A 72089-nucleotide genomic window follows, 5' to 3' on the forward strand; every position below is an offset into this window, starting at 1 on the left:
CCCTCAATGCTCGATGTTGCCTTAAGCTCCTCCGTGGCAGGTGCCTGACGCTTTATCCCCCAAACATCTCTTTGGTCTTTGGCTAGTGCATCCAATCGTATCCACCACTATCAATGGTAGATGCTAACCTATTGTTGCCCAGAGATGTTACCTCAAGCACCATTAGGATGCTGGCTTGTCAATAGCGTTCGGCCCTTGGCAAGTGTGGCCAATAACATCCAATACCATCGACGGTAGATGCTAGCCTACTGTTACCCTGGGATGTTGCCTTAGACACCTTCTTGGCAGGTGCTGGCCCTTCGGTGCCTGATGTTGCCTTGAGCTCCTCTCTGGAAGGTGCTTGGCACTTGATACCCTGAACACCTCATTGGTCCTTGGCTAGTGCAACCAATCGCATTTGCCACCATCGACCATTAATGGCACATGCTGCCTATCGATAGTGTTTGGCCCTTGGCTGGTGCAGCCAATAATGTCCAACATCGCCTGTGGTAGATGTTGGCCCATTATTGCCCTTGGTTGTTGTCTCGAACACCTCCCTGGTAGGTGCTAGCCCCTCAAGGCCTGATGTTACGTCGAGCTCTTCCTTGGCAGGTACATGGTGCTTGATACCTGAAGCACCTCTTTGGTCTTTTCCTAGTGCGGCCAATTATGTCCACCACCATCAACAGTAAATGTTGGCCTGTTGCTACCCCAGGATGTTGTAACGGCCACTATCAGGATGCTAGCCCACCAACAACATCTGGCCCTAAATTGGTGCTAGCAATTGCTTCTAACACTATCGATGACAGATGCTGGCCTATTGTTACCCTAGGATGTTACCTCGAACACCTCCTTGGCGGGTGTTAGCCCTTCGATGCTTTGATGTTGCCTTAAGCTCCTCCTTGGTGGGTGCCTGATGCTTAATCACTCGAACACCTCTTGGTCCTTGACCGGTGCAGCCAATTGCATTCACCACTATCAGTGATAGATGCATGCCTATTTTTACCTTAGGATGTTTCCTTGGACACCGTTGGGATTCTGACCTATTAACAGTGCCTGGTCCTCGACTGGTGTGGCCAATCATGACCAACACCATTGGCAGTAGATGCTGGCCCGTTATTGCCTTGAGATGTTGCACTGAACAACTCTCTGGCGGGTGCTGGCCCTCAGTGCCCAATGTTGCCTCGAGCTCTTACTTTGTAGATGCATAGCTCTTGATCCCCTGAACACCTCTTTGGTCTTTCACTGGTGTAACCAATCACATCCACTACCATCGATGGTAGATGCTAGCCCATTGTTGCCTATAGATGTTGCATCAAACACCATTAAGATGCTAGCCCATCAACAATGTTTGACTTTTGGCTATTACGGCCAATCATGTCCAACACCATCGATGGCAAATGTCAGCCCGTTATTGCCCCAAGATGTTACCTCAGACACCTTCCTAGCAAGTGCTGGCCTTTCGATGCCTGATGTTGCCTCGAGCTCCTCCTTGGTGCATGTTAAGAACTTGATCCCCCAAACACCTCTTTGGTCTTTGGCTGGTGTGGCCAATCGCATCCACCACCAATTTACAGTAGATGCTGGCCCATTGTTGCCCTGAGATGTTGCCCTAAACACCTTCGTGGTGAATGATAGCCCCTCAAGGCCTAATGTTGCCTCGAGCTCCTCTTTGGTGGGTACGTGGCATTTGATTCCCTATACATCTCTTTGGTCCTTCGCTGGTGCAGCCAATTGTATCCACCACCATCGACGGTAGATGCTAGTCCGTTGTTGCCTTGAGATGTTGCCTTAGACACCATCCTAGCGGGTGTTGGCCCCTTGGTGCCCAATGTTGCCTCGAGCTTATCCTTGTGGGTGCTAGGTGCTTGATCCCTCAAACACCGCTTTGCTCCTTGGCTGGTGTGGCCAATCGCATCCCCCATCATTTATTATAGATGCGAGCCTATTGTTGCCCTAGGATGTTGCCTCGGACACTATCAGAATGTCGACCCATTGATAGTGTCTGGCCCTTAGGTGGTGTGGCCAATCGTAGCCAACACCATCAGCAGTAGATGCTGGCCCGTTGTTGTATCTAGATGTTGCCTTAGATACCTCCCTGGCCTGTGCTGGCCCCTCGATGCTTGAAGTTACCTTGACCTTCTACTTGGCTGGTGCATAGCGCTTGATCTCTTGAACACCTTTTTGGTCCTTTATTGGTGCAGCCAATCGAGTCCACCACCATCGATGGTAGAAGCTAGCCCATTGTTGCCCTGAGATGTTACCTAGGACACCATCGGGATGCTAGCCTATCAATAGCATCTGGCTCTTAGATGGTGCAGCCAATCGCATCCACCACCATTAACGGTAGATGTTGGCTTGTTGGTTTCCCAGGATATTGCCTCAGACACCTCCCTGGTTGATGCTGGCCCCTCGGTGCTCGATGTTGCCTTGAGCACCTCTTTGGTAGGTGCCAAGTGCTCGATCCCTCGAACACCTCTTTGGTCCTTGGCTAGTGCAGCCAATCACATCCACCACCATCTACAGCAAATGCTGGCCTATTATTGCCCCAGGATGTTACCTCAGACACCATCAGGATGCTAGCCTAACGATAATGTCTGGCCCTTGGCTGGTGTGTGCAATCACAACCAATACCAATGGTGGCTGATGCTAGCTCATTATTGCCCTGAGTTGTTGCTTCAGACTCCTTCTTGGTGGGTGGTTGCCCCTTGGTGCCCAATGTTGCCTCGAGCTCCTCTTTGGCAGGTGCCTGGTGCTTGGTCCCTTAAGCACCTCCTTTGTCCTTGACAGGTGCAGCCAGTCATGCCCACCACCATCAATGGTAGATTATGGCCCGTTGTTGCCTCAGGATGTTACCTCAGACACCATTGAAATGCTGGCCCATTGATCGTATCTAGCCCTTGACGGGTGTGGCCAATTATGTCCAACACTATCGATGATAAATGCTATCCCATTATTGGCCAAAGATGTTTCCTTGGACACCTCCTTAGGAGGTGCAGTCCCCTTAGTGCCCCATGTTGCCTCAAGCTCTTCCTTTGTGGGTTCTTGGCACTTGATCCATCGAACACCTCTTTGGTCCTTGGCTAATATGGCCAATCACGTCCACCACCATCGACAGTAGATGCTAGTCCTTTGTTGCCCTAGGATGTTACCTCAGACACCATCAGGATTTTAGCCCATCGATAGCATCTGGCCCTTGGCTGGTATGGCTAATCATGTCTAACACCATCAGTGACAGATGCTGGCCTATTGTTGCTTGAAATGTTGCCTTAGACACCTCTCTGGCAGGTCTTGGCCCCTCAGGGCTCGATGTTGCCTCGAGCTCCTTTTTGATGGGTGCCTGGCACTTGATTCCCCATAAACCTCTTGGTCCTTTACTAGTGCGACCAATCATGTCCACCAGCATCGATGGCAGATGCTATCCTATTTTTACACCTAAAAGTTACCACGGCCACCATCAAGTTACTGGCCCATCGACAACATCTTCCCTTCAGCTAGTGTGACCAGTCGTGTCTAACACCAATGGCCGCAGAGGCTGTCCCGTTGTTGCCTTAGGATGTTGCCTCGAACACCTTCTTAATGAGTGCTAGCCTTTCGATGCCCCAGTGTTGCTTCGAGCTCCTCCTTGGTGGGTGCTAGTGCTTAATCCCCCGAACACCTTTATGGTCATTGGCTAGTGTGGCCAATTATGTCCACCACCATTAACGGTAGATACTGGCACATTGTTGCCCCAGGATGTTACCTTGTACACTAGCAGAATGTTGACCCATTGATAGTGTCTGGCCCTCAACTAGTGTGGCCAATCGCAGCCAACACCTTTAGTGGTAGATGCTGGCCCATTGTTGCCTCAAGATGTTACCTCAGACACCTCTCTGGTGTGTATTGGCTCATCGATGCTTGATGTTGCCTTGACCTCTTACTTGGCTGGTGCCTAGTGCTTGATCCTCTAAACACCTCTTTGGTCCTTGGTTGGTGCGACCAATATGTCCACCAGCATCAACGATAGAAGCTAGCCCATTTTTGCCCTAGGATGTTACCTTGGACACCATTGGGATGCTAGCCCATCAATAGTGTCCGACCCTTGGATGATGCAACCAATCACGTCCAACACCATTGATGCTAGATTCTGGCCTATTGGTTCCCTGAAATGTTACCTCAGACATCTTCTTGACAAGGGTTGGCCCCTCGGTGCTCGGCAACAACAGGCTAACCTTTACTACTGATGGTGGTGGACATGATTGGCCACTCTAGGCAAGGACCAAAGAGGTGCTTAAGGGATCAAGCGCTAGGCACTTTCCATAGAAGAGCTCGAGGCTACATCAGGCATTGAAGGGCTAGCACCCATCGAAAAGGTGTCTGAGGCAACACTCATGGCATCAACAAGCCATCATCTACCATTGATGGTGTTGGACATGGTTGGCTACACCAGCCAAAGGCTAGACGTTGTCAATGGGCCAGCATCCTAATGGCATCCAAGGTAACATCCTGGGGTAGCAATGGGCCAGCATCTACCATCGATGGTGGTGGACATGATTGGCAGCACCAGCCAAGGACCAAAACAATGCTCGAGGGATTAAATGCCAAGCACTAGCGAAGGAGGAGCTCAAAGCAACATTGGGCACTGAAGGGCCAACACTCACCAATGAGGTGTTTGAGGTAACATCCCAAGGCAACAATAGGTCAGCATCTATCATCGATGGTGTTGGATATGATTGGTCACCCTAGCCAAGTGCCAGACGCTGTGCCAATAGGCCAGCATCCCAATGGTGTCTAAGGCAACATCTCGAGGTAACAATAGGCTAGCATCTACCATCGATTATGGTGAACGTGATTGGCCCCATCGACCAAGGACCAAAGAGGTTTTTGGGGGATCAAGCACCAGGGACCTACCAAGGAAGAGCTTGAGGCAACGTCAGGCACTGAGGGGCCAGCTCCTATTAAAGAGGTATCTGAAGCAACATCCCAGGGTAACAATAGGCTAGCATCTGCCGTTGATAGTGTTGGACACAATTGGTCACACCAGCTTGGGCTAAATGCTATTGACATTCTGGCATCCCGATGGTGTTTGAGGTAACATCTCGAGGCAACAAACAGGCCAGCATCTACTATCGATGGTGGTGGATGTGATTGGCCATACCAACCACAGATCAAAGAGGTCTTTAGGGGATCAAGCACCAAGCACCTACCAAGGAAGAGCTCAAGGCAACATTGGGCCTTTAGGGGCCAGCACTTGCCAGGGACGTGTTCGAGGTAACATTCCAGGGCAACAATGGGCCAGCATCTGCCACCAATGGTGTTAGACATGATTGGCCACACCAGCAATGGGCCAGATGTTATCGAATGCATTCTAGGCAACAACCTGCATCAAGGGCCAGCATGTGGTGATGGAGTTCAAGGCAACTGCTGAACACCTAAGCCCAGGTGCAGGTGCTTGGTGTTTGGTGTGTGACCTAGCCTATGCCAATGATGTTCAAGGGAAGTACCTGTATAAAGGGCCATGTGCCAATGGTGGTTGAGGACAACTACTGAGACCAAGGGCCAACATGTCGTAATGGTGGTCGAGCCAAGAGCATGTGTCACGGTTAGCAAGTAAGCTAGGCTGGCCCTAGGGTTCTAGCGAGATAGGGTTTACCAACCTAGGGGACCAGTCTTTGAGGCTTACTTGAGGCATAAGTCCAAAGAACTAGACTAAGACAGTGGTGTGGGCAGTGATCAAGACTCAAAAAGCTCGGGCACGTTGTTCAAGTTTGGTAGAATTGGGCTAGTCCTAAGTGTAGGGCACAAGTCAGACCCAAGTGTGGGCACTGATGATCAAGTTCAGGCCTGGGACCCCAATGCCCGGCCCCTAGAGCCAATCCTTTTCCTGAGGTTATGGATCCATTTTTTTTGACTTTCTGTACTTACATTGTTCTATCGATGAAAGGCTGTTCACCTTGGAGATCTAATGCGATTATGTGTACAATTGAGCATGGACGGCACTAAGGGCCATCTTCTGTTGATTCTGATTGAGGCATGGCACATGCCAATGGTGGTCGAGGTAAGTGCCCATACCAAGGGCTAGCTTGTACCGATAGTGATACTGGTTCCAAATTGTGTCAATGTAGATCGAGGTATGCATGTGTCGATGGTGGTCCAAGCAAGTGCCTTACCAAGGGCCAGCTTGCGTCGATGGTGGCCATGGCAATTGCTTGTACCAAAGGCCAGCTTGTGCCAATGATGGTCAATGATGTGCTCGCACTGTACGCTAGCATGTGTTGTTAATGGTCAAGGCCTTGGCTGAAGTTTGATTTTGGGCCACGGTGCACATGCTGGGCTCGAGCAGTGCTAATGTTGCATTTTTTTGCTCAGGGCACCATCACCAGAGCATCATCATTGGAGAACTTGATCAACAGCATGGGGGTTCTGACATTAGGTAAGGGGTGAAGTGGTATGCGCACATGACGTGCGATGGGTGATGACACTTGTCCCTTATATTGGCCCTCGATCTCACATTCAACTTCGAGAACTCACACCCCCTTAAAGAGCATTTGAGCTTTTACAAGTTTGCTGCCAGTAGTCGTTCAAGTGTCTAAAATGGAGACACTTTTTTCAAATGGCCATAAAATCTTCTACACTTTGATTTTTTAGCTGAATTTTTTATGCATGCCAACAAATATACAAGGATCAGATCTACAAATTTATGGCTGATGGTGGTTGAGGCAAGTTTCAAGACCAAGGGCCAACATGTCCCGATGGTGGTTGAGGCAAGGGCATGTGTCATGGCCAACAAGCAAGCTGGTACTAGCCCTGGGGTTCTAGCAAGATATGGTTTGACGACTCAAGGGATCAAGCCTTGAGACCTATTCGAGACACAGGTCGAGGGAACTAGACTCGAACAATGGTACGGATAGTGATATAGACTCCAATGGCTCAAACATGGTGTTCAGGTTCTATAGAATTGAGCCAGGCCTAAGTGTAAGGCACACAATCAGACTAGGTGTGGGACTGATGATCACGTTCAGGACTAGAACCCCTATGCCCAGCCTTCAAAGCCAGTGCTTTTCCCAAGTTTACAAATCCATTTTGTTGAATTCCCTTGCCTATATTGTTCCATCCACTAGAGCCTATTCACCTTGGAGACCTGATGCAGTTATGAACAAGACTGGGCACAAACAGCACCAAGGGCCATCTTTTGTCAATGTTGATCGAGGCATGGCACATGTCGATGGTGGTTGAGGCAAGTGCCTATACCAAGGGCTAGCTTGTGCCAATGGTGGTCAAGGCATATGCCCACACTAGTTCCTAATTGTATCGATACATATCGTGGCATGCATGTGCCGATGGTGGTCGAGGTAAGTTCTTGTACCAAAGGCCAGCTTATGCCAATGGTGGTTGAGGCAATTGCTCGTTCCAAAGGCTAGCTTATGTCGATGATGGTCAATACATGTGCCTGCACCATATGTCAGGATGTGCCATTAATGGTCAAGACTTTGGTTGAAGTTCCATTTTGGGCCATGGTGCACATACTGGGCTTGACCATCTGCTGTCGATGGTGTTGGATGCGATTGGCTACAACAACCATAGGCTAGACGCTGTCAATGGGCCAGCATCCAGATGGTGTTATAGGTAACATCTCAGGACAACAATAGACCAACATCTACCATCAATGGTGGTGGACGCGATTGGTCGCACAAGCCAATGACCAAATAGGTGTTCAAGGGATCTGGTGCAGGGCACTTGCTAATAAAGAGCTTGAGACAACATCGGGCTGACTTAGGCATATGGAGTTTATTCTCAGTCTAATGCTGTACGATGCTTAGTTTGAGTGTAGAGCCTATCACACCAACATCTACCAAAGAGGTGCTTGGGCAACCGTGGGGCCAACACCCGTCAAAAAGCTACTTGGGGCAACATCCCATGGCAACAATAGGCCAACATCAGCCACTGATAATGTTGGATGCAATTTGCAATGCTAGCCAAGGGCCATATGCTATCAATGGACAAGCATCCTGATGGTGTCTAAGGCAACATCCTAGGCAACAATGCGCCAACATCTACCGTCGATGGTGGTGGATGTGGTTGGCTACACTAGTCAAGGACCAAGAAGTGTTTAGAGGATCAAGTGCCAAGCACCCACCAAGGAGGATCTCAAGGCAACCTCAGGCATCGAGGGGCCAACACCCACCAGGAAGGTGTCTGAAGCAATATCCTAGGATAACAATGGGCTAGCATATACCACTGATGGCATTAGATGCGATTGGTCGCACCAACCAAAGGCCAGATACTGTCGATGGGCTAGCATCCCAAAAGTGTCTGAGGTAACAACTCGAGGCAACAATGGGCCAGCATCTGTTATTGATTTTGGTGGATGCAATTGGTCATACCAGCCATGGACCAAAGAGGTGTTTAGGGGTTGAAGCGCCAAGCACCCACCAAGGAGGATCTCAAGGCAATAACGAGCACCGAGGGGCCAGCACCTAATAGGGAGGTGTCTGAGGCAACATCCCAGGGTAACAATGGGCTAGCATCTATCATAGTTGGTGTTGGACATGATTGGCCACACCAACTAAAGGTCAGATGTTGTCGACGGGCCAATGTCCTGATAGTGTCTTAGGTAACATCTTGGGGCAACACAAGCCAGCATCTACCGTCGATGTTGGTGGATGCGATTGGCCGTACTAACTGATGACCAAAGAGGTGTTCGAGGGATCAAGCGTCAGGCACTCACCATGGAGGAGCTCAAGGCAACATCAGGCACTGTAAGGCCAGCACCCAACCAAGGACGTGTACGAGGTAATATCCTAAGGTAACAACGAGCCAACATCTACCCTCAATGGTGTTGGATGTGATTGGCCACACCAACCAGGAGCCAGATACTGTTGATGGGCCAATATCTTGATAGTGTCAGAGGTAACATCCTGTAGCAACAACGAGCCAGCATCTACCACCAATAGTGGTGGACATAGTTGGTTAGACCAGCCAAGGACCAAATAGGTGTTCAAGGGATCAAGCGCTAGGCACCCACCAAGGAGGAGCTCAAGGTAACATCCTGCACCGAAGGGCTAGCACCTACTAAGGAGTGGTCTGGGGCAACATCTTGATGCAACAATAGGCCAACAACTGCCATCGATAGTCTTGGACGTGATTGGCTACACTAGCTAAGGGCCAGATGCTATTGACAGGCCAGATGCTATTGATGAGCCAACATCTTTATGGTGTTTGAGGCAACATGCCTGGGCAACAATGGGTCAGCATCTGCCATTGATGGTGGTGGATACGGTTGGCTGTAATAGCCAAAGACCAAAGAGGTGTTCAAGGGATCAAGTGTTAGGCACCTGCCAAAAAAGAGCTTGAGGCAACATTGAGCACCACTAGGCCAGCACCCACTAGAGAGGTCTCTATGGTAACATCCCAGGGCAACAACGAGCCATCATCTGCCATCGATGGAGTTAGACATGATTGGTTGCACCAGCTAAAGGCTAGATGTTGTCAATTGGCCAGCATTCCGATGGTGTCCGAGATAACATCCTAGGGCAAGAACAGGCTAGTATATGCTATCAAAGATGGTGGAACTAATTGGTCACACATGCTAAGGACCAAAAAGGTGTTTGGTGGATCAAACGCCAGGCACCTACCAAAGAGGAGCTTGAGGCAACATCGGGCATAGAAAGGCTAGCACCTGCCAGAGAAGTGTCTGAGGTAACATCTTGGGGCAACAACGAGCTAGCATTTGCCATCAATGGTGTTGGACACATTTGGCCACACCAACCAAGGTCTAGATGCTATCGATGGGCCAACATCTAGATAGAGTCTGAAGCAACATCCTAGGGCAACAACAGGCCAGCATCTATCGTTGATGATGGTGGACATGATTAGCCACACCAACCAAGGACCAAAGAAGTATTTAAGGGATCAAGTGCCAGGCACCTACCAAGGAGTAGCTCGAGGCAACATCGGGTTCCAAAGGGCTAGCACCCACTAGAGAGGTGTTCGACGTAACAGCTCGGGGTAATAATGGGCCAGCATTTGCTCCCGATGGTGTTGCATACAATTGGCCACACCTGCCAAAGGCTAGATGTTATTGATGGGCCAGCATCTCGATAATGTCTGAGGTAACATCCCAGGGTAACAACAGGCTAGCATTTGCCACCAATAGTGGTGTGCACAATTGCCCACACCAGCCAAGGACTAAAGAGGTGTTCGCGGCATCTAGCACTAAGCACCTACCAAGGAAGAGCTCGAGGCAACGTCAGACAACGGAGGGCTAACACCCACTAGAGAGGTGTCTGAGGCAATATCCTAGGGCAACAATGAGCCAGCATCTATCGTCGATGGTGTTAGACATGATTGGCCGTACTAGCCAAGGGCCAAATGCTATCGATGGCATTTGAGGCAACAACCTACATCGGGGGCCAACATGTGGTGATGGAGTTCAAGGCAAGTGTCGAACTCTCGAGCCTAAGTGTGGGAGCCTAGTGCACAACCTAGCATGTGTCGATGGTGTTCAAGGGACCTACCCGTATAAAGGGCTAGCATGTGCCGATGATGGTTAAAGCATGTATCGAGACTAAGAGCCAACATGTCCCGATGGTGGTTGAGGCAAGGGCATGTGTCACAGTCAGCAAGCAAGCTGGGACTGGCCCTGGGGTTCTAGTGGGATAGGGTCTGACAGCCTAGGTTACCAGGCCTTGAGGCCTATTCGAGGCCCAGGTTGAGGGAACTAGGTTAGGACAGTGGTGCAGGTACTAATCGAGACTCCAAAGGCTTAGACACATTGTTTAGGTTCAGTAGAATTAAGCCAAGCCCTGGTGCAAGGCACACAGTTAGGCCTAGGTGCAACCATTGATGATCAGGTTCAAGATTGGGACCCTTGTGCCTGGCCCTCAGAGCCAATCCTTTTCCCGAGGTTACAAATCCATTTTGCCAACTTTTGTTGCCTACATTGTTCCATTGACCAGAGGCTATTCACCTTGGACACTTGATGTGGTCATGAGTATGACTAGGCATGGACAGGACCAAGGGCCATCTTCTGTCGATGCTGATCAAGGCATGGCACATGCCGATGGTAGTCGAGGTAAGTGCTCGTACCAAGGGTCAGCTTGCTCCAATAATCATTGAGGGATGTGCCCACACCAGTTCCAAATTGTATTAAAGCAAATTGAGGCATGCATATGCCGATGGTAGTCAAGGCAAGTGTCCATACCAAAGGCCAGCTTGTGCTAATGGTGGTCAGGGCAATTGCCCATACCAAAGGCTAGCTTATGCTAATGATGGTCGATGCATGTGCCTGCACCAGGTGCCTGCACCAGATGCCTGCAGCGCTATTGATGGTCAAGACCTTAGTCAAAGTTCAAATTTGGGCCATAGTGCACATGCTAGGCTCGAGCATGTGCTGTTGTCACATTTTTTTGCCTAGGGTACCATCATCGGAACATTGCCAGAGAACCTAGGTGCTGGCATAGGGGTTTTAGGGATTGATGGTAGGGGGCTAAGGGGTGTGAGCACATGATGTACGATGGGTGCTGGTACTTGGCCCTTATATTAGCCTTTTATCTTGCATGCAACCTCGAGAACTCACACCCCCTTAAAAAGCATTTGAGCTTTTATAGGTTTGCTACCAATAGTCGTTCAAGTGTTCAAAATGGGGACACTTTTTTCTAATGGCCACAAAATCTTCTACACTTTGATTTTTTAGCTAAATTTTTTTGTGCATGCCAAAAAAAATAAGGTCTACCAAATTTGGGGTGACAACTCCTTTTAAAAAAATTTTAAAAAATCTCGAACCAAAAAAAATTTCAAAAATCATGAAAAATAGAAAATGGGTCATCTTGCAATGAAACTTGACATGAAAGCTTAGGGAACCATTGTATGAATTTACAAGCCATAAAAATAGCATTCAAATAGTAAAAATATGAAGATACGCCTAAACCCACCCATCATTCGATCATGGCGTGCAAAATGCTCGGCCCGGCTCAGGACACTAACGCATGGTGCACGGGTGCTGGGGAGGGCTCATATGAATTCACAGGCCACAAAAATGGCTTTGGCCTGGCAAAAATATGAGGATGTGTCTGAACCCACAAACTACTTGATCATGGAACACATGGTGTGTAGCACGGGCCTAGGTGCAGGCATTTAATGTGTGACCCAGCATGTGCTGATGGTGTTCGAGGGAACTGCCTGCACAAAGGGCTAGCATATGTTGATAGAGGTTAAGGCATGTGCCAACACCAAGGGCTAATATGTCCCGATGGCAGTCAAGGAAATGGCATGTGTCATGGTAAAAAAAAAGCTGGGACTGGCCCTAAGGTTCTAGAAAGACAAGGTACGACAGCCAAGGGGACCAAGCCTTGAGGCCTACTCGAGGCATAGGTCAAGGGAACTAGACCAGGATAGTGGTGCGAACAGTGATCAGGACTCTAGAGGCTCAGGTACAATGTTTAAGTTTGACAAAATTGAGCCTAGCCAAGGTACATGTGCTAGTGAGTGATGCATGAGCACACAGTCAGACCCAAGTGTGGGCACAGGTCAGACCCGGGGGTGTTCGAGGCAATAACCTGCACCAAGTGCCAATGTCACACCCTGGGCATGTGCACTAAGAGTTGAGGCCCACGCACCAGTAGCCAAGGCTCGAGCACTAGACACAGAGGAGAGGGTTCCAACAATAGTATGGTAGAAGCATCCAGACCCCCCCTCAAGTCAGGCATGTTCATAGCACTGAGATTAGGCCCACAACAAGCCCATACCACACCCAGGCTCTCCCAGGGAGTGGGGCCAAACCAGAACAATATAGAAAGCCTCCAAGATCTATAGCACACAAAAGGGGGCTTGGTCAATCCTTAGATTCTGCATTCTACCTCTCTAGTTGGTTTAGTGCCCACACACTTGTTTCATAGGCTGAGTTAGGCGTACGGAGTTTATTCCCAGTCTTAGGCCACACAGTGTTTGGTTTAAGAGTGGAGCCCATGACAACGGCATCTACCAAAGAGGTGTCTAGGGCACCAAGACGCCAGCATCCACCAGGAAGGTGTTCTAGGCAACATCTCGGGGTAAAAATGGGCCAGCATCTACCATCGTTGGTGTTGGATGCAATTGATCGCACGAGCCAAAGGCCAGACGTTATCAATGGGCTAGCATTTCGATGGTGTCTGAAGCAACATCTTAGGGTAACAACGAGCTTCACCTATCATCGATGGTGTAAGACGTGATTGGCCACACAAACAAGGCCTAAACACTTTCAACGAGCCAACATCTTGATAGTGTCTGAGGTAACATCCCAGGGCAACAAGGGGCTAGCTTTTGCCACTGATGGTGGTGGATGTGATTGGTCACACTAGCCAAGGACCAAAGAGGTATTCGGGGCATCAAGTGCTAGGCACCCACCAAGAAGGAGCTTGAGGCAACATCAGACACCGAAGGGCTAGCACCCGCTAGAGAGGTGTTTAAGGTAACATCCCAAGGCAAAAATGGGCCAGCATTTGCTATCGATGGTGTTGGATGTGGTTGGCCACACTAACTGAGGGCCAAATGTTGTTGATGGGCCAGCGTCTTGATGGTGTGCATGGTAACATCTCGGGGGAATAATGGGCCAACATCTGTCATCGATGGTGGTGGACTCAATTGGCCACAGTAGCCAAAGACCAAAGAGGTGTTAGGGGGATTAAGCGTTTAGCACCCACCAAGGAGGAGCTTAAGGCAACATCGAGCACTGAGGGGCCAACACCTGCCAAGGAGGTGTTTGAAGAACATCCTGGGGCAACAACAGGATAGCATTTGTCACTAATGGTGTTGGATGTAATTGGCTACACCAGCAAAGGGCTAGGCACTGTCAATGGGCTAGCATCTCGATGGTGTCTGAGGTAACATTTTAGGGTAACAACGAGCTAGCAACTGCCACTAATGGTGGTGGACATGGTTGGCTGCACCAACTAAGAGCCAAAGAGGTGTTCGGGGGATCAAGTGCTAGGCATCAACCAATGAGGAGCTTAAGGTAAGATCGAGCATCGAGGGGCCAGCATCTGTAAGAATTAGGCACTTAGGGGCCAGCACATGCCAGAAAGGAGTCTGTGGGAATGTCTCAAGGCAACAATGGGCTAGCATCTACCACCAATGATGTTGGACATGATTGGTCACACTAGCCAAGGGCCAAATGCTATCGACGGACTAGCATCTTGATGATGTCCAAGGTAACATCCCTAGGGAACAATAGGATAGCATCTACCGTAGATGGTGGTGGACTCAATTGGCCACACCAGCCAAGGACCAAACAGATGTTCGAGGGATCAAGCGCCAGGCAGCCATCAAGGAGGAACTTAAGGCAAGATTGGGCATCGAGGGGCTAGCAGCCATTAGGGAGGTGTACAAGGTAACATCCCAGGGCAACAACAAGCCAGCATCTGTCATTTATAATGTTGGACACGATTGGCTACACCAGCTAAGGACCAAATGCTGTCAATGGAATAGCATCCCAATGGTGTTCAGGGTAACATCTCGGGGTAACAATGACCCAACATTTGTCGTCGATAGTGGTGGATGCATTTGGCCATACCAACTAAGGTCCAATGAGGTGTTTGGGGGATTAAGCGCTTGGCTGCCCATTAAGGAAAAGCTCAAGGAAACATCGAGCACTGAGGGGCTAGCACTTACCTTGAAGGTGTCTGAAGTAGCATCTCAAGGCAATAATGGGCCAGCATCTGCCATAGATGGTGGTGGATGTGATTGGTCGCACTAGCTAAAGACCAAAGAGGTGTTCTGGGAATCAAGTGCCAGGCACCCACCAAGGAAGAGCTCGAGGTAACATCGAGAATCGAGGGGCCGGCACCCGCTTGAAAGGTGTCTAAGGCATCATCTTAGGGTAACAACAGGCCAGCATCTACCATCGATGGTGTTGGATGTGATTGGTGGCACCAACCAAAGGCCAAATGCTATTAACGGGCTAGGATCCTGATGGTGACCAAGGTAACATCCCGGGGTAACAACGGGCCAGCGTTTACCATCGATTAGGGTGGATGCGATTGGTCGTACTAGCCTAAGACCAAAGTGGTGTTCGAGGAAACAAGTGCCAGGCACCCACCAAGGAAGAGCTCGAGACAACATCGGGTAATGAGGGGCTAGCACCTACCAAAGAGGTGTTCGAGGTAACAACCCAAAGCAACAATGGGCTAGCTTCTATCATCAATGGTATTGGATACGATTGGCCGCACCAGCCATTGGCTAGACACTATCGATAGGCCAACATCTCGATAGTGTCTGAGGCAACATCTTGAGGTAACAATGGGCCAGCATCTACCATCGATGGTGGTGGATGCGATTGGCCAAACCAGCCAAAGACCAAAGAGGTGTTTGGGGGTCATGCTCTATGCTCCCTATAAGGAAGAGCTCAAGGCAACATCAGGCCCTAAAGGGCTAACACCCACCAGAAGGTGTTCGAGGCAATATTCAAAAGTAGCAGCGGGGTAGCATCTACCACTAATGGTGTTGGACGTGATTGGTTACACCAGCCAAGGGCCAGATGCCATTGACAAGCTAACATCCCAGTGGTGTCAAAGGAAACATCCCAAGGCAATAATGGGGTAGCATCTATCACCGATGGTGGTGGATGCAATTGGTCAGACCAACCAAGGATCAAAGAGGTGATTGAGGGATCAAGCAATAGGCCACCCTCTAAGGAGGTACCCGAGGCAACATCGGGCACTGAAAGGCAAGCACTTACTAGGGAGATGGCAAACACAACATCTTGGGGCAACAACAAGCCAGCATCTACCACCGATGGTGTTGGACGTGATTGGTCGCTATAGCCAATGGCTAGACGTTGCCAATAGGCCAGCATCCTGATAGTGTCTAAGGTAACATCTCAAGGTAACAACGAGCCAGCATCTACCACCGATTGTGGTGGACATGATTAGCCACACCAGCCAAGGACCAAAAAGGTGTTTAGGGGATAAAGTGCCAGGCACCCATCAATGAGGTGTTCGAGGCAACATCCTAAGGTAATAATGGGCCAACATCTATTATTGATGGTGTTGGAAGCGATTGGCCACACTGGTAAAAGGCCCGACACTATCGATGGGTCAGCATCCTAATGGTGTCTGAGCATCTCGAGGTAACATTGGCCAGCATCAACTATTAATGATGGTGGATGCAATTGGTTGCACTAGCCAAGGTCCAAAGAGGTGTTCGAGGGATCAAGCACCAAACTCTCACCAAGGAATAGCTCAAGGCAACATTAGGCATAGAAGGACCAGCACCAGTTAGGAAGGTGTCTAAGGCAACATCTTAGGGTAACCATAGGCTAGCATCTGTAATCGATGGTGTTGGATATGTTTGGCCATACCAGCCAAGAAGCAAGCACTGTCAATAGGTAGCATCCTGATGGAGTCTAAGGCAACATCTTGAGGCAATAATAGGCTAGCGTCTGTCGTCGATGGTGGTGGATGCTATTGGTCACACTAACCAAGGACCGAAGAGGTGTTCGGGGGATCAAGCACTAGGCTATCCTACAAAGAGGAGCTCGAGGCAACATTGGGCACCGAAGGGCTAGCACCTGCCAAAGAGGTGTCCAAGGTAATATTCTAGGGCAATAATGGGCCAACATCTACCACTGATGGTGTTGGACATGATTGGCCCCACCAACCAAACATCAGATGCTGTCGATGGGTAAGCAACTTGATGGTGTTTGAGGTAACCCTCCGAGGCAACAAAGGGCCAACATCTATCGTTGATGGTGGTGGACGTAATTGGCTACACCAGTCAATGACCAAAAAGGTGTTCGGGGGATCAAGCACCAGGCACCTGACAAGAAGAAGTTCAAGGCAACAACAAGCACTGAGGGGCAAGCTTCCGCATAAGAGGTGTCCGAAGTAACATCTTAGGGTAACAACATGGCCAGCTTTTGTCGTTGATGGTGTTGGATGCGATTGCTGCACCAGCCAAAGGCCAGACGCTATAGATAGGCCAGCATCCCAATGGTGTCTGAGGTAATATCCTAAGGCAATAGCAGGCCAGCATCTACAACCGATGGTGGTGGATGCGATTAGCCGCACTAGCTAAGGACCAAAGAGGTGCTTGAGGGATCAAGCACCAGGCACCCTTCAAGAAAGAGCTCGAGGTAATATCTAACAGAAAGGGGCCATCACCTACCAGGGAGGTTTTTATGGGAGCATCCCAAGGCAACAACGGGGTAGCATCTACCGCCGATGGTGTTGGACGTGATTGGCTGCACTAGCCAAGGGCCAAACGCTATCGATGGGCCAACATCTCATTGGTGTTTGAGGTAACATCTGGAGGGAACAATGGGCTAGCATCTATTGTCGATGGTGGTTGACACGATTGGCCATACTAGCCAAAGACCAAAGAGGTGTTCGAGAGATCAAGCACCATGCACCCACTAAAAAGAGCTCGAGGAAACATCGGGCATCGAGGGGCTAACACCCATTAGGAAAATGTTCAAGCCAACATCTCGGAGCAACAACGGGCCAGCATTTACAGTCAATGATGTTGGACACAATTGGCTACACTAGCCAAAGGCCAGATGCTATTGTCAAGCTAGCATCCTAATAGTGTTCGAGGCAACATCTTGGGGTAACAACAAGCCAGCATTTACTGTTGATGGTTGTAGATGCATTTGGCCACACCAGCCAAGGATAAAAAAGGTGTTTGGGGGATTAAACACTTGGCTACCCACCAAAGAGAAGAATGAGGCAACATCAAGCTCCGAAGGGCTAGCACTTGCCATAAAGGTGTCTGAGGCAATATCTTTGGGTAACAACAGGCCATCATCTACCACCGATGATGGTGGATGTGATTGGCTGCACTAGTCAAAGACCAAAGAGGTGTTCTGAGGATCAAGCATTGAGGGGCTAGCACCTGCCCAAGCAGTGTTCGAGGCAACATCCCAGGGAATAATAGGCCAGCATCTACCATCAATGGTATTGGATATGATTGGCTGCACCAATCAAGGGCCAGTTGTTGTCGATGGGCCAGTATCCTGATGATGACCGAGGTAACATCCTAGGGCAACAATAGGCTAGTGTCTGTCACCGATGATGGTAGATGTGATTGGCCACACTAGCCTAGGACCAAAAAGGTGTTCAGGGAACCAAGTGCCAGGCACCCACCAAGGAAAAGCTCGGGGCAACATTGGTTAATGAGGGCCAAGTGCCTGCCAAGGAGGTGTCTGAGGCAACAATAGGCCAGTTTCTATCATTAATGGTATTAGACGTGATTGGCCACACTAGGCATTGGCTAGATGCTATCGATGGGCTAACTTCTCGATGGTGTTTGAGGCAACATCTTGAGGCAACAATAGGCTAGCATCTACCGTCGATGGTGGTAGATGCAATTGGTTGCACCAGCTAGGGATGAAAGAGGTGTTTAAAGGATCAAGTGCAAGGTAGTCACCAAGGATGAGCTCAAGGTAACATCGGGCCAGATGCTGTCAATGACGTTTAACGCAATAGCCCTCACATGGGGCCAATGTGTCGTGATGGAGTTTGAGGTAAATGCCAAACACTCGAGCCCAGTGCGAGCACTTGGTGTGTGACCTAACATGTGCTGATGGTGTTCGAAAGAGCTACCCATATAAAGAGCCAACATGTGCTAATGGTGGTCGAGGCCCATGCTGAGACTGAAGGCCAACACATCTTGTTAGTGGTCGAGGCAAATGCATGTGTCACAGTCAGCAAGCAAGCTATGACTGACCCTAGGGTTCTAACGAGATAGAGTTCGATAGCCAAGTGGACCAGGCCTTGAGGCCTACTCACGGTACAGGTCAAAGGAAATGGATCGAGATAGTGGCGTGGGTAGTGATCAAGACTCTATAGGCTCAAGCATGGTGTTCAGGTTAAGCATAATTGAGCTGGGTCTAGGTGTGGGGCCCATAGTCAAACCCAAGTGTGAGCATTAATGATCAAGTTTAGGACTAGGACCCCCGTGCCTAACTCTCAGAGGCAATCCTTTTCCCGAGGTTACTGATCCATTTTGTTGACTTCCTTTACCTACATTGTTCCATCAACCAAAGGCTATTCACCTTGGAGACCTGATGCGGTTATGAATATGATCAGGTGCAAATGACACCAAGGCCATCTTTTATCGATGCTGATCGAGGCATGATACATACTGATGGTGGTCATGACAAGTGCCCGTATCGAGGGCCAGCTTGTGCCAATGGTGGTTGAGGCATGTGCCCATATCGGTTCTAGATTATGTCGAAGTGGATCAAGGCATGCACATGCCAATGGTGGTTAAGGCAAGTGCCTATACCAAAGGGTAGCTTGTGATGATGGTGGTCAAGGCAATTGCCCATAGTAAAGGCCAGCTTGTGCCATTGATGGTCGATGCATGTGCCTGCACCGTACACCAACATGTACCATTGATGTTTAAGACCTAGGCTGAAGTTTGATTTTGGGCCATGGTAAACATTTTGGGCTTAAGCATGTGCTGGTGCTACTTTTTTTTGCCTAGGGCACCATTGCCAAAACATCACTAGAGTATCGTTGGAGAACCTGATCGATGGCATCGGGGTTCTGACAATTACGGGTGAGGGGTGTGCTCACATGATGTGTGATGGGTGCTGGTACTTGGCCCTTATATTGGCCCTTGATCCCACATGCAACCTCGAGAACTCACACCCGCTTAAAAAGCATTAAGCTTTTATAGGTTTGCTGCCTGTAGCCATTCTAGTATCTAAAATTGGGACACTTTTTTCAAATGGCCATAAAATCTTCTACACTTTGATTTTTTAACTAAAATTTTTTATTCATAGCAACAAAAATACAAGGATCAGATCTACCAAAATTTGGGCCAAAACTCTTCCTAAGAAATTTTAAAAAATCCCAAACCAAAAAAATTTCAAAAATCATGAAAAATAGAAAATGAGTCATCTTGCCATGAAACTTGACATGAAGGCTTAGGGGACCATTGTATGAATTTACAAGCCATAAAAATGGCATTGGCATGGTAAAATTATGACGATGTGCCTAAACCCACCCATTGTTTGGTCGTGGTGTGCATGGTGCTTGACTCGGGCTAAGGACACTTGCGCATGTTGTGCGGTTGCTAGGAAGTGCTCATATGAATTCACAAGCCATAAAAATGGCTTTGGTATGGTACAAATATAAGGATGTGTCCAAACCCACCTATTGCTCGATCATGGTACGTATTGTGCATGACCTGGGCTCTGGTATAGGCACTTGGTTTGCGACATAGCGTATGCCAATGGTGTTCAAGGGAACTACCTATACAAAGGGCCAGATGTGCCGATGGTGATCGAGGCAAAGGCATGCATCACAATCAATAAGCAAGCTTGGATTGGCCTTGGGGTTCTAGCAAGATATGGTTTAATAGCCCAAAAAACTGGGCCTTGAGGCATACTCGAGGCGTAGATCAAGGGAACTAGACTGGGACAGTGGTGCATGCAATGATCAGGACTCCAGAGGCTCAAGCACAGTGTTTAGGTTTGACAATATTAAGCCAGGCCTAGGTGCAGGTGTTGGAGGGTGCTGCGTGAGCACACAGTCAAACCCAGTTGCAGGCACTGATGATTGAGGTACAGGCACAGGTCCACCCAGGGGTGTCTAAGGTAATAATCCATACCAAGTGCCAATGTCTCCCTCTGGGCGTGTGCACCAAGAGTAGAGACCCACGCACTAGTGTCCAAGGCTTAAGCACTAGAGACAAAGGAAGAGGTTCCAGCAATAGTCATGGTAGAAGCATCCAGACCACTCTTCTCTATGTCAAGCCTATCCACCGCACCAAAACCAAGCCCACAATATGCCCTCACCACACCTAGGTGCTCCGAGGGAGTGGGCCCAAATGAAAAACATATAAACTATAGCACACAAAGAGGGGCCTGGTCAATCCTTAGCTTGCGCATTCTACCTCTCTGGTTGGTTTAGTGCCCGCACGCTTGTGTTTACAAGCTAATTTAGGCATGCAGAGTTCATTCTTAGTCCAAGCCCACACGGTGTTTGGTTTGAAAGCGGAGCCCGTGATACCAGCATCTACCAAAGAGGTGTTCGGGGCATCAAAGGGCCAGCACCCATTAGGGAGGTGTCCGAGGCAACATCCTGAGGCAACAACAGGCCAGCATCTACCACTGATGGTGTTGGACGCATTGGTTGCACCAGCTAATGGCTAGACGCTGTCGATGGGCTAGCATCCATATGGTGTCCAAGGTAACATCCTAGAGCAACAACGGTCCAGCATTTACCACTGATGGTGGTGGATGTGATTGGTTGCACTAGCTAAAAACCAAAGAGTTGTTTGGGCAATCAAGTGCCAGGTCGCTCGTCAAAGAAGAGCTTAAGGCAACATCGGGCATTGAAGGGCAAGTACCCACCAGGGAGGTGTCAGAGGCAACATCCTGGAGCAATAGTGGGCCAACATGTGCTGCTAATGGTGTTGGATGCCATTTGCCACACCAGTCAAGAGCCAGACATTGTCAACTGGTTACCATACCGATGGTGTCTAAGGTAGCATCTCGAGGCACCAATGGGCTTGCATCTACCGTTAATGGTGGCAAACATGATTGGCCACATCGACCAAGGATCGAAGAGGTGTTCAACGGATCAAGCACCAACCACCCACAAAGAGGAGCTCAAGGCAACATCGGGCACTAAGGGGCCAACATTTGCCAAAAAGTTATCCAAGGTAACATCTTGAGGCAACAACAGGCCAGCATTTGCCATGATGGTGGTAGACACGATTGGTAGCACTAGCCAAGGACCAAAGAGCTGTTCAGTGGATCAAGCGCTAGGCACTCGCCAAGAAGAAGATTAAGGCAACATTGAGCACCAAGAGGCCAGCACGCATCAAGAAGGTGTCTTAGGCAACATCATGGAATAACAATGGGCTAGCATTTGTCATTAATGGTGTTGGATGCGATTGGTCACACCAGCCAAGGGCCAAATGCTATCAACAGGCTAGCATCTCGATAGTGTCTAAGATGGGAACAACGATATAGTATCTACTGTCAATTGTGGAGGACATGATTGGCCACCCCAGCCAAAAGTTGAAGAGGTATTTAGGGGATCAAGTGCCAAGCACCTGTCAAGAAGGAGATTGAGGTAATATTTGGCACTAAGGGGCCAGCACCTACCATAAAGGTGTCATAGGCAACATCTCAGGGTAACAACAAGACTGCATCTGCTATCAATGGTGTTGGACATGATTGGCCACACCAACCAAGAGCTAGATGTTCTTGATGGGCTAGCATCCTGATAGTGCATGAGGTAACATCTTGGGGTAACAACGGGCTAGCATTTGCCACCGTGGTAGTGGATGCGATTGGCCATAATAGCCAAGGATAAAAGAAGTGATTGGGGGATCAAGCACCAAGCACCTACCAAGGAAGAGCTCAAGACAACATCAGGCACCGAGAGGTTAGTACCTACCATAAAGGTGTTTGAGGGAACTTCTCGAAGCAACAATGGTCTAGCATCTACCATTGATGGTGTTGGATATGATTGGCTACAGCAACCAATGTTCATATGTTATTGATGGGCTAGCATCCTGATGGTGTCTAAGTTAACTTTCTGGGGCAACAATGGTCCAGCATCTGCCATTAATGGTGGTGGACATGATTGGTTGCACCAGCCAAAGACTAAAGAGTTGCTTGGGCAATCAAGTGCCAGGCTACCCACCAAGGAAGAGCTCAAGGTAGCATCGGGCACCGATGGGCCATCACCAACCAAGAAGGTGTCGAAGGTAACATCTTGGGGTAATAATGGGCCAGCATCTATGATCGATGGTGTTGGACGCGATTGGCCACACCAACCAAAGGCCAGATGCTATAAATGGGCCAGCATCCTAATGGTGTTTGGGGTAACAACCTAGGGCAACAATGTGCCAGCATCCTAATGGTGTTTGGGGTAACATCCTAGGGCAACAATGTGCCAGCATCTATCATCGATGGTGGTGGACGTGATTGGCCACACTAGCTAATGACCAAAGAGGTGTTTGAGGGATCAAGCACCAAGCATTCACCACAGAATAACTCGAGGCAACATCGAGCACTGAAGGGCTAGCATTCGCTAAAGAGGTGCTTGAGGCAACATTCCAAGGCAACAACAGGCTAGCATTTGTCACTGATGGTGTTGGATGCGATTGGTTGCACTAGCTAAGGGCCAGATGCTATCGACAGGCTAGCATCTCGATGGTGTTAGAGGTAACATCCTGGGGCAGCAATGGGCCATCATCTGCCATCGATGGTGGTAGACGTGATTGGCCTTATCAGCCAAGGATGAAAAGGGTGCTCTAGGGATCAAGTGCCTAGCACCCGCTAAAGAGGAGCTCGAGGCAACATTTGGCATTGAGGGGCCAGCACCAACCAAAGAGGTGTCCGAAGAAACATCTCGAGGCAACAACAGGCCAGCATATGCCAGAATGAGTGTTGGATATTGGCCACACTGGCCAAAGGCCAGACACTATTGATAGACCAGTATCCTAATGGTGTGTGAGGTAACATCTCGGGACAACAAAGGGCTAGCATTTGCTGCTAATGTTGGTGGACGCGATTGGTCACACCAACCAAGGACTAAAGAGGTGTCCAGGGGTTCAAGCACTAGGCACTCGTCAAAGAGGAGCTCAAGGTAACCTCAGGCTCTACGGGGCCAGCACTTGCCAAGAAGATGTTAGAGGCAACATCCTGAGGCAACAACAAGCCAGCATCTACCACAACACCAGCCAAGTGATAGACGTTATCGATGATATGCAAGGTAGTAACCCGCACCGAGGGCCAGTGTGTGGTGACGGATTTCGAGGCAAGTGTCAAACACCTAAGCCCAGGTACGAGCACTTGGTGCATGACCCAACATGTGCTAATGTTGTTCAAGGTAACTACCTACATAAAGGGCCAGCATATGCTGATGGTGGTTGAGACATGTGTCGAGACGAAAGGCCAACATGTCCCATTGCTGGTCGAGGCAAGGGCATGTGTCACAGTCAACAAGCAAGCTGGGACTGGCCCAGGGATTCTAGCAAGACATGGTCCAATAACCCAAGGGACTAGGCCTTGAGGCCTACTTGAGGTGTAAGTCAAGGGAAATAGACTTGGACAGTGGTATGGGCAGTGATCAGGACTCCAAGGCTCAAACACGGTGTTCAAGTTTAGCATAATTGAGCCAGGCCCAGGTGCAGAGCACACAGTCAAACACAAGTGCAAGCCTTGATGATCAGGTTTGGGACTGGGACCCCAATGTCTAGCCCTCAGAGCCAATCCTTTTCCCAAGGTTATGGATCCATTTTGCCAACTTTCTTTGCCTACATATTTCCATCGACCAGAGGCTATTTTTTTTGGAGACCTAATGTAGTTATGAGTACGACCGATTAAGGATGGCACTAAGGGCCATCTTCTATTGATGCTGATCGAGGCATGGCACGTGCCAATGGTGGTTAAGCCAAGTACCCATACCAAAGGTTGGCTTATGTCGATGGTGCTCGAGGCATGTGCTCGCATTGGTTCTAGATTATGATGATGTAGATTGAGGCATGCTTGTGCCGATGGTGGTCGAGGCAAGTGCCCATACCAAGGGCCAGCTTATGCTAATGGTGGTTAAGGCAGTTGCCCACACCAAAGGCTAGCTTGTGCCTATGATGGTCGATGCATGTGCCCACATCGTACTCTAGCATGTGCTGTTGATGGTCGAGACCTTGGTTAAAGTTTCATTTTGGGCCATGATGCACATGCTGGGCTCAAGCATGTGCTGGTGCCACATTTTTTTGCCCAAGCCACCATTGCCAAAGCATCGTCGAAGTGTTGCCAGAGAACTTGACTTACGACAAGATGGTTCCAGCGATTGAAGGTAAGGGGCGAGGGGTGTGTGCATATGATGTGTGATGGGTGCTAGTACTTGGCACTTAGATTGGCCCCCTATCTTGCATGCAACCTCAAGAACTCACACCCCTTTAAAGCGTATTTGAGCTTTAATAGGTTTGTTGTCAGTAGCCGTTCAAGTGTCTAAAATGAGGACACTTTTTTTCAAATGGCCATTAAATCTTCTACACCTCGATTTTTTAGCTGAATTTTTTTGTGCATGCCAACAAAAATACAAGGATCAGGTCTACCAATTTTGGGGCCAAAACTCCTTCTAAAAGAATTTAAGAAAATCCCAAACTGTAAGAAATTTCAAAAATCGTGAAAAATAGAAAATAAGTCATCTTGCTATGAAACTTCACATGAAGGGGGACAATTGTATGATTTTACAAGCCATAAAAATAGCATTGGCATGGTAGAAATATGAAGATTCATCTATACCTACCCACTGTCTGATTATGGCATACATGGTGCTCGACCTGGGCTAAGGACACCCGTGCATGGTGCGCGGGCAGTGGGGAGTGCTCATATGAATTCATAGGCCATAAAAATGGCTTTGGCACAATAAAAATATGAGGATGTGTTCGAATCCACCTACTACTCGATTGTGGTGCGCATGGTGTGTAGCTCGGGCCCAGGTACGAGTGCTTAGTGCACGACCTAGCATGTGTTGATGGTGTTCAAGGGAACTACCAGCACAAAAGGCTAGCATGTATTGATTGTGATCAAAGTATGTGCTAAGACCAAGGGCCAACATGTCCCGATGCAATCGAGGCAAGGGCATATGTCACAATCAGCAAGTAAGCTAGGACTAGCCTTAGGGTTCTAACGGGACAAGGTCTGACAACCTAAAAGATAAAGTCTTGAGGCCTAATTGAGGTGTAAGTCAAGGGAACTAGACTAGGATAATGGTGCAAGTAGTGATCAGGACTTCAGAGGCTCAGGAATGCTATTTAGGTTCGACAAAATTGAGCCAGGCCTAGGTGCAAGGGCTAGTGAGCGGTGAGTGAGCACACAGTCAGACCCAGGTTTGGGCACAGGTTAGACCCAAGGGTGTCCAAGAAAACAATCCACACCATGTGCCAGTATCATGCCCTTGGTGTGCCCAGCAAGAGTTGAGACTCATGCATCAACAAGCAAGGCTCAAACACTAGACACAGAGGCAGGGGTTCTAGCAATAGTCATGGTACAAGCATCTAGACTGCCCACCCCCAAATTAGGCCTATCTGTAGCACTGAGACCAAGCCCACAACATGCTCACATTGTACCCAGGCGATCCCAAGGAGTGTGGCTAAACCAAAATGATATAGAAAGCCTTCAAGACCTACAGCACACAAAAGAGGTCCTGGTTAATATTTAGCTTGCACATTCTGCCTCTTTGGTTGGTTTAGTGCTCGCACACTTGTTTCATAGGGTGACTTAGGAATATAGAGTTCATTCTCAGTCTAAAGTTGCATGATGTTTGGTTTAAGAAAGGTACTTGTGACGCCAACCTCTACCAAAGAGGTGTTTAGGGCATTGAGTGGCCATCACCTGCCAAAGAGGTGTCGATGGTAACATCTCGGGACAACAACAGGCCAACATCTATCATTGATGCTGTTAGACATCAACTAGCTAAGAGCCAGACACTATCGACAGGCCAGCATCCAGACACCCTATGGCAACAACAGGCTAGTGTCGATCATTGATGGTGGTGGACGCGATTGGACGGACTAGCCAAAGACTAAAGAGGTGTTTGGGGGATCAAGTGCCAGGCACCCGTCAAGGAGGAGCTCAAGGTAAATTGGGCATCGAGAGGCCAGCATCCACCAAAGAGGTGTCTGAAGCAACATCTTGATACAACAATAGGCTAGCATCTATGACTGATGGTGTTGGACACGATTGGCCACACCAACAAAGGGCCAGATGCTGTCGATGGGCCAGTATCCTAATGGTGTCGAGACAACATCTTGGGGTAACAATAGGCTAGCATCTGTAGTTAATGTTAGTGGATGCGATTGGTTGAACCATCCAAATACCAAAAAAGTGTTTGGGGGATTAAATGCTAGGCGCCCGCGCAAGAAGGAGCTTGAGGCAACATAGGGCACTGAGGGGCCAACACCTGTTAGAGAGATGTCTGAAGCAACATCTCAGGGTCAAGATGGGCCAGCATCTACTGTCGATGGTGTTAGACGTAATTGGTCGCACAAGCCAAAAGCCAGATACAATCGATGGGCCAGTATCCTGATAGTGTTTGAGGCAACATCCCGAGGTAACAACAGGCTAGCATCTATCATCATTGGTGGTGGACATGATTGGTAGCACCAGCCAAGGATGAAAGAGGTGTTCAGGGGATAAAATGCCAGGCTGCCCACTAAGGAAGAGCTTAAGGCAACATCGGGCACAGAGGGGCAAGCACCCATTAGGGAGGTGTCTACAGTAACATCCCAAGGCAAGAACGAGCCACATCTATAGCCAATGGTATTGGACATGATTGGTCACACCATTTAAGGGCCAAACACTATCGATAGGCTAGCATCCCAATAGGGTCTGAGGTAACATCTCGGGGTAACAATTGGCTAGCATCTGTCACTATTGATGGTGGATGTGATTGGCTGCACCAAGCAAGGGCTAAAAAGGTGTTCAAGGGATCAAATGCTAGGCTCTTGCTAAAGAACAGCTCGGGGCAACAACAAGTACCAAGGGGACAATACCTACCAGAAAGGTGTCCAATAGCAAGAACAGGCTAGCATCTACTACCAATGGTGTTGGACATGATTGGCTACACTAGCCATGGGCCAGATGCTATAGATGAGCCAGTATCCTGATGGTGTTTGAGGTAACATTTCAGGGTAACAACGAGCTAGTATCTGCCACCGATGTTGTTGGATGCGATTGGTCGCACCAGCCAAGGCCCAAATGCTGTCAATGGGCCAGCATCTCGATTGTGTTCGAGGCAACATCCTAGGGCAATAATGGGCCAACATCTGCCACCAAAGGTGGTAGATGCGATTGGTTGCACCAGCTAAGTATAAAAGAGATGTTCAAGGGATCAAGCACTAAGCACCCACCAAAGAAGAGCTAGAGGTAATATCCTAAGGTAATAACGGCCTAGTATCTGCCATCGATGGTGTTGGATACAATTGGCCACACTAGCCAAGGGCCAGACGCTATTGATAGGCTAGCATCTTGATTGTGTCCCAAACAACACCTCGAGGTAACAACGGGCTAGCATCTGCCACCTATGGCGGTGGACGTGATTGGCCATACTAGCCAAAGACCAAAGAGTTATTCAGGGGATAAGTGCTAGGCATCCACCAAAGAGGATCTTGAGGCAACATTTGGCACCGATAGGCCATCACCAATAAGGAAGGTGTCTAAGGCAACATCCCAAGGCAACAACGGGCTAGCATCTGCCACCGATGGTGTTGAACGTAATTGCCTGCACCAACCAAGGGCCAGATTCTATCAACGGGCTAGCATCCTGATGTTGTTCGAGGTAACATCTCAAGGCAACAATAGGCCAGCTTCTATTGTCGATGGTTGTGGATGTGATTGGCTACACCAACCAAGGACCAAAGAGGTGTTTGAGGGATCAAGCACTAGGCCACCTGTCAAGGAGGCTCTTGAGTTAACATCAGGCACCGAGGGGTCAAAACCCATTAGGGAGGTTTTCAGAGCAAAATCCTAGGGTAACAACAAGCCAGCATCTGTCATTGATTATGTTGGACACGATTGGCTGTACCAGCCAAAGACCAAAGAAGTGTTTGGGGGATCAAGTGCCAAGCACTCATTAAGGAGGAGCTCAAGGCAACATTAGGCATCGAGGGTCCCGCACCCAAAATAGAGGTGTTTGAGGCAACATCCAAAAGTAACAATGGGCCAACATCTATCGTTGATGGTGTTAGATATGATTGGCTGCACCAGCTAAGGGTCAGAAGCTGTTAACAGACCAATATATCGATGGTGTCTAAGGTAACATCTCGAGGTAACAATGTGCTAGCATCTACCATCGATCGTGATGGATGCCATTAGTCGCACGAATCGAGGACTAAAAAGCTGTTCAAGGGATCAAACACCAAGCACCCATCAAAGAGGAGCTTAAGGCAACATCGAGCACTAAGAGGCTAGTACTCACCAGAAAGGTGTCTGAGGTAACATCTTGAGGCAATAACGGGCCAACATTTGCCATTGATCATGTTGGGCGTGATTGGCTACACCAGCTAAGGGCCAAACACTATCATGGCATTCGAGGGAACAACCCACATTAGGGGCTAGGGTGTGGCAATGGAGTTTGAGGCAAGTACTAAAAATCGAACCCCAGGTGCTAACACTTGGTGTATAACCCAGCTTGTGGCAATGGTGTTCGAGGGAACTGTTCATATAAAGGGCCAATATATACTGATGGTGGTTAAGGCATGAGCCAAGACGAAGGGCCAACATGTCCCGATGGTGGTTAAGGCAAGGGCATGTATCATGATCAGTAAGGAAGCTAGGACTGGCCTTTAGGTTCTAGCATGATAGGGTCCGACTACCTAGGGGACCAAGCCTTAAGGCCTACTCGACACAGGTCAAGGGAACTAGATCAGGACAGTGGTATGGGCAATGATCAGGACTTCGAAGGCACAAGCGCAGTGTTTAGGTTCAGCAAAATTAAGCCAGGCCTAGGTGTAGGGCACACAGTCAGACCTAGGTGTAGGCACTGATGATCAGGTTCAGGCTGGAACGTCCATGCCCATCCCTTGGAGCCAATCTTTTTTTCGAGGTTACGGATCCATTTTGATGACTTCCCTTGCCTACATTTTTCCATCAACCAAAGGCTATTCAACTTGGAGACCTAATGCGGTTATGAGTATGATCAGGCATGGATGACCCCAAAGGCCATCTTTTGTTAATGCTAATCGAGACATGGCATGTGCCGATGGTGGTCAAGGCAAGTGCCCGTACTAAGGGTTGGCTTGTGCCAATAATGGTTGACGTATGTGCTCACACTGATTATAGATTATGTCAATGTAGATTGAGGCATGGATATGCCAATGGTGGTCGAGGCAAGTGCCCATGCCAGGGGCTAGCTTGTGCTAATGGTGGTTCTAGGCAATTGACCATATCGAAGGCCAGCTTGTGCCAATGATGGTTGATGCATGTGCCTGCACCATACTCCAACATATGCTGTTGATGGTCGAGACCTTGGTCAAAGTTTGATTTTGGGCCATGGTGCACATGTTGGGCTCAAGAATGTGCTGGTACCACATTTTTTCCTAAGGCACCATTGCTGGACATCACTGAAGCATCATTAGAAAACCTGATCGGTGGTATGTGGGTTCTGATGATTTCGAGTACGGGGTAGGGGGTGTGTGCACATGATGTGCGATGGTTGTTAGTACTTGTCCCTTATATTTACCCCCTATCCCATATGTAACCTCGAGAAGTCATACCACCTTAAAGAGCATTTGAGCTTTTATAGGTTTGCTGCCACTAGCCATTCAAGTGTTTGAAATGGTGACAATTTTTTAAAATGACCACAAAATCTTCTACACTTTGATTTTTTAGCTAAATTTTTTTATGCATGCCAAAAGAAATACAGGGATCAAGTTTACCAAATTTGGGGGCAAAACTCCTCTAAAAAAATTTTAAAAAATCATGAACTGTAAAAAATTTAAAAAATCATGAAAAATAAAAAACTAGTCATCTTGCCATGAAGCTTCACATGAAGGCTTAGGGAACCACTGTATGAATTTACAAGCCATAAAAATGGCATTGGCATGGTAGAAATATGAAGATGCACCTAAAACTACCTATCATCTAATTGTGGCATGTATGGTGCTCAGCCCAGGCTTAAGACACCTAAGCATGTTACACAGGCACTGGGAGCGCTCATATAAATTCACAAACCATAAAAATGGCTTTGGCATGATAAAAATATGAGGATGTGTCAACCCACCTATTACCCGATCGTGGTACATATGGGGTAAGGCCTAGGCTCGGGTACTAGCGCTTGGTCTGTGACCCAGCATGTGCCGATGGTGTTTGACAAAATAGCCCACACAAAGGGCCATCATATGCTAATGGTGATTGAGGTGTGTGCCAAGACCAAGGGCCAACATGTCTCGACAGTGGTCGAGGCAAGGACATGTTTCATGGTTAGCAAGCAAGCTAGGACTGGCCTTGGGGTTCTGGTGAGACAGGGTCCAATAGCCCAAGGGACCAAACCTTGAAGCCTACTCGAGATGCAAGTCAAGGGAACTAGATCGAGACAGTAGTGCGGGTAGTGATTAAGACTCCAAAGGCTCAGGCACGGTGTTTAGGTTTGACAGAATTGAGCTAACCCTAGGTACAAGTGCTGGTGAATGGTACGAACACACAATTAGACCTAAGTGTGGGCACTGATGATCAAGGTGCAGGCACAAGTTAGACTCAAAGGTGTCCGAGGTAACAATTTGCATCAAGTGTAAGTGTCACACCTTAGGTGTGCACACCAAAAGCTGAAACCCGCATACCAGTGACCAAAGCTTGAGCACTAGACACAGAGGTGGGGGTTCTAGCAATAGTCATGGTAAAAGTGTCCAGACCACCTGCCCCTAAGTCAGGCTTGTATACAGCACTGAAACCAAGCCTACAACATTCCCACACTGCACCAAGGCACTCCCAGGGAGTAAGGCCAAACTAGAACCATATAGAAAGCCTTCAGGATCTATAGCACATAAAAGGGGCCTGGTCAATCCTTAGCCTGTGCATTCTACCTCTCTAGTTGGTTTAGTGCCTGCATGCCTATTTTGTAAGTTGACTTAGGCATTTGAAGTTCATTCCTAGTCTAAGGCCAGATGGTGTTTGGTTTAAGAGTGGAGCTGTGACACCAGCATCTACCAAAGAGGTGTCTGGGCACCGAGGGCCAGTACCCACCAGTGGGTGTCTGAGGTAGCACCTTGAGACAACAACAGGCTAGCTTTTATCATTAATGGTGTTGAATGTGATTGGCAACACCAGCGAAGGGCCAGATGCTATTAACAGGCTAGCATCCTGATAATGTATGAGGTAACATCTCAGGGTAACAATGAGCCAGCGACTGCCACCGATGATCATGGATGTGGTTGGCCATACTAGCAAAGACCAAAGAGGTGTACAGGGGATGAAATGCCAGGCACCCTCCATGGAAGAGCTCGAGGTAACATTGAGCACCAAAGGGCCAGCACCTACCAATAAGGTGTTTGAGGCAACATCTTGGCCCAATAACATGCTAGCATCTGCTATCGATGGTGTTGGATGTAATCGGCTACACCAGCCAAGGGCTAGATACTATTGATAGGCCAACATTCTGATGGTGTCTAAGGTAACATCTCAAGGTAAAAACAAGCTAGTATCTACCGTCAATGGTCGTAGACACGATTGGTTACATGGGCCAAGGACTAAAGAGGTGTTCAGGTAATCAAGCACCAAGCACCAAGCACCTACCTAGAAGGAACTCAATGCAACCTCGGGCACCGAGGGGCCAACACCCACCAAAGAGGAGTTTGAGGCAACATCCCAGGGCAACAAAGGCCCAACATATACCACCGATGGTGTTGGATGTGATTGGCTACACCAACCAAGGGCCAAACACTGTCGATGGCATTTGAGGCAACAACCCATATCGGGGGCCAACGTGAGGTGGAGTTCAAGGTAAGTGCCAAACACCTGGGCCCAGGTATGGGTGCTTGGTGTGTGACCTAGCATGTGTCAATGGTATTCGAGGGAACTGCCTACATAAAGGGCCAGCATGTGTCGATGGTGGTCGAGACATGTGCCGAGAGTAAGAGCTAACATGTCCCAATGGTGGTCGAGGCAAAGTCATGAGTCGTAGTCAACAACCAAGCTGGGATTGGCCCTAAAGTTCTAGTGGGACAGGGTCTGACAACCAAGAGGACCAAGCCTGGTGGCTTACTTGAGGAACAGGTCGAGGGAATTAGACTAGGACAATGATACGGGTAGTGATCAGGACTCTAGAGACTCAGGCATGGTGTTTAGGTTTGACAATATTGAACCAGGCCCAGGTGTAGGGCATACAGTTAGACACCCAGGTGCGGGCACTAATGATCAAGTTTAGGACTGAAACCCTCATGCCCAACCCTTAAAGCCAATCCTTTTCTTGAGGTTATGGATCCATTTTGCCAACTTCCCTTACCTACATTATTCCATCGACCATAGGCTGTTCACCTTGCAGACTTGATGCGATTATGAGTATGACTAGGTGTGGATGGCACTAAGGGCCATCTACTGTTGATGCTGATCAAGCATTGGTACGTGTCAATGGTAGTGGAAGTACCCATACCAAGGACCAACTTATGCTAATGGTGGTTGAGGCATTTGCCTGCATCAACTCTAGATTGTGCTAATGCAGATCGAGGCATGCATGTGCCAATGGTGCTCAAGGCAATGCTCGTACCAAAGGCCAGCTTGTGCCGAAGATGGTCAATGCATGTGCTCGCACCATACGCCAGCATGTGTCATTGATGGTTGAGACCTTGGCTGAAGTTCAATTTTGAGCCATGGTGTACATGCCAGCTGGTGTCACATTTTTTTCCCATGGCACTATTGTTGGAGCATCACTAGAGCATTGTCAGAGAACCTAACCGGTAGCATGAGGGTTCCAACGATTAGAGGAAGCAGGCGGGGAGTGTGTACACATGATGTGTAATGGGTGCTAGTACTTGGTCCTTATATTGGCCCCCTATCCCACATGCAACCTTGAGAACTCACACCCCCTTAAAGAGCATTTAAGCTTTTACTGGTTTGCTGCCAGTAGTCGTTCAAGTGTTTGAAAATAGGAACGCTTTTTTCAAAAAGGCCACAAAACCTTTTGCACTTTGGTTTTTTAGCTAAATTTTTTTGTGCATGCCAAAAAAAATACAAGGATTAGGTCTACAAAATTTGGACCTAAAACACCTTCTAAAAAATTTTTAAAAAATCCTAAACCGTAAAAAATTTCAAAAATCATGAAAAATAAAAAACGAGTCATTTTGCTATGAAACTTCACATGAAGGATTAGGGGATCATTGTATGAATTTACAAGCCATAAAAATGGCATTAGCTTGGTAAAAATATAAAGATGTGCCTAAACCCACCCACCGTCTGGTCGTGGAGCGTATGGTGCTTGCCTTAGGCTCATGACATCCGCACGTGTTGCACGGGCACTAGGGAGTGCTCATATGAATTCAAAGGCCATAGAAATGGCTTTGGTGTGGTAGAAATAAAAGGATATGTCTGAACCCACCACTAACCAGTCATGGTGCGAGACCCATCATGTGCTGATGGTGTTCGAGGGAACTACCCCTACAAAAGGCCAGCATGTGGCAATGGTGATCGAGGCATGTGCCAAGACCAAGGGCCAACATGCCCCAATGGTGGTCGAGGTAAGGGCATGTGTCACGGTCAACAAGCAAGCTAGGACTAGCCTTGGCGTTTTAAAGGGACAAGGTTTGATAGCTTAGGTGACCAAGCTTTGAAGCCTACTCAAGGCGCAGCTCGAGGCAACATCAGGCACCAAAGGGCCAACACCCATTATGGAGGTGTCTGAGGTAACATCTTAAGGTAACAACAGGCCAGCATCTACCTTTGACGGTGTTGAATGTGATTGGCCGAACCAACCAAGGGCTAGACTCTGTCGATGGGCCAATATCCTAATGGTTTTTGAGGTAACATCTTGGAGTAACAACAGGCTAGCATCTTCCATCGAAGGCAGTGGACACAATTGGCCACACCAGCCAATGACTAAAGAGGTGTTTTGGGGATCAAGTGCCATGCACTCGCCAAGAAAGAGCTCGAGGCAACATTAGGCAATGAGGGGCCAACACCCATTAAGGAGGTGTCTGAGGCAACAACCCAAGGTAACAACTAGCCAGCATATACCATTGAAGGTGTTGGATGTGATTGGTTGCACCAACCAAAGGCCAAACACTGTTGATGGGCCAGCATCCAATGGTGCCCGAGGTAACATCCTAGAGCAACAATAGGCCAACATCTACCATTGATGGTGGTGGACGTGATTGGCTGCACTAGCCAATGGCTAAAAAGTTGTTCGGGGGATGAAGTGCCAAGCACTCACCATGGAAGAGCTCGAGGCAACATCGGGCATTGAGGGGCCAGCACCCACCAAGGATATGTCTGAGGCAACATCTTAAGGTAACAATGGGCCAGCTTCTGTCACCAACAGTGTTAGATGTCATTGGCCTCACCAGCCAAGGGCCAGATTGAGTTGATGGCACAATATCCCAATAGTGTCCAAGGAAACTTCTTAGGGTAATGTCAGGCTAGCATCTACCATCGACGGTGGTGGACGCCATTGGCTATACCAGCCAAAGGCCAAAGAGGTGTTTAGGGGATCAAGTGCCAAGCACCTACCAATGAGAAGCTCATTGTAAGATCAACCATCGAAGGGTTAGCACCCGCTAGGGAGGTGTCCGAGGCAACATCTCATGGCAACAATGAGCTAGCATCTACTATCGATGGTGTTGGATGCAATTAGCCACACCAGGCAAGGGCCAGACTCTATCGATAAGCCAACATCTTGATGGTGTCTGAGGTAAAATCTTGGGGCAACAACGGGGCCAACATTTGTCACTAATGGTGGTGGACGTAGTTGATCGCACCAACCAAGGACTAAAGAGGCGTTCAAGGGACCAAGCACTAGGTTACTCGCTAAGAAGGAGCTTAATTGAACATCGGGCATCGAGGTCCAAGCAGTTGATAGCCAAGTCTTTGAGGCAACATCCTGGGGCAACAATGGGCTAGCATCTATCATTGATGGTATTGGATGCAATTGGCTTCACCGGCCATTGGCCAAACACTATCGACGGGCCAGCATCTACTATCGATGGTGGTGGACACAATTGGCCTTACCTGCTAAGGACCAAAGAGGTGTTAAACGGATCAAGCGCTAGGCCACTTACTAAGGAGGAACTTGAGGCAACATCGGGCACCAAGGGGCAAGCATTAGCTAGGCAACATCCTAGTGCAACAATAGGCCAACATCTATCGTCAATGGTGTTGGAAGTGATTAGTTAGACCAACCAAGGCCAGACATTGTCAACGAGCCAACATCCCGATGGTGTCCTGGGCAATATCCCTAGGCAACAACAAGCCAGCATCTACTGCTAATAGAGGTGGACGTGATTGGCCACACCAGCTAAGGACCAAAAAGGTGTTCGAGGGATCAAGCGATAAGCACCCACCACAGAGGAGCTTGAGGCAATATTAGGCACCAAAGGACCAACACTCGCTAGAGAGGTGTCTAAGGTAATATCTTGAGGCAACAACAGGCCAACATCTACCACCGATGATGTTGTATATAATTGGTCGCACTAGCCAAGGGTCAAACACTATCGATGTGCCAGCGTATTGATAGTGTCCAAGGTAACATCTTGGGGCAACAATAGGCTAGCATCTCCTATTAATGGTGGTGGACACGATTGGTTACACCAGTTAAGGACCAAGGAAGTGTTCAGGGAAACAAGCACCAGGCACCTGCCAATGAGGATCTTGAGGCAACATTAGGCACCAAGGGGCTATCACCCAGCAGGGAGGTTTTTTAGGCAACATCCTAGGGCAACAATGGGCTAGTATTTATCATCGATCGTGTTGGATGCAATTGGCAGCACCAACCAAGGGCCAAACACTATTGATGAACATGCATCTCATTGGTGTCCGAGGTAACATCCTAAGCTAATAATAGGGTAGTATCTACCATTGATAGTGGTGGATATGATTGGTCACACTAGCCAAGGACCAAAAAGGTGTTCGAGTGATCAAGCATTAGGCAATTACAGAAGAGGAGCTCGAGCCAACATCAGGCTCTAACGGGTCAGGTCCCATTAGGAAGGTGCCTGAGGTAACTTTCCTGGGCAACAACAGGCCAACATCTACCTCCAATGGTGTTGGACGTGACTGGTTGCACAAGCTAAGGGCTAGATGCTGTTGATGGGCCAGCATCCTAATGATGTCTAAGGCAATACTCGGGATAACAATGGGCTAGCATCTACCACCAATGATGATGGACATGATTTGTTACACCAGCCAAGGACCAAAAAGGTGTTCGAGGGATCAAGCACTAGGCCACCCACCAAGGAGGAGTTTAAGGCAACATCGAGCACCGAGTGGCCTGCACCCACCAAGATGGTGTCCAAGGTAACAACCCGAGTCAATAACAGGCCAGCATCTGCCATCATTGGTGTTGGATGTGATTCATCGCACCAGCCAAAGGTCAAATGGTGATGATGGGCTAGCATCCCAATGGTGTCCAAGGTAACATCCTCGGGCAATAAAGGGCCAACATCAGCCACCAATAGTGGTGGATGTAATTGGTCGCACCAGTTAAGGATCAAATAGGTGTTGAGAGATCAAGATCCAAGCACTCACTAAGAAGGAGCTCGAGGAAACATCGAGCATCGAGAAGACAGCACGCATCAAAGAGGTGTTCGAGGTAACATCCCAAGGCAAGAATGAGCCAGCATCTCCCATCGACGGTGTTGGATGCAATTGGCTGCACCACCCAAAGGCCAGATGCTGACTACGGGCTAGCATCTCGATGGTGTCTGAGGTAACAACTCGAAGCAATAATGGGCTAGTATTTGTCGCAAATGGTGGAACACGTAATTGGCCGCACCAACTAAGGACCAAAAAGGTGTTTAGGGGATCAAGCACCAAGCATCTACTAAGGAGGAGCTTGAGGCAACATTGGGCATCGAGGGGCCAGCACCTGCCAAAGTGGTATTCAAGGTAACTTTTTGAGGCAATAATGGGCCAGCATCTACCATCGATGGTGTTTGACATAACTGGCCACACCAGCCAAGGGCTAGACATTGTCTACAGGATAGCATCCCATTGGTGATCGAGGCAACATCCCAAGGCAGCAATGGGCCAGCATTTACCGTTGATGGTGGCGAACATGACTGGTCGCACTAGCCAAGACCAAAGAGATGTTCAGGGGATCAAGCACCAGATGCCCACCATGGAAAAGCACGAGTCAACATTGGGCACTGAGGGTCCAGTACCTATTAGGGAGGTATCCGAGGCAACATCCTAGGGCAACAACATGCCATCATCTACCTCTAATGGTGTTGGATGAGAATGGTCGCACTAGCCAAGGGCTAGATGTTATCAATAGGCCAGCATTTGTTATTGATGATGGTGGACGTGATTAGCCACACCAGTTAAGGACCAAAGAGGTGTTTGGGGGATCAAGTGTTAGGTCACCCACCAAGGAGGAGCTCGAGGCAACATCGGCCACTAAGAGGCTAGCACCCGTTAGGGAGGTGTTCAAGGCAACATCTTAGGGCAACAACGGGCCAACATCTGCCATCGATGGTGCTGAACGTGATTACTTGCACCAGCTAAAGGCTGAGATGTTATCAACAGGCTAACACCTTGATGGTGTCTGAGGTAACATCTCAGGGCAACAATGGGCTAGCATCTGTCACTGATGGTGGTGGACGCGATTGGCCACACCAGCCATGGACCAAAGAGGTGTTCAAGGGATCAAGTGCTAGGCACCCGCCAATGAGAAGCTCGAGGCAACATCGGGCACCGAGGAGCTAGCACCCGCTAGGGAGGTGTTTGAGGCAACATCCAAGGGTAACAACGGGCCAACATCTATAGTCATTGGTGTTGGATGCGACTGATCACACCAGTTAAAGGCCAGACGCTCGATGGGTAGCATCTTGATTGTGTCTGAGGTAACATCTTAGGGCAATAATGGGCTACCATCTGCCATTGATGGTGTCCGAGGCAACATCCAAGGGCAACAATGGGCCAGCATCCATTATCGATGGTATGGGATATGATCGGCTACACCAATCAAAATCCAGATACTATCAATGGCTAATATCCCGATAGTGTCAGAGGCACAATCTTAAGGCAATAATAGGCCAGCATCTGCTGACAAAGGTGTTGGATGCAAATGGCTACACCATCCAAGGGCTAGACACTTTTAACGGGCTAGCATCCTGATGGTGTCCAAGGTAACATCCTGGGGTAAGAATGCACAAACATCTGCCATTGATGATGGTGGACACGATTGGCCATATTGGCTAAGGACTGAAGAGTTGTTTGGGCGATCAAGTGCCAGGCATCTGCCAAAGAAGAGCTTAAGGCAACTTCAGGTGTTGGGGGGCTTGCACCTACTAAGAGGTGTCCAAGGGAACATCCCAAGGCAACAATGGGCCAGCATCTACTGCAAATAGGGTTAGACATGATTGGATGCACTAGCCAAGGGCTAGACATTATCGATGGGCTGGCATCTACCACTAATGTTGTTTGAGGTAATAACCTCCGATAGTGGTGGATGTAATTGGTCACACTAACAAAGGGCCCGACCACCTACCAAGGAGGAGCTTGAGGTAACATCGGGCATCGAAGGGCCAGCACCCACTAAGAAGGTGCCCGAGGCAACATCCTGGGTCAACAACAAGCTAGCATATGCGACCAATAGTGTTGGATGCAATTGGCCACACCAGCTAAGGGCCAGATGCCATCGACGGACCAGCATCCCGAAGGTGTCCAAGATAACATCTCGAGGTAAGAACGGGCCAGCATCTATCACTGATGGTTGTCGATGCGATTGGTCACACCAGCCAATGACCAAAGCAGTGTTTGGGGGATCAAGTGCTCGATCGTCTGCCAACAAGGAGCTCAAAGAAACATCGGGCACTGAAGGGCTAGCACACATTAGGAAGGTGATCGAGCCAACATCATGGATCAATAATAGGCTAGCATCTACCACTGATTGTATTGGATGTGATTGGCCACACCAGTAAAAGGCCAGACATTGTCAATCGGCCACCATCTAGATGGTGTTCGAGGTAACATCCTAAGGCAACAATAGGCCAGCATCTACCATTGATAGTGGTGAATGTGATTGATTGGACCAACCAAAGACCAAAGATGTGTTTTGTAGATCAAATGCCAGGCACCCACTAATGACAAGCTTGAGGCAACATCAGGCACCAAGGGGCCAACACCCATCAGGGAAGTGCGTGAGGTAATATCCTATGGCAACAGTGAGCCTGCACCTACCGCTGATGGTGTTGGATGTGATTGGTTATGCCAGCCAAGGGCCAGATGCTGTCGACAGGCCAACACCTCGATATGTTTGAGGTAACATCCCTGGGTAACAACAGCCTAGCATCTATCATCATGGTGAACAAGATTGGTCACACTAGCCAAAGACCAAAGAGGTGTTTGAGGGATCAAGTGCTCGACCACCTATCAAGGAAGAGCTCGAGGTAGCATCGGGCACCGAGGGGCCAGCACCCACCATAGACGTGCTTGAGGCAACATCCAAAGGTAACAACAGGCCAACATCTATTACCATTGTAGTTGGATGCAATTGGTTGCACCAGCCAAGGGCCAGGAGCGGTCGATGGGCCAGCATCCCGATGGTGTCGAGGTAACAATTCGAGGCAACAATGGGTCAACATCTACTGCCCATGTTAGTGGACGTGGTTGGCCATGCCAGTCGAGCAGCAAAAAGGTGTTCAGGGGATAAAGTGCCAAGCCTCGACCAGGGAGGAGCTCGAGGCAACATTGGGCATCGAGGGGCCAGTACTTGCTAGGGAGGTGTCTGAGGCAACATCTTGAGGTAGCAATGGGCCCACATCTACTACCAATTGTGTTACATATGATTGGCATCACCAGCCAAGGGCTAAATGTTGTCGGTAGGCTAGCATCCCAATAGTGTCTGAGGTAATATCCTGAGGCAACAATGGCCTAACATTTACAATCAATGGTGGTGGACGTGATTGGCCACACTAGTTATAGACCAAAAAGGTGTTCAAGGGATCAAGCACGAAGCACCAACCAAGGAGGAACTAGAGGCAACATTGGGCACTGAGGTGCCAGTACCAGTCAAAGAGGTGTTCGAGGCAACATCTCTGTGATAAATGGGCCAGCATTTATTGCTGATGGTGTTAGACACAAATGGCCCCACCAAAAAAGGGCCAGACACTGTCGACGGGCCAGCATCTACCACTGATGGTAGCAGATGCAATTTGCTACACCTACCAAAAACCAAAGAGGTGTTTGAGGGATCAAGCGCCAAGCAACCACCTAGGTGAAGCTCAAGGCAACATTGGTTACGAAGACGCCAGCACCTACCAGAGAGGTGTTTAAGGCAACATCTTAGGGTCACAATGGGCCAGCATTTGCCACCAATGGTGTTGTACATGATTGGCCACACCAGCCAAGGGCCAGACACTGTCGTTAGGCCAACATCCTGAAGGTGTCTGAGGTAATATCCCAAGGCAACAGTGGGCTAGCATCTGTCATTGATAGTGGTGGAGACGATTGGCTGCACTAGCCAAGGACAAAAGAGGCTTTCGGGGGATCAAGCAACAAGCACCCCTTCAAGAAAAGCTTGAGGCAACATCGGGCACCGAGAGGCCAGCACCTATAAGGGTCGTGTTAGAGGCAACATCTCGGGGCAACAATGGGCCAACATCTATTGTCGATGTTGTTGGATGTGATTGGCCGCACCAACTAAGGGCTAGATGCTATCGATGGGATAGCATCTTGATGTTGTTTGAGGTAATATCTTGGGGTAACAATGAGATCTACCAGCCAAGGACCAAAGAGATGTTTATAGGATCAAGTAACAGGCACTTGCTAAGGAGAAGCTCGAATTAACATTAGGCACTGAGGGGCTGGCACCCGCCATGGTGGTGTCTAAGGCAACATCTTTGGGTAACAATAGGCCAGCTTGTATTACCAATGGTGTTGGATATGATTGGCCACATCAGAAAAGGGCCAAATGTTGTCGATGGGCTAGCAGCCCGATGGTGTCTGAGGTAACATCTTGGGGTAACAATGGGCCAGCGTCTGCCATCGATGCTATTGAATGCTATTGTCTGAACCTGCCAAGGGCTAGACCTTATCCATAAGCCAGCATCTTGATGGTGTTCGAGGTAACATTCTGAGGTAACAATAGGCCAGCATCTACTGTCAATGGTGATGGATGCAATTGGCCACACCAACCAAAGACCAAAGAAATGTTTTGGGGGTCAAGTGCCAAGAACCTACCAAGGAGGACCTCGAGGCAACATCACCCACTAGAGAGGTGTCTGATGAAACATCTCACGGCAATAATAGGCCAGCATCTACCGTCGATGGTGTTGGAAGTGATTGGCTACACTAGCTAAGGACCAAAGAGGTGTTCGGGGTATCAAGCACCAGGCACTCACCAAGGAGGAGCTCAAGGCAACATCGGGCATTGAGGGGCTAGCACCCACCAAAGAGGTGTTTAAGGAAACAACTTGAGGCAATAATAGGCCAGCATCTGCCACCGATGGTGTTGGATGCAATTGGTCACACCAGCTAAAGGCTAGATGTTGTTGATGAGCTAGCATCCTAATGGTGTTCAAGGTAGCATCCAGAGGCACCAATGGGCCAGCATTTGCCATTAATGGTGGTGACGCGATTAGCCACACCAGCGAAGGAGCAAAAAGGTGTTCACGGATCAAGCACCAAGCACTCACAGTGGAAGAGCTTACGGCAACATTTAGACCATGGGGCCAGCACCCAATGAGGTGTCGAAGGTAACTTCCCAAGGCAGCAATGGACTGGCATCTACCACCAATGGTGTTAGATACGATTGGCTATAATAGCGAAAGGCAAGACACTGTCGATGGGCCAGCATCTCGATGGTGTCTAAGGTAACATCCTAGGGCAACAACAGGCTGGCATCTACTGTCGATGGTGGTGGACATGATTGGTCGTACCAGCCAAGAGCCAAATAGGTGTTTGGGGGATCAAGTGCCAGGCACCCACCAAGGAGGAGCTCAAGGCAACATCGAGCACTAAAGGGGTCAGCACCCATTAGGGAGGTGTCCGAGGCAACATCTTGAGGCAACAATGGGCTAGCATTTACCACTATTGGTGTTGAATGCGATTGGCTACACCAGCCAAGGGCCATATGCTGTCAATAGGCCAACATTTCGATGGTATCCCAGGTAACATCCTGGGGCAACAATATACTAGTATCTGCCACCGATGGTGGTGGATGCGATTAGCAGCACCAACAAGGACCAAAGAGGTGTTTGGGGGATTAAGCGCTAGGCACCCACCAAAATGGAACTCAAGGCAACTTCGGGCACCGAAGGGCCAACACCTACAAGGGAAGTGTTCAAGGCAACATCCTTGGGCAACAATGGGCTAACATTTACTGTCGTTGGTGTTGGATGCGATTGATTGCACTAGCCAAAGGCCAGATGTAGTTGATGGCATTCGAAGCAATAACTTGCACTAGGGGCTAGAGTGTGGTAATGGAGTTTGAAGCAAGTGTCGACCACCTAAGCCTAGGTGCGGGCACTTGGTGCATGACCCAGCATGTACCGATGTTGTTCAAGGGAACTACCCATAAAAAGGGCTAGCTAGCATGTGCTAATAGTGTTTGAAGCTTTTGCCGAGACCAAAGGGCCAACATGTCTTAATGGTGGTCAAGGTAAGGGCATGTGTCATGGTCAGCAAGCAAGCTGGGACTAGCTTTGCGATTCTAGCGAGATAAGGTCTGATAGCCCAAAGAACCAAGCCTTGAGGCTTACTCAAGGTGCAAGTTGAGAGAACTAGACCAGGACGGTGGTGCAGGTAGTGATCAGGATTCCAAAGGCTCAGGCATGACTTTCAACTTTGGCAAATTGAGCTAGGCCCAGGGGCAGGGCACACAGTCAAACCCAAATACGAACACTAATGATCAGGTTCTGAACTGGAACCCCTATGCCCAGCCCTCAGAACCAATCCTTTTCCTAAGGTTATGGATCCATTTTACCGACTTCTTATGCCTACATTGTTCCATCGATCATAGGCTATTCACCTTGGAGACCTATTGCAATTATGACTACAATCGGGTTCGAACAGCACTAAGGGCCATCTTTTATCGATGCATATTAAGGCATGGAACAAGCTGATGGTGGTCAAGGTAAGTGCCCGTACCGAAAGCTAGCTTGTGCCAATGGTGGTCGAGGCATATGCCTACACCAGTTCCAAATTGTACCGATGTAGATCGAGGCATGCATGTATCGATGATGGTCAAGATAAGTGCCTGTACCAAGGGCCAACTTGTGCCAATAGCAGTTAAGACAATTCCCCATACCAAAGGCCAGCTTTTGTTGAGGATGGTCGATGCATGTGCCTACACCATATGCTAGCATGTGCCATTATTGGTCAAGACCTTGGCTAAAGTTTGATTTTGGGCCATAGTGCACATACTGGGCTAGAGCATGTACTAGTACCACATTTTTTTGCTTAAGGCACCATTACCAGAGCATCCTTAAAGCATCACTAGAGAACTTGACTGGTGGTAGGGGGTTCCGACAATTGAGGGTAAGGGTTAGGGGGTGTGCGCACATGATGTGCGATGGATGTTGGAACTTAGCCCTTATATTGAACCCCTATCCTACATGGAACCTTAGGAACTCACACCTCTTTAAAGAGCATTTGAGCTTTTATGGGTTTGCTGTCAGTAGCCATTCAAGTGTTTAAAATAGGGACACTTTTTTTAAATGGCTACAAAATCTTCTACACTTTAATTTTTTAGTTGACTTTGTTTGAGCATTCAAACAAAAATACAAGGATCAGGTCTGCCAAATTTGGGTGAAAACTCCTACTAAAAAAATTTAAAAATTTCATGAAAATAGAAAAGCAATCAGCTTTCCATTAAACTTCACATGAAGGCTTAAGGGACCATTGTATGAATTTATTAAATTTACAAGCCATCGAAATGGCATTAACGTGGTTGAAATATGAAGATGTGCCTAAAGCCACCAACTATTCGGTCATAGCGCGCATGGTGCTCGACCTGGGCTTAGGACTCCCACGCATGGTGCACAGGTGCTAGGGAGCATTCATATGAATTCACAGGCCATAAAAATGGCTTTGGCACTGTAGAAATATGAAGATGTGTCTTAACCCAGCTACTACTTGGTTGTGGTGCACACAAACATGGCTCAAGTCAAGGTGTAAGGGCTTGGTGCACGACCTAGCATGTGCCGATGGTGATCAAGGCATGTGCCGAGACCAAGAGCCCATATTTCTTGATGGTGGTCGAGGCATGGGCATGTGTCACGGTCAGCAAGAAAGCTAGGATTGGCCCTGGGGTTCTAGCAGGACAAGGTCCGACAACCCAAGGGACCAGGCCTTGAGGCCTACTCGAAGCACAGGTCAAGGGAACTAGACCGGGACAATGGTGCGTGAAGTGATCAGGACTTTAGAGGCTCTGGCATGATGTTCAAGTTTGGCAGAATTGAGCCAGGCCCAAGTGCAGATACTGGTGAACAATCTGCAAGCACAAAATTAGACTGAGGTGCGAGTATAGGTCAGACCCAGAGGTGTTCGAGCCAATAACTTGGACCAAGTGCTTATGTCACACCCTGGGCATGCGCACCAAGAATTGAGGCCTATGCACCAGCGACCAAGGCTCGAGCACTTGACACAAAGGTGGGGGTTCTAACAATAGTAATTGTAAAAGCAACAAGATAGCCCTCCTGCAAGTCAGGCTTGTCTACAACACTAAGACCAGGCCTACAACGTGCCCACACCACACCCAAGCTCTCCTAAGGAGTGGGGTCAAACCAGAATCATATATAAAGCCTCCAGGATCTATAGCACACAAAGAAGGGCCTAATCAATCCTTAGCTTGTGCATTGTACATCTTTGGTTGGTTTAGTGCCTATATGCTGACTTAGGCATATGAAATTCATTCCCAGTCTAAGGCCACATGGTGTTCAATTTAAGAGTGGAGCCCATGACACCAACATCAATGAAAAAGGCATTCAGGGCATCGAGGGGCCAGCACCTACCAGAGAGGTGTCAAAGGCAACATCTCGGGGTAATAACAGGTTAGCATTTGCCATTGATGGTGTTGGACATGATTGGCCTCACCAGCCATGAGCCACAAGCTATTGATGAGGTAGCTTCCCACTAATGTCCAAGGTAACATCTTGGGGTAACAACGAGCTAACATCTACTACTGATGGTGGTGAACACAATTGGCTGCACCAGCCAAGGACCAAAGAGGTGTTCAAGGGATCTAGCATAAGGCACCCACCAAATAGGAGCTCAAGGCAATATCGGCCACCAAAGGGCTAGCACCCAATAGGGAGATGTCTAAGGCAACATCTCAGGGCAATAGTGGGCCAACATCTGTGACCAATGGTGTTGGATGCGATTGGCCTCACCAACCAAAAGTGAGATGTTGTCAATGGGCCAGCATCTCGATGGTGTCTAAGGCAACATCCTAGGGTAACAATGGGCTAGCATCTCTCCCCAATGGTGGTGGACACTATTGTCCACACCAGCCAAAGACCAAAGAAGTGTTCTAAGGATCAAGCGTTGGCACCTACCAAAGAGGAGCTTAAGGTAACATCGGGTACGAGAGGCCAACACCCACTAGTGAGGTGTCTGAAGCAACAATAGGATAGCATCTACCACTGATGGTGTTGGACGTGATTGGTCGTACTAGCCACAGGCCAGATGCTATTGACAAGCCAACATCTTGATGGTGTTCGAGGCAACATCCTGGGGTAATAACAGGCTAGCATCTGCCAACAATGGCAGTGGACGTGATTAGCCACACCAGCCAAGGACCAATGAGGTGTTCAGGGGATTAAATGCCAGGTTCTAGCGAAGGAAAAGCTCGAGGAAGCATCAGGCACTAAGGGGCTAGCACCCACCAGGAGGTGCCCGATATAACATCTTAAGAAATAACGGATCAACATTTACTACCAATGGTGTTGGTCATGATTGGCAGCACTAGCCAAAAGCCAGATGCTGTTGATGGGCCATCATCTTGATGGTGTTCGAGGTAACATCCTAGGGCAACAATGGGTCAACATCTACCACCAATGGTGGTGGACAAGATTGGCTACACCACCCAAGGATCAAAGAGGTGTTCGGGGGATCAAGTACAAGGCTGCCCACCAAGGAAGAGCTTAAAGCAACATTAGGCAACGAGGGGCCATCACTCATCAGAGAGGTGGTCGAGGTAACATACTAGGGCAATAATAGGCCAGCATCTGTCACCAATGATGTTAGATATGATTGGTCGCACCAACCAGGGGCTAGACATTGTTGATGGGCCAGCATCCTGATGGTGTCTGAGGTAACATCCCGGGGCAATGATAGGCCAGCATCTACCATTGATGGTGGTCAATGTGATTGGCTACACCAACCAAGGAATAAAGAGGGGTTTAGGGGATCAAGCACCAGGCAGCCACCAATGAGGAGCTCGAGACAACATCACGCATTGAGTGGCCAACACCCACTATAGAGGTGTCAAAGACAACATCTTAGGGCAACAATAGGCCAACATCTATCATCATTGGCGATGGATGCAATTGACCACACTAGCCAAATGCCAATCATTATCAATGGGCTAGCATCCCGATGGTGTCTAAGGCAACATCTTGGGGCAACAACGAGCTAACATCTGCCATCAATTGAGGTGGACATGATTGGCCACACTAGTAAAGGACCAAAAAGGTGTTTGGGGGATCGAGTGCCAAGCTATACAACAAGGAGTAGCTCAAGGCAACATCAGGCATTAAGGTGCTAGCACCCACCTGAGAAGTGTCTAAGGAAACATCCTAAGGCAAGAATGGGCCAGCATATGCCAATAATGGTGTTGGACGCGATTAGCCATACCAGCCAAGGGCTAGACACTATCGATAGGCCAATATCCCGATGGTGTCTGAGGTAACATCTTGATGTAACAATGGACTAGCATCTATTGTCGATGATGGTGGACATGATTAGCCATACCAGCCAAGGACAAAAGAGGTGTTTGGGGGATCAAGTGCCAAGCACATGGCAATGAGGAGCTCAAGGTAACATCAGGCACCAAGAGGCGAACACCAATCAGAGAGGTGTTCGAGGCAACAACCCTAGGTAACAATGGGCCACCATCTGCCTTCGATGGTGTTAGGTGCAATTGATAGCACAAGCTAAGGTTCAGACATAATCGATAGGGTAGTATCTCGATGGTGTCCAAGGTAATAGCCCGAGGCAACAATGGGCTAGCATTTACCATTGATGGTGGTGGACATGATTGGTCGCACCAGCCAAAGACCAAAGAGGTGTTCGGGAGATCATGGGCCAGGCACCTACCAAGGATGAGCTCGAGTTAACTTTGAGCATCGAGGGGCTTGTACCTATCAGAAAGGTATCCAATGCAACATCTCGAGGCAACAAAGGGCCAGCATCTGCCATTGATGGTGTTGGACATAATTGGATGCACCAACCAAGGGCCAGATGCTATCAAAAGGCCAGTATCCTAATAGTGTTTGAGGTAACATCTTAGGGCAACAATGGACTGGCATCTACCACTAATGGTGGTGAACGTGATTGGCCACACCAATCAAGGACCAAAGAGGTGTTCAAGGGATCAAGTGCAAGAGACCCAGTAAGGAAGAGCTCGAGGCAACATTCGGCACCAAGGGGCTAGCACTTGCCAGAGAGGTGTTCGAGTCAACATCTCAGGGCAACAACAAGCTAGTATCTATTGTTGATGGTGGTGGAGGTGATTGGCTACACCAATTAAGGACCAAAGAGGTGTTTGGGGTATTAAGTGCCAAGCCCTCACCAAGGATGAGCTTTAGGCAACATCGAGCACTGAGGGACCAGCACTTGCTAGGGAGGTGTTCGAGGCAACATCTTAAGGCAACAACAAGCCAGCATCTGTCATCGATGGTGTTGGATGTGATTGGCTGCACTAGATAAAGGCCAAATGCTATCGATGAGCTAACATCTCGATGGTGTTTAAGGCAACAATAAGCCAACATTTGCCATTGGTGGTGGTGGATGCGATTAGTCATACTAGCCAAGGACCAAACAAGTGTTTGGGGGATCAAGCATCAGGCACCAGCCAAAGAGGAGCTCAAGGCAACATCAAACACTGAAGGGCTAGCACCTACTAGGGAGGTGCTGAGGTAACATCTCGGGGCAACAACAGGCCAGCATCTTTCACAATTGATGGTGGATGCGGTTGGCTACACCAGCTAAAGACCAAAAAGGTGTTTAGGGGATTAAGTGCTAAGCACCTGCCAAGGAAGAGCTCAAGGCAACATCAAGCACTGATGGGCCAACACGTACTAGGGAGGTGTCTGAGGCAACATCCTAGGGTAGCAACTGGCCAACATCTGTCATCGATGGTGTTAGATGCGATTGGTTACAGCAACCAAAGGCCAAACACTATCGACGAGCATACATCTCGATGGTATCCGAGGTAGCATCTTGAGGTAATAACAGGCCAACATCTACTATCGATGGTGGTGGATGCGATTGGCCACACTAGCTAAGGACCAAAAAGGTGTTCGGGAGTTTAAGCCCCAGGCACCTGCCAAGGAGGTGCTCAAGGCAACATTAGGCATTGAGGGGCCAGCATTTGGCAGGGAGATGTCTGAGGCAACATCCTTGGGTAACAACGATCCAGCATCTACCATCGATTGTGTTGGACACTATTGGTTTCACCAGCTAAGGGCTAGATGCTATCGATGGCATTCGAGGTAACAACTCACATCGAGGCCAGCATGTGGCAATAGAGTTTGAGGCAAGTCCCAGACACTCAAACCCTGGTACGGGCACTTGGTGGGTAACCCAGCATGTGCAGTTATGTTTAAGGGAACTGCTCGCGTAAAGGGCCAGTATGTGTCGATGGTGGTCGAGGCATGTGCTGAGACCAAGGGCCAACATGTCCTGATAGTGGTTAAGGTAAAGGCATGTGTCACAGTCTACAAGCAAGCTAGGATTGGCCTTGGGGTTCTAGCAGGACAATGTCCGATAACCCAAGAGACCAGGCTTTGAGGCCTACTTGAGGTGCAGGTTGAAGGAACTAGACCAAGATAGTGGTATGAGTAGTGATCAAGACTCTAGAGGCTCAAGCACAGTGTTCAGGTTTGGTAGAATTGAGCAAGGCCTAAGTGCAGGTATTGGTGAGTGATGTAGGAGTGCATAGTCAGACCCAAGTGTAGGCATTGATGATCAAGGTGCAGGCGCAGGTCAAACCAAAGGGTTTAAGGCAACAACCTGCACTAAGTGCTAGTGTCAAGTCCTGGGCGTACGTACCAGAAGCTGAGGCCTGTGCACCAACGACCAAGGCTCGAGCACTCGACATAGAGGCAAGGGTTCTAACAAAGTCATGAAAGAAGAATGCGGACTGCTTGTCCCCAAGTCAGGCCTTTTCGTAGCACCAAAGTCAAACCCATAATATGCCTGCACTGCACTCAGGCACTCCCAATGAATGGGGCCAAACTAGAACCATATAGAAAGCCTCTAAGATCTACCGCATACAAAAGGGGCCCTAGATAATCCTTACTTTGTACATTTTGCCTCTTTGGTTAGTTTAGTGCCCACACGCTTGTTTTATAGGTTGACTTAGGCATATGGAGTTCATTCATAGTCTAAGGCCGCATGGTGTTTGGTTTGTGAATGGAGCCCATGACAACAGCATCTACCAAAGAGGTGTTCAAGGCAATGAGGGGCCAACAATCACTAAAGAGGTGTCCAAAGCAACATCTTGAAAAAACAATAGGCCAGCATTTGCTACTGATGGTGTTGGATATAATTGGTCACACTAGCCAAGCGCCAGACGCTATTAATGGGCTAGCATTTCAATGGTGTTTGAGGTAACATCTTAATACAACAATGGGCTAGCATATGTCATCAATGGTGGTGGATGTGATTGGTCGCACCAGCCAAGGACCAAAGAGGTGTTCACGGGATCAAGAGCTAGGGCAACCACCAAGGAGGAGCTTGAGGTAACATTAGGCATTGAGGGGCTAGCACCTGCCAGGGAGGTGTTCAAGGTAACATTTCGGGGCAACAATAGGCCATCATTTTCCATTGTTGCTAGTTGATGTGATTACCCGCACTAACCAAGGACCAAAAAGGTGTTTGAGGGATCATGCACTAGGCACTTGCTAAAGAGGAGCTCAAGGTAACATCGGGCACCGAGAGGCTAGCACCCACCAGAGAGGTGTTCGAAGCAACATCCTAGGGTAACAACAGGCTAGCATTTGGCGTCGTTGGTGGTCAACGTGATTAGCTACACCAGCCAAATACCAAAGAGGTTATCGAGGGATCAAGTGCCAGGCACCCGCCAAGAAAGAGCTCAAGGCAACATTGGGCATCGAAGGGCTAACACCTACTAGAGAGGTGTTTGAGGCAACATCTCAGGGTAAAAATGGTCCAGCATTTGCCGCTGTTGGTGGTCAACATGATTAGCATCACCAGTCAATGACCAAAGAGGTGTTCGAGGATCAAGCGCTAAACACTCGTCGAGGAGGAGCTCGAGGTAACATAGGGCATCGAAGGGCTGAAACTTGCCAAGAAAGTGTCCAAGGCAACATCGGGCTAGCATCTATCACTAATTGTGTTGGATGCGATTAGCTACACCAGCTAAGGGCTAGATGCTATTGATAAGCCAGCATCCTGATGGTGTTCTAAGCAGCATCCTGGGGTAATAATGGGCTAGTATCTACTGTCATTGATAGTGGATGCTAATGGACCAAAGAGGTGTTCGGGGGATCAAGCACTAGGTACTAGCCAAGGAAGAGCTTAAGGCAACATTGGGCACTGACAGGCCAACACCCATCAAAGAGGTGTCTGAGGTAACATCTTGGGAAGTAATAGGCCATCATCTGCCACCAATGGTGGTGGACATGATTAACTACTCCAGTGAAGGTCCAAATGCTATCGACGGGCCAACATCTATCATCGATAGAGGTGGATGTGATTGGCCACTCCAACTAAGGATCAAAGAGGTGTTCGAGGGATTAAGCTCCTCACACCAACTAAGAAGGTGCTCGAGGCAACATCACGCATCGAGAGGCCAGCACCCGCTAGAAAGGTCTCTAACACATCATCTCAAGGCAACAACAAGCCAGCATTTGTCACTAATGGTGTTAGACGCGATTGGCTGCACGAACTAAGGGCTAGATGCTGTCGATGGGCCAGCATCCCAATGGTGTTTGAGGTAACATCTCGAGGCAATAACGGGCCAGCCTCTGTCATCATTGGTAGTGGATGCCTTTGGTAGCACCAACCAAGGATAAATGTGATATTCGAGGGATCAAGCACTAGGCATCCATCATGGATGAACTCTAGGCAACATCAGGCACCGATGGGCTAGCATCTGCCATGGAGGTGTTTGAGGCAACATCTTAGGGCAACAATGGGCTAGCATTTGCCACTGATGGTGTTGGACGTGATTGGCAGTAGTAGATAAAGGTCAAACACTATCGATGGGCTAGCATCCTGATGGTGTTTGATGTAACATCCCAGGGCAATAGTAGGCCAGCATTTGTCATTGATGGTGGTAAGCACGAATGGTCGCACCAACCAAGTACCAAAGAGGTTTTCAGGGGATCAAGTGCTAGGCATCCATAAAGGAAGAGCTTAAGGCAACATCAGGCATCGAGGGTCTAGCACCTACCAGAAATGTGTTGAGGCAACCTCTTAGGGGAAAAATGGGCTAGCATCTGCCACTAATGGTGTTGGATGCAAAAAGCAGCACCGGCCAAGGGCCAAAAGCTTTTGATGGGCCAACATCCTGATGGTGCGTAAGGTAATAATGGGCCAGCATCTGCCAGCGATGGTGGTGGATGCGATTGTCCACACCAACCAAGGATGAAAGTAGTGTTTAAAGGATTAAGTGCCAGACACCTACTAAGAAAGAGCTCGAGGTAGCATTGAGCACTGAAGGGCCAGCACCCACCAAGGAGGTGTCCGAGACAACATCCCAGGACAACAGCGGGCCAACATCTACCATCGATGGTGTTGGATGTGATTGGTCACACCAATCAAGGGCTAGATGCTATCAATGGGCCGGCATCATGATGATGTTTGAGGCCACATCCCAGGGTAACAATAAGCCAACATCTACCATCGATGGTGGTGGACTCGATTGGCAATACCAGCCAATGACCAAAAAGGTGTTTGAGGGATCAAGCACCAAACACCTGCCAAAGAGGAGCTCGAGGTAACATCATGCACTAAAGGCCTAGCACCTGCCAGAGGTAACATTTTAGAGCAATAACAGGCTAGCATCTACTGTTAATGGTGTTGGATGTGATTGGCCACACTAGCTAAAGGCCAAAAATTGTCGATGGGCTAGCATCTTGATGGTGTTCGTGACAACATCTTAGGTCAGCATTTGTCACTGGTGGTGGTGGACACAATTGGTCGCACCAACCAAGGATCAAAGAGGTGTTCGGGGGATCAAGTGCTAGGCTGCCTACCAAAGAGAAGCACGAGGCAACATCGGGCAACGAGTGGCCAACACCCAATAGGGAGGTGTTTGAAGCAACATCCTGGGGCAACAACGGGCTAGCATCTGCTACCGTTGGTGTTGAATACAATTGGTCGGACTAGCCAAGGGCCAAACACTATCGACAGGCCAGCGTCTGTCACTAATGGTGGTGGACGCCATTGGCTACACCAACCAAGGGCAAAGAGGTGTTTGGGGGATCAAGTGCAAGGCACTCACCATGGAAGAGCTTGAGGTAGCATTAGGCATTGAGTGGCCGAAACCCATCAGGGAGGTGTCCTTGGCAACATCCTAGGGCAATAATAGGCTAGCATCTACCGCCGATGGTGTTGGACACAATTGGTTGTGCCAGCTAAGGGCCAAATGCTATCAACGAGCTAACATCTCCATAATGTCTGAGGCAAGATCTTGGGGCAATAATGGGCCAGCATCTACCACCGATGGTGGTGGATGCGATTGGCCTTACCAGCCAAAAACCAAAAAGGTGTTCGGGCAATCAAATACTAAGCCACTTACTAGGGAAGAGATCAAGGCAACATCAGGCACTGAGGGGCTAGCACCCATCAATGAGGTGTCTGAGGCAACATCCTATAGCAACAATGGGCCTGCATTAATCGCAATTGGTGTTGGATGTGATTGGCCGCACTAACCAAGGTTCAAATGCTATCGACGAGCAACAATGTGCCAGCATATGGTGGTGGACACAATTGGTCACACCAGGTAAGGACCAAAGTTTTGGGGATTAAGCGCCAGACAGCCACCAAGGAGGAGCTTAGGTAGCATTGGGCACTGAGGGGCCAACATGCACCAGAGAGGTGTCCAAGGCAACATCCTGGTGCAACAATGGGCGAACATCTACCATCGATAGTGTTGGATACAATTGGCCACCCCCGTCAAAGGCTAGACTCTATCGATGGGCCAGCATCCTGATGGTGTCCAAGGTGACATCTCAAGATAGCAACAGGCTAGCATCTATTGTCGATGGTGGTGGATGTGAATGGCCACACCAATTAAGGACCAAAGAGGTGTTCGGGGGACCAAGCATCAGGTTGTTCACCAAGGAGGAGCTCAAGGCAACATCAAGCATCGTGGGGCAAGCACCAGCCAGGGAGGTGTCCTAGGTAACATCCTAGGGCAACAATAGGCCAGCATCTGCCATCGATAGTATTGGACATGATTGGCACCTCCAGCCAAGGGCCAAACACTATCGACTGGCAAGCAACCCAATGGTTTTCGAGGCAACATCATGGGGTAACAACCGACCAACCTCTGTCATCGATGGTGGTGGATGCGATTGGCCACACCAGCCAAAGACCACAGAGGTGTTTGGGCGATCAAATGCCAGGCACCAACCAAGAAAAAGCTTAAGACAACATTGGGCATTGAAGGCCTAGCACCTGCTAGGAAGGTGTCTGAGGTAACATCTTAGGGTAACATTGGGCTAGCGTGTATCGCCAATGGTGTTAGATGCGATTGGTCGTACCAACCAAGGGCTAGATGCTATCAACGGGCTAGCATCCTGATGGTGTTTGAGGTAACATCCTGGGGCAACAATAGGCCAACATCTACCACCGATGGTGGCAAACACGATTGGCCATACCAACCAATGACTAAATAGGTGTTTGGGATATCAAATGCCAGGCAACCACCAAGGAGAAGGTTGAGGCTACATCGGGCACTAAAGGGCTATCACCCACTAGTGAGGTGTCTGAGGCAACATCTCGAGGCAATAATGGGCCAGCATCTACCATCGATGGTGTTGGACATGATTGGCCACACTGACCAAGGGCTAGACACTGTCGACGGGCCAGCATCTGCTACTGATGGTGGTGGGCACAATTGGTCACACCAGCCAAGGACCAAAAAGGTGTTCGAGGGATCAAGCTGTAGGCACCCACCAAAAAAGAGCTCGAGGCAACATCGAGCATCGAGGGGCCAACACCCGTTAGAGAGGTATCTGACACAATATCTTAGGGCACCAATGAGCCAGCATCTACCACTGATGGTGTTTGACGTAATTGGATGCACTCACCAAGGGCCAGAGGTTGTTAACAGGTCAGCATCTCTATATTGTCCCAGGCAACATCTCAAGGTAACAATGGGCCAGCATTTGCCATTAATGGTGGAGGATGCGATTGGCTACGCTAGCCAAGGATAAAAGAAGTGTTCGAGAGATCAAGCACCAAGCATCCACCAAGGAGGAGCTCAGGCAACATCTAGCACCAAAGGGCCAACACCCGTCAGAGAGGTGTCTGAGGTAACATTTCAGGGCAACAATAGGCTAGCATCTATCGTCGATGGTGTTGGATGTGATTGGCAACACAAGCCAAGGATAGACGCTATCAATAGGTCAGCATCTCGATGGTGTTTGAGGCAACAACCTGAGGTAACAACCTGAGGCAACAATGGGCCAGCATCTGCTATTAATGGTGGTGGACGTGATTGGCTACACCAGCCAAGGACCTAAGAGGTGTTCAGGAGATCAAGCGCCAAGCTCCTGCCGTAAAGGAGCTTGAGGCAACATCGGGCATCGAGGGGCTAACACCCACCAGAGAGGTGTCTAAGGCAACATCCTTAGGCAACAACGGGCCAACATTTACTGTCGATGCTATTGGATGCAATTGGCTGCATTTACCAATGGCCAGACACTACCAATAGTGTTTAATGTAACAACTTGTATCGGGCACCAGCATGTGGAGATAGAGTTCAAGGCAAATGTAGAACACCTGGGCCCAAGTGAGGGCATTAGGTGCATGATGCAGCATGTACCGAAGAGGTTCGAGGGAACAACTTCCATAAAGGGCTAGCATGTGCCAGTAGTGGTCGAGGCATGTGTCAAGACCAAGGGCCAACATGTCTCGATGATGGTTGAGGCAATGGCTTGTGTCACGATCAACAAGCAAGCTAGGACTGGCCCTAGGGTTCTAGCGAAATAGGGTTTGACAGCCTAGGGGACTAGTCCTTAAGGCCTACTTCGAGGTGCAGGTCAAGGGAACTAGACCAGAATAGTGGTGCAGAAAGTGATCAGGACTCTAGAGGCTCGTGCACGATATTCAAGTTTGGTAGAATTGAACTAGGTCTAGATATAGGTGCTGGTGAACGGTGCGTGAGCACATAGTCAAACCAAAGTATGGGCACTGATGATCGAGGTACAGGCATAGGTTAGACCTAGGGGTGTCTATGGTAACAACCTGCCCTAAGTGCCAATGTCATGGTAGAAGTGTCCAGACTACTCGCCCCTAAATTAGTCCTATCCATAACACTGAGATAAGGCCCACAGCATGCCTATATCACCCCCAAGCCCTCCCAAGGAGTTGGGCCAAACCAGAACCATATAGAAAGCCTCTAAGATCTACAGCTCATAAAAGGGGGCCTGGTTAATCCTTAGCCTACACATTCTACCTCTTTGATTGGTTTAGTGTTTGAACATTTGTTTCGTAGGCAGACTTAGGTATACAGAGTTCATTCCCAGTCAAAGTCTGCATGGTGTTTGGTTTAAGAGCAGAGCCTGTGACACCAGTATCTACCAAAACGGTATCTGAGGCACCGAGGAGTCAGCACCCACAAGGGAGGTGTTTGAGGTAACATCCTAGGGCAACAACGGGCCAACATCTACCATCGATGGTGTTGGATGCGATTGGTCACACCAACCAATGGCCAAACGTTGTCGATAGGCCAGCATCCTGATGGTGTCTTAGCCAACATCCCAGGGCAATAACGAGCCAGCATCTACCACCGATGGTGGTGGATGCGATTGGCCATATCAGCCAAGGACCAAAGAGGTGTTTGGAGGATCAATCATTAGGCACCAGCCAAGAAAGAGCTCGATGCAACGTCGAGCATTAAGAGGCCAACACCCACTAAGGAAGTATCTGAGGCAACATCATAAGGCAACAACGGGCCAGTATCAATCGTCGATGGTATTGGATAAGATTGGTCACACCAATCAAAGGCCAAACACTGTTGATGGGCCAGTATATCGATGGTGCCTGAGGTAACATCTCAGCGAAACAAAGGGCAAGCATCTGCCGCTGATGGTGGTGGACGTGACTAGTTGTACTAGCTTTGAACCAAAGAGGTGTTCGGGAGATCAAGTGCCAGGCTGCCTACCAAGGAGGAGCTCGAGGCAACATCAGGCACTGAGGGGCCTGTGCCTACCAGAGAGATGTCTAAAGCAACATCTTAGGGCAATAATGGGCTAGTATCTATCATTAATATTTTTGGATGCAATTGGTTGCACCAACCAAGGGCCAGATGCTATCGACAAGCCAGCATCTTGATGGTGTCTAAGGTAACATCTTGGCATAACAACGGGCCAACATATACCATTGATGGTGGTGGACATGATTGGCCACACCAGCTAATGACTAAATAGGTGCTCGAGGGATCAAGCACCAAGCACCCATCAAAAAAGAGCTCAAGGTAACATTGGGCACCGAAGGGCTAGCACCCACTAGCGAGGTCTTCGTGGCAACATCCTGAGGCAACAATGGGTAGTATCAGTCGTAAATGGTGTTGGATGCGATTCACTACTCTAGCCAATAAGATGCTGTCGATGGGCCAGCATCTCGGTGGTGTTTGAGGCAATATCTTGGGGTAACAATGTGCCAGCATCTACCATCAATGGTGGTCAACATGATTGGTTGCACCAGCAAATGACCAAAAAGGTGTTTAGGGAATCAAGCACCAGGCCACCCATCAAGGAGGAGCTCGAGGTAACATTAAGCATCGAAAGGCTAGTACCTACCAGAGAGGTGGCAACAATAGGCCAGCATATGACGTTAATGGTGTTGGGCGTGATTGGCCACACAAAACAAAAGCCAGACGTTGTTGATAGGCTAGCATCTTGATGGTGTCTGAGGTAACATCTTAGGCAATAACAGGCTAGCATCTGCCACCAATAGTGGTGGACGCGATTGGCCACACCAGCCAAGGACCAAAGAGGTGTTTGGGGGATCGAGTGCTAGGCATGAACTAAGGAGAAGCTCGAGGATACATTAGGCATCGAGGGCCTGCACCTGCCATAAAGGTGTCCAGGGCAACATCTCAGGGCAATAATGGGCTAGCATCTATCATCGATGGTGTTGGATGCAATTGCCTACACCAACCAAGGGTCGGATGCTGTTGACAAGCCAGCATCCCGATAGTGCTTAAGGTAACATCCTAGGGTAATAATATGCCAACATCTGTCACTGATGGTGGTGGATGTAATTGGCCATAACAGCTAAAAGCGAAAGAGGTGTTCGGGGAATCAAACGCCAGGCACCCGGTAAGAAGGAGCTCAAGGCAACATCGAGCACCAAAAGGCCAACAAGAGAGGTGTTTGAGGCAACATCTCAGGGTAATAATGGGCCAACATCTACCACTAATTATGTTGGATGCAATTGGTTATACTGGATAAGGGCCAGATGCTGTCGATAGGCTAGCATCCAAAAGGTGTGTAAGGTAACATCCTGAGATAACAATGGCCCAACATCTACCACCAATTGCGGTGGACGCAATTGACCACACCAGCCAAGGACAAAAGAGGTGTTCGGGGGATCAAGCGCTAGGCCACCCACCGAGGAGCTCGAAGCAAAATCGAGCACCAAGGAGTAAGCACCCATTTAGGAGGTATTCAAGGTAACATCCCAGGGCAACAACGAGATAGAATCTGCTACTAATGGTGTTGAACACGATTGGCTACACTAGCCAAGGGCCAGACATTGTTAATAGGCTAGCACCCTAGTGGTGTTCGGGGTAACATCCTTAGGCAATAATGGGCCAACATCTACTGTCGATAGTAGTGGACGCGATTGGCTACACCAGCCAAGGACCAAAAATGTGTTTAGGGAATTAAGCACTAGGCACTAGCCATGGAGGAGCTCAAGGCAACATCGACCATTGAGGGGCCAGCACTCACCAGGAACATATCTGAGGTAACATCTCGGGGCAAAAATAGGCCAACATCTACCGTCAATGGTGTTGGACACGATCGGCAAAAATGGCCGAGGGCCAGATGCTATTGATGAGCTAGTATCTCAGGGGTGTTCGAGGCAACATCACAGGGAAACAATGGGCCAATATCTATCGTCGATGGTGGTGGATGCGATTGGCTGCACCAGCCAAGGACCAAAGAGGTGTTTGGGGATCAAGCACCAAGCACCCGCCAATAAGGAGCTCAAGGCAACATCAATCATCGAGGGGCTAGCACTCGCTAGGGAGTTATCTGAGGTAACATCCCGAGGCAACAACGGGCTAGCATTTACCACCGATGGTCTTGGATACGATTCGTCACACCAGCCAAGGGCTAGACACTATCAATGGGCCAGCATCCAGATGGTGTTTGAGGCAACATCTCGGGGTAATAAAGAGCCAGCATCTATTGTCGATAGTGGTGGACATGATTGCTCGCACTAGCTGAGGACCAAATCGATGTTCACGGGATCAAGTGTAAGGCACTCACCAAGTGCAAGCTTAAGGCAACATCGGGCACCGAGGGGCCAACACCCGTTAGGGAACTGTTCGAGGCAACATCGTTAGGCAACAACAAGCGAGCATCTGCTGCCAATGGTGTTGGACGTGATTGGCCATACTAGCCAAGAGCCAAACACTATTGACGGGCTAGCATCCTGATGGTGTCTAAGGTAACATCTCAGGGCAACAATGGGCTAGCATCTACCACCGATGGTGGTGGATGTGATTGGTCGCACCAACTAATGACCAAAAAGCTATTCAGGGGATCATACGTCAAGCACCCACCAAGGAGAAGCTCGAGGCTACATCGGGCATCGAAGGGCCAGCACCTATAGGGAGGTGTCCGAGGTAATTTTTTGAGGCAACAATGGGCCAGCATCTACCATCAATGGTGTTGGACATGATTGGATATGCCAGATGCTATCGACGGGCCAGTATCCTGATGATGTTCATGGCAACATCCTGGGGCAACAATGGGTTGGCATCTGTCGCTGATGGTGGTGGACGTGGTTGGTCACATCAACCAAGGACTAAAAAGGTGTTCATGGGATTAAGCACCAGACACCCACCAAAGAGGAGCTCGAGGCAACATTGGGCACTGAAGGGCTAGCACCCACTGGAGAGGTGTCCAAGGTAACATTTTGGGGCAGCAACGGGCCAGCATTTACCACCGATGGTGTTAGACATGATTGGCCACATCAGCCAAAGGCTAGACGCTAATAATGGCATTTGAGGCAACAACTTGCATTAGGGGCCAGTTTGTGGTGATGGAGTTTGAGGCAATTACTAATCATCCAGGCCCAGGTGCAGGTGCTTGATGTGTGACCCAATATTTATCAATGGTGTTTGAGAGAACTACCCACATAGGCTAGCATGTGCCGATAGTGGTCGAAGCATGTGTCGAGACTAAGGGCCAACATGTCTCGATGGTCGTTGAGGCAAAGGCATGTGTCACAGTAAGCAAGCAAGCTAGGACTGGACCTAAGGTTCTAGTGGGACAAGGTTCGATAGCCTAAGGGGCCAGGCCTTGATGCCTATTCGAGGTGTAGGTTGAGGAAACTAAACCTGGATAGTGATGCTAGCAGTGATCAAGACTCTAGAGGCTCAGGCACTATGTTTAGGTTCGGTAGAATTGAGCCAAGCCTAGGTGCAGATGCTGGTTAGCAGTGTGCGAGTACACTGTTAGACCGAGGTGCGGGCCCTGATGATCAAAGTGTGATCACAGGTCAAACCCAAGGGTGTCCAAGGAAACAATCTACACCAAGTGGCAGTGTCATGCCTGGGCGTGTGCACCAGGAGCTGACACCCACACACCAGCAGCCAAGTCTCAAGCATTAATCACAAAAGTGGGGGTTCTAGCAATAGTCATGGTAGAAGCATCTAGACTGCTTGCCCCCAAGTCAAGCCTCTCTGTAGCACCTAGACCAAGCCCATAACATGCCTGCACCATACCCAGGCACTCCTAGAGAGTGGGCCAAACTAGAACCATATAGAAAGCCTCTAGGATCTACAGCACATAAAGGGAGGGCCTAGTCAATCATTAGCTTGCACATTCTACCTCTCTTATTAGTTTAGTGCCCATATGCTTGTTTCAGAAACTGACTTAGGCATACAGAGTTCATTCTTAGTTTAAGGCTGTATGGTGTTTGGTTTGAGAGTGGAGCTCATGAAGCCAGCATTTACCAAAGAGGTGTCCAGGGCACCGTGGGGCTAGCACTCACCAGGGAGGTGTTCAAGGGAACATCTGTAGGTAACAACAGTCCAACGTCTACCACTAATGGTGTTAGACGTGATTGGTAGTATTAGCCAACAGCCATATGCTATTGATGGGCTAGCATTCTGATGGTGTCCAAGGTAACATCACAGGGCAACAATGGGCCAGCGTTTGTTACCGATGGTGGTGAATGTGATTGGCCATACTAGCCAAAGACAAAAGAGGTGTTCGAAGGATCAAGCACTAGGCACCCGACAAGGAGGAGCTCAAGGCAACATCAGGCACTGAGGGCCTAGCACCTATCAGGGATGTGTCCAAGGCAACATGTCAGGGTAGCAACAGGCTAGCATCTACTATCGATGGTGGTGGACACGATTGGCTACACCACCTAAGGCAAAAACATAGTTAATGGATTAGCATCCCAATGGTTTCTGAGGTAACATCTCGAGGTAACAATGTGCCAGCATTTGCCACCGATAGGGGTGAATGCGACTAGCCACACCACTCAAGGACCAGAGAGGTGTTTTGGGGATCAAGTGCTAGGCATCAACCAAGGAAGAGCTCGAGACAACATTAGGCACCGAGGGGCCAGCACTCGCAATGGAGGTGTCTGAGGTAACATCTTGGGGCAACAATGGGCCAACATCTGCCACTAATGGTGTTTGACGTGATTGGCCACACTAGCCACAGGCCAAACGCTATCTATGGGCCAACATCTAGATAGTTTCCAAGGTAACATCCTGGGGAAACAACAAGCAAGCATCTGCCATCGATGGTGGTGGACGCGATTGGTCACACCAGTCAAAGACCAAAGAGGTGTTCGGGGGATCAAGCGCTAGGCACCCGCCAAGGAAAAGCTTGAGGCAACATCAGGCACTAAGGGGCAGGCACCCATTAGGGAGGTGTTCAAGGCAACATCCTAGGCAACAACTGGCCAACATTTGCCACCAAAGGTGTTGGATGCAATTGGCCTCACTAGCCAATGGCCAAATACAGTTGACAGGCCAGCATCCCGATAGTGTTCGAGGTAACATCCCAGGGTAACAACAGGCCAGCATCTATCACCAATGGTGATGGATAAAATTGGTCGCACCAACCAATGACCAAAGAGGTGTTTAGGAGATCAAGTGTTAAGCACCCACCAATGAAGTGCTTAAGGCAACATTGGGCACTAAAAGGCCTGCACCCATCGGGGAGGTGTCTAAGGCAATATCCCAGGGCAACAATGGGTCAACATCTATTGTCGATAGTGTCAGATGTAATTGGTCACACCATCCAAGGGCTGAACATTATTGACGGGCTAGCTTCCCGATGGTGTTTGAGGCAGCATCCCGGGGCAATAACAAGCCAACATCTACCATCGATAATGGTGGATGCGATTGGTTGCACCAACTAAGGACTAAAGAGGTGTTTGGGGGATCAAATGCCAAGCACTCACCAAAGAGGAGCTCAAGGCAACATTGAGCAACGAGGGGTCAACACCCACCAAAGAGGTGTTCAAGGCAACATCCCAGGGTAACAATGGGTCAACATCTGCCATTGATGGTGTTGGATGCGATTGGCTGCACCAGCCAAGGGCCAAACACTATTGATGACATTCGAGGCAATAACCCACACTAGGGGCCAACGGGTGGTGATAGAGTTCTAGGCAAGTATTAAACACCCAAGCCTAAGTGTAGGCACTTGGTGCTCATCCTAGCATGTGTCGATGGTGTTCTAGGGAATTGCCCACATAAAGGGCCAGTATGTGCCGATGGTGGTCGAGGCATGTGCCAAGACTAAGGGCCAACGTGCCCTGATAGTGGTGAAGGCAAAGGCATGTGTCACGATTAGCAGGCAAGCTGGGACTGGCCCTGGGGTTCTAGTGGGATAGGGTCTGACAGCCTAGGGGACCAAGCCTTGAAGCCTACTCGAAGTGCAAGTTAAAAGAACTAGACTGGGACAATGGTGCGAGTAGTGATTAGGACTCCAGAAGTTGAGGCACGGTGTTGAGGTTTGGCAGAATTGAGCCAAGCCCAGGTGTATATGCTAGTGAGTGATACATGAGCACACAATCAGACCCAAGTGGAAGCACTGATGATCAAGGTGTGGGCATAGGTCAGACCCATAGGTGCTCAAGGTAACAACCCATACCAAGTGCTTGTGTCATGCCTGCCCCTAAGTAATAGCCATGGTAGAAGCATCTAGATTGCCCACCCCCAAGTCAAGCTTGTCTGCAACATTGAGACCAGGCCCATAACATGCTCATACCACACCCAAGCATGGTGTTTAGGTTTGGCATAATTGAGCCAAGCCCAAGTGTAAGGCACACAATCAGACCCAAGTGTAGGCACTGATGATTAAGTTTGAGACTGGGACCCTCGTGCCCAGCCTTCAGAGCCAATCCTTTTCTCGAGGTTATAGATCCACTTTGCTGAATTCCTTTACCTATATTGTTCTATCAACCAGAGGCTATTCACCTTGGAGGCCTGATGTAGTTATGAGTATAACCGGGTGTGAATGGCACCAAGGGTCATCTTTTGTCGATGCTGATCGAGGCATAGCTTGTATCGATGGTGGTCGAGGTAAGTACTTGTACCAAGGGCTGACTTGTGTCAATGGTGGTTGGGGCATGTGCCCTACACTGATTCCACATTGTGTTGATGCAGATCGAGCCATGCATGTGTCAATGGTGGTCGAGGCAAGTGCCCATACTAAGTGCCAGCTTGTGTTAATGGCAATCGAGGTAATTGCCCATACTGAAGGCCAGTTTTTGCCAATGATGGTCGATGCATGTGCTCGTGTCACACCTTGGGAGGGCGCACTAGGCACATCAGGTGCACCAACAAGCGCACTTGAGGTTGAGGCTCACGCATCAAGCACACTGGTAGGAGTTAGCACTCAAAGCCTTGGAGACAAGGCCAAATCACCCGCACAGCTTGCAAGCTAACCCGTAAGGCCAAGGTATAGCCTGCATGATGCCCGCACCACATCCAGTAGGGCCTAAGATGGAAGATACATAAGAGGATCTTCTGAAAGATCCCAAGATCAACAGGAGCCTTCTGGTAGATCTGATGGACCCTTAGAATCAGAAGATAGAATCCTGATTGATTGTAATCTTTATAATTCCTTGATTTTAGCCTTGATCCTAGGAATTTGGCCATAAGTGTAGCTGAGAGCCTTAACTAAAAATAAAGGGCTACTCCACCCTCATTTAGACATCATCAGACACTTCTGTTTCAGTAAATACAAAGCATATTCCAGCAATCTATCTTGTTTTCTTGTTTCTCTCAAACTTGCGCATTCAACCCTTCCCATTGTTCTAGTGCCCGCACACTAGTGTTTTAGGCTGACTTAGGCTACAATGAGGTGATTCCAAGCCTAAGATCACACGGATTCTAAGTCTAAGGTTAGAGCCCATGACAGTTGGTATCAGAGCAAGTTCAGTTATGCATGTTTGTATTGTTTAGGTTAGATCACAGTCGAGGAGATTGCATCCCAAAGTGACGTTGCTAGCCAACAACTAGAGGCCTAAGAGCAGGGGCATGGAAGAGGCAAAAAGGCCAATTCGAGAGACATCTGGTCTACCATGGATAGTAGGTTGGCCAAGGTGAAGGTGAGCATGGGCGACATACAAGAAAAGCTTGAGGATGAAGAGACTCACATTGAAGCATTAGACTCCATAAAGGAAGAGCTCAATGGTGAGTTGCAAGCTGCAAGCTGCTCTCAATAAAGGCATGGACATGATCACCCAAAAGAATAAGACCTTAGAGGCTATGGTGGAAGCCTTAAGTAAGAGGATAGAGGAGCTCACCAGCAAGCTCATTACTTGCAAGACTACCATTGGGAATGGCATGTTTGCTGAAGTGTCTAAGTCCAGGATGGATGTCCCCAAGCCTAAAGAGTTTAAGGGAACTAAGGTGGCCAAGGAAGTAGACAACTACCTATGAGGTATGGAGCAGTATTTCCAAGCCATGGGCATGTAGGATAAGGTAATAAAAGTAAGCATCGCTACTATGTATCTCACTGATGTAGCCTTATTGTGGTGGAGGCGCAGGTGTGATGATGTTAGGCATGGGAGCACCAAGATTGGAACCTGGGCAAAGTTTCAAAAAGAGTTCAGGGAGCAATTTTACTCGGAGTATACCGATGATAAGGCATGGGCAAAGTTGCGTAGGTTAAGCCAGTAAAGGGACATAAGGGAGTATGTCTAAAAATTCTCTGAACTGATGCTACAGATCTCGGATCTAAGCGAGAAGGATGCCTTATTTGTTTTCATGGATGGGCTGAAGTCATAGGTGAAGCATGAGCTACAACAGAGGGGAGTTCATGACTTGGCTAAAGCCATGACTACTATTGAGTCCTTGATAGAGTTTAAGCCTTTAAACAAGTTTGAGTCTTCCAAGCCCAAGAGTTAGGGCAAGGATGAGAGGGATAGAAAGAAATAGTTTAAGGGGAAGGATCATGACCGAGAGTCTAAAGATGAGGATCAAGACCGTTCAACCAAGGATGGCGAGAAGAAGCCACCAGCAGGCAAGTGGAAAGCAAAGGGGGACCGAGAGCCACTAGTATGCTACCTATGTGGAAGGAGCCACATAACGTATAATTGCCTATAGAAGGGCAAGTTGGCTGCTGTAAACAAGGAGTCTGACGAAGAGCCAGAGACAGGGGCAGCAAAGCTTGGGTCATTGGTGCTCAATGCTATCTAGAGTAAAGGGGGCCATAAGCCAAAGGGCTTGATGTTTACAAATCTGATGGTTGCGGGTTAGAAGGTGAGTGCACTGGTGGACACAGGTGCTTCACATCTTTTTATTTCAGGTGATAAAGCCCTGAAGCTCGGACTAAAGGTATAAAAAGGGACTGGTACCATTAAAAGGATGAACTCCAAGGAGGTTCCAGCCATTGGAGTAGTGCAGGGAGTGGAGTTACAGCTTGGAGATTGGAAAGGCAAGGAAACCATAGAGGTAATACCCCTTGACGACTATGAGTTTGTGATTGGGTTGGATTTCCTTGTTTGGTTAACGCCCTCATTGTGCCTTTTGCCAATTGCATTTGCATCTTGGATGCATGGTGCCAATGCCTAGTACCATTGAAGAGAGGGTCAAAGTTGGGTCAAGGGTGGTGTTGCCATCCAATTTACCAAGGCGGTAAGTAGAGAAGAAGACACCTTCTTGGCAGCCTTGAAGTATGATGAGCCAAGAGAGAAGGAGATCGAGTCACCCTTAGAGGTGCTAAAGGTGCTAGAGACCTTTAGTGATGTGATGCTCGCAAAGCTGCCTAGCAAGCTACCACCTAAGAGAGAGGTGGACCACAAGATCGAGCTAGTGCCAGAGGCCAAGCCACCAGCTAGAGCCCTTTACCAAATGTCCCTACCAGAGTTGGAGGGACATCCAGTCACGTTTGAGAGTAGGAAGCTAAACGAAACTGAGGACAAGTACATAATCCAAAAGAAAGAGATGACTATAGTGGTGTACTGCTTGCGCACTTGGCAGCACTACCTATTGGGTTCAAGGTTTATGGTTACGATGAACAATGTTGCGACCAGCTACGTCTAGATGCAAAAGAAGTTATCCCCTAAGCAAGTGAGATGGTAATATTTTCTTACGGAATTGATTTCCAGATGGAGTACAAGCTAGGGTGGGTGAACCTGGTGGCAAACACCATGAGCAGAAAAGCTAACCTTGCTGCCATTAGCCAACCAGAAGGTCACTAGTGCCACACATCAAGAGGGACTTATGCATGATCTTACAGCCAAGGCTCTTATGGAGTGCGCCCAGCAAGGTAAGACTAGGCGATTTTGGGTGCAAATGGTTTGTTGTACACCAGAGGTGGTAGACTATTTGTGCCATAACATGAGAAGCTCTGTAAGGAAGTTTTCTAGGAGTTCCATGATTCAAGGTGGGCTGGACACCCAGGAGTGAGCCACACCTTGGCATTGCTAAAGGACTGGTACTACTGGCTACACATGAGGGATGATATGGAGGCCTATGTGAAGACTTGTCTTATGTGCCAATAGGACAAGGTGGAGCTCAAGAAACCAGGTGGTCTCTTAGAGCCATTGCCAGTGCCAGTGCCAGAATGACCATGGGAGAGTGTTTTTCTAGACTTTATAGCCGGTCTACCCAAGGTAGAAGGGTTTGGAAGCATCATGGTAGTGGTGGACAAGTTTTCCAAGTATGGAGTCTTCATTCCAGCAATCAAGGAGTGCCCAACCTAGGAGGTACCTCGATTGTTCTTGAAAAACATAGTTAAGTATTGGGGAGTGCCGAAGACCATTGTTAATGATCGGGACGGGCATTTCACAAGCAGGTTCTGGACTGAGTTGTTCAAGCTATTGGGGTCAGACTTAAACTTTTCCACCGGCATGCATCACAGACCGATGGGCAGACTGAGCGTGTAAATAGACTATTAGAGGTCTACCTTAGGCACTATTTGAGTGCCACATAAAGGGACTGGCCAAAGCTGCTAGATGTTGTGCAGTTTTCCTACAACTTACAAAAGAACGAGGTAACGAACTAGAGCCCATTTGAAGTTGTGATAGGTCAACAACCATGAACACCCAATTTGATTGCTACAGGTTATACAGGGCCAAATCTAGCATCATACAAGTTTGCCAAGGCTTGGCAGGAGCAAACTGACTTGGCTAGAGTCTATCTACATAAGGTGGCAAAGAGGTTAAAGAAGTGGACAGACCAGAATAGGTGGGACGTGCAGTTCCAGGTTGGAGACTTGGTCTTGGTGAAGTTGCATCCCATTATGCACCATAAAGGGCTACATAAAGGCCTAGTTTGGAGGTATGAGGGACCTTTTCGAGTAGTCAATAGGGTAGGCAAGGTTGCCTACAAGCTGGATATGCCACCCAAGCTGAAGGTACACCTGGTGTTCCATGTAAGCATGCTCAAGCTATTCCATAAGGATGAAGGAGATCTAAGACAAGCAGAGTCAAAGCGTGCGCCATTGGGAGTAAGGGCCTCTTATGAAAAAAAGGTCCACAGCATCATAGTTGACCAAGAGGTGAGACGAAAAAATTACCAACCAAGGTAAGAGTACTAGGTACGCTAAAAGGGACTTTCAGATAGTGAGGTGAGCTGGAGCTGGGAACCAGCAGAGGACTTATGGTAGTTTGGGGACTAAATTAGGTAGTACCATGCAGAAGACGCAATGACGATGTTGCGTAATCAGGTGGGGGAGAATGTCATGCTCTGGGTGGGTGCACTAGGCACATTAGACACACCAGCACGTGCACTTGAGGTTGAGGCCCACGTACCAAGCGCACTGGCATGAGTTAGCATGTAAGGCCTTGGAGGCAAGGCCAAATCACTCGCATAGCCTGCAGGCCAACCCGTAAGGCCAAGGTCTAGCCTGCATGATGCCCATACGACATCCAGTAGGGCCCAATATGAGAGATATGCAAGGGGATCTTATGAAAGATCCCAGGATCAACGGAGCCTTTTGACAGATCTCGTTGACCTTTAAAATTAGGAGATAGAATCTTGATTGATTGTAATCTTTATAATTCCTTGATTTTAGCCTTGATCCTAGGGATTTAGCCATAAGTGTAGCTTGGAGCCTCAACTATAAATAGAGGGCTGCTCCACCCTCATTTAGACATCATTAGACACTTCTATTTCAGTGAATACAAAGCATATTCCAGCAATCTATCTTATTTTCTTGTTTCTCTAAAACTTATGATTTAGCCCTTCCCATTGTTTTAGTGCCCGCACATTAGTGTTTTAGGCTAACTTAGGCTACAATGAGGTAATTTCAAGCCTAAGGCTGCACGGATTATGAGTCTAAGGTGGGAGCCCGTGACACTTGCACCATACACCAGCATGTGCCATTGATGGGCGAGACCTTGGTCAAAGTTTGACTTTGGGCCATGGTGCACATGCTAGCTTGAGCATGTGCTAGTGTCGTATTTTTTTGCCTGAGACACCATTCCAGAGCATCACCAAAGAATCTGATTAGTGGTATGAGAATTCTGATGATTAGGGGTAGGGGGCAGGGGGTATGCACACATAATGTGCGAAGGGTGCTGGTACTTGGCCTTTATATTGGCCCCCTATCCCACATGCAACCTCAAAAACTCACACCCTCTTAAAGGGCATTTGAGCTTTTATAGGTTTGCTAACAGTAGCTGTTCAAGTGTCTGAAATGGGGATACTTTTTTCAAATGGCCATGAAATCTTCTCCACTTTAATTTTTTAGCTGAATTATTTTGTGAATGCCAACAAAAATACAAGATCAGGTCTACCAAATTTAGGGCCAAAACTCTTAAAAAAATTTTAAAAAATCTCGAGCCGTAAAAAATTTTAAAAATCATGAAAAATAAAAAATGAGTCATCTTGCCATGAAACTTCACATGAAGGCTTAGGGGGACTAGCCCTGGGGTTATAGTGGGACAAGGTTTGACATCCCAAGGTAACAGGCCTTAAGGCCTACTTGAGGTGCAAGTCAAGGGAACTAGACTAGGACAATGGTACGGGCAGTGATCAAGACTCCAGAGGCTCAAATACGATGTTTAGGTTTGATAGAATTGAGCCAGGCACAGGTGCAAATGTTAGTGAGAAGTGCACGAGCACACTATCAGACCCAGGTGCAAGCACAGGTCAGACCCAAAGGTGTTTGAAGCAATAATTCACACCAAGTGTCGGTGGCACGCCTTGGGCATGCATACCAGGAGTTAAGGCCCGTACACCAGTGTCGAAGGCTCAAGCACTATACATAGAGGTGGGGGTTCTAGCAATAGTCATGGTAGAAGCATTCAGACCACCTGCCCCCAAGTCAGGCTTGTCTACAGCACCGAGACTAGTCCTACAACATGCCCGCACTGCACCCATGTAGTCCCCAGGGAGTAGGGCCAAACCAAAACCTTATAAAAAGCCACCAGGATCTACAACACACAAAAAGGGGCCTAGTCAATCCTTAGCTTACGCATTCTACCTCTCTGGTTGGTTTAGTGTGTGCATGTTATTTCATAGGTTGATTTAGGCATACAGAGTTCATTCCCAGTATAAGGTCATATGGCATTCGATTTGAGAGTAGAGCCTATGACACCAACATCTACCAAAGAGGTGTCCGAGGCATTGAGGGCCCAACACATGCTAAAAATGTGTCCGAAGCAACATCCTAGTGCCATAACGGGCTAGCATCTACCATCGATGGTGTTGGATGTGATTTGCCAAACAAGCCAAGGGCCAGATGCTGTCGATCACCTAGCATCCTGATGGTGTATAAGGTAACATCCCAAGGTAACAATGAGCCAACATCTACCATCAATGTGCTGGATGTGATTGGCCACACTAGCCAAAGATCAAAGAGGTGTTCAAGGGATTAAACACCAGGTAGCTGCTAATGAGGAGCTTAAGGCAACATCAAGCATCGAAGGGCCAACACCCACCAGGGAGGTGTTTGAGGCAACATCCAAGTGCAATAATAGGCCAACAGTTGTCGTTGATGGTGTTTGACATGATTGGCCACACCAGCCAAGGGCCAAAAGCTATCATCGGGCTACCATCTCGATGGTGTCTAAGGTAACATCATGAGGCAAGAAAGGGCCAGCATATACCATTGATAGTGGTAGACGTGATTGGCTGTACCAACCAAAGACTAAAAAAGTGTTCCAGGGATCAAGCGTCAGGCACCCACCAGGGAGCAGCTTGAGGCAACATTAGGCATCGAGGGGCCAGCACACACTAGGGAGATGTCCAAGGCAACATCCCACTGTAATAATAGGCTAGCATCTGCCTTCGATGGTGTTGGATGCAATTGGCCAAACCAGCCAAGGGCTAGGCACTATCGACAGGCTAACATCCAGATGGTTTTCTAAGCAATGTCTCAGGGCAATAATGAGCCAGTAATTGTGCTGATGGTGATGGACATGATTGGCTACACCAGCCAAGGCCCATACAGGTGATCGAGGGATCAAGCACTAGGCCGTTCACTAAAGAAAAGCTAGAGGCAACATCAGGCACTAAGGGGTTAGCACCCGCTATGGAGGTGTATGAAGCAACATCTTAAGGAAACAATGGGCTAGTATCTACTATCAATGGTGGTGGATGCAATTGGCTACACCAGCCAAAGACCAAAAAGAGGTTCAGGGGATCAAATGCTAGCACCCACCAAAGAGGAGCTTAATGCAACATCAAGCACTGAGGGGCCAACACTTGCTAGAGAGATGTCAGAGGCAACATCACGGGGTAACAATAGGCCAACATTTGTCATTGATGGTGTTGAATGAGATTGGCCACACCAGTTACGGGCCAGACATTATTGACAGGCTGGCATCCTAATAGTGTCTAATAAAAAATCTCGGGGCAATAGTGGGCCAACATTTGTCACCGATGGTGATGGACATGATTGGCCATATTAGCCAAGGACCAAAGAGGTGTTTGAGGGATCAAGCATCGAGCCACTCACCAAAAAGGAGCTTGAGGTAACATCGGGCACCGAAGGCCAGCACCAGCTAGGGAGATGTCCGAGGCAACATCGTGGGGTAATAATTGGCCAACATTTACTGTCGATGGTGTTGGATGTGAATTGCCATACCAGCGAAGGGCCAGATGCTGTTCATAGGCTACCATCCCGATGGTGTATGTGGAAACACCCTGAGGCAATTACGGGCCACATCTATTGCCAATGGTGATGGATGTGATTTACCTCACCAGCCAAGTACCAAAGCTATGTGCGGGGGATCAAGTGCTAGGCCACCTACCAAAGAGGAGCTCGAGGTAACATCGGGCATTGAAAGGCCAGCACCAGCCAGTGAGCAACAATTTCTACCATTACTGGTGTTAGATGCGATTGGCTACACTAACTAAGGGCTAGATGTTGTCGATGGGGTAACGTCTCTATGTTGTCTGAGGTAACATGCCGGGGTAACAACGGGCTAGCATTTATTGTCGATGATGGTG

The sequence above is a fragment of the Durio zibethinus genome, chromosome 23 (genome assembly GCF_047325235.1).
Source record: "Durio zibethinus cultivar Kanyao isolate XHJ-2024 chromosome 23, ASM4732523v1, whole genome shotgun sequence".
In the NCBI taxonomy this organism is placed as follows: domain Eukaryota; kingdom Viridiplantae; phylum Streptophyta; class Magnoliopsida; order Malvales; family Malvaceae; genus Durio; species Durio zibethinus.